This window comes from Camellia sinensis, chromosome 3 (genome assembly GCF_055761805.1).
Source record: "Camellia sinensis isolate YWXY chromosome 3, ASM5576180v1, whole genome shotgun sequence".
NCBI classification, from domain to species: Eukaryota; Viridiplantae; Streptophyta; class Magnoliopsida; order Ericales; family Theaceae; genus Camellia; species Camellia sinensis.
Genome location: NC_138963.1, coordinates 165227589 through 165299677, shown reverse-complemented (window position 1 = coordinate 165299677; position 72089 = coordinate 165227589). Strand labels below are relative to the sequence as shown.

The window sequence follows — 72089 nt, the reverse complement described above, 5'->3', positions numbered from 1 at the left end:
TTGGTAGTACTTATATAGTCTACTTACAGACACCGACCTAGGGATTACCAAAGTCGTATTTGTTGCTCTTGAAATGAATTGTTAAGTTTTGAAGAATTGAAATTGCATGACATCATTGAACATGATGGTTCTCAAAGATGAAAATGTGATTTTCTTTCAAAAGGGCATAGAATGGCATGTGCATTTCATTTATTGAGACTTGTATAAAATATATATATACTTTGTTAAGGATTTCCTACTGGGCTTTATGCTCACCCTACGGAATTTTTGTCCAGGAAAAGATATGGTGATGCCGTCTAACTAAAGGTGAGGAAATGTGTGTTGAGAGTACGAGACTCTCTTTTTACTGTGACTCTGTGTGTACGCCAAAGGCTGTATGTGTGTGGGTTTGAATAACCATTTTGTGTAACCAGACTCAAGCCTTGGAAACTTGTAAACCCTTGAGGGTATTTATTTGTTTACTTACTTGTTGTTGGATTAATGTATTGTTGCATGAAGAACTATTTTATCATGTAATGTAAGTTTGGAGATTTATATTTGATTTTCCTTGAAAGAGCCATGATTGTTGTATTATCATTTGGGCTACAAATTTGGGACGTTACAACTTGGTATCAGAGCTATCGGGTTTGAATACTTGGAGCTCGTGGGAAGTGGTTGTTTAACCACAATGAGTTCATTTAGCATGCTTAGGAAGTGTTATGCATTTTGTGACTATGTGATAACATGCTTATGTGACTAAATGGGTATGGGATTGGACTTTTGGGATGTTGTTTGCGCTTGTTAAATTCCTTGAGGTCTTATTAGAAGGGTATTTGATCAATACTCATTCTACTAAGAATTCTTGGTTTTTCGTGGGACGAATCTCTTCATAAGAGTATAATCCATATGTGTTTACATGACTAAGTGCTTATGTGGAGTGAAATTGAATCGTGTATATGTTAGAGAAATATATGAAATTGTTATTGTCGAACATGTAAGTCAAGTTACAAGCACATATGAGTTAATGTGCTAAATTATTCCTCTTGTGTTCTTTATTAGGATGTTAGGAAGGGGTCAAGTCCGTGGTGGTAGAGGCGGGAGGTGTGGTAGGGCTTGCTGAGGTGTGCATGAGGTACCGGTCCATAGGGTTCTGGTGCAAGAAGAAGGGTTCGGCCAAGCTAATATGGCCGAGCAAGCAGGCCAAGCTAATGTGGCCGAGTAGGTGGGACAAGTGGGTCAAACCGCAATGGGGGCCCTAGCTCGAGACATGGTAGGGTCTTTAAGAGAGTTTATGAACTTGTTCAGGGTGGAGAATCAAGCCTGAGAGAACCTCGTGGAGTCAATGGCGAGTTTCCTTACTAGAGAGTTCTTGTGGGCCAAACCGGATGAGTTCCATGGTAGTCCCGAGCCTAAGAAAGCGGATGAGTGGCTCAAACAAACTGTGAAGACATTTGAGATGCTTCACATCAAAGATAGTGAACTAAGAGTGGCTCTAGCGAGTTACTACCTTAAGGGAGATGCGAGTCAATGGTGGAAATATGCCAAGGGTAGAGTGGAGCCGATATGGGAAGCCTTTGCGGTTGCTTTCCAAGATAAGTACATACCTCCCACTACTAGGGAGATATTGAGGCAAGAGTTTAAAGACCTCAAACAATTTGACATGCCCGCGGCCGAGTTTGAGGCAGTTTTCTCTAGTTTGTCTAGATTTGCACCAGAGTTGGTGGTAACGGAAGAGCGTTGTTGCATTGAATTTGAAAAGAAATTGAAAACAAAAATTATGTTCAAGCTTGTTAGAAATATGATTCGGGAATATGACCGTCTTGTGGAGACGGCGACACACGTAGAAATTTCCATACAAGCTGAGGAGAAGAGGCTTCAGAGTTCGAGGTCTAAACGCCAAGAATCCCAAGGAAACTATAGGTAGAACAAGAAGAGTAGGAACACCTATCCATCCCAGTCCCAACCACAGCAGTCTAGATCCACTTTTCCTTTGCCTAGTGCGGGTCCGGGAAAAAGTGCATCGAGTAGCTTCTCGTGTTTCAAGTGTGGCCAATTGGGTCACAAAGCCTTCTCATGCCCACAGAAGGGAGGAGGGCAGTTAATAGTACCACTACCTAATTGATTTCAAAGTAAGTCTCAGTCTTAGAATAAAGGTCAAAGGTTTAATTGTTATCAGTGTAATCAGTTGGGGCATATGAAGAGAACTTGCCCACAATTGGGAGGCGCAGCTGGCGCATCAAGGTCGAGGCAGACTCAGAGCCACCAGCAGGCTCAATCAATCCAAGCTTCGCGAGTTAACCAAGGAGCCGCTTCGGCTCAGTCAGTACAACATGCCTATGTTCTGAGAGGGGAGCAAGTTAATCAGAGGCCACAGGGGCGCGTGTATGCTGTTACCGTGCCAGAGCAGTTGCCAGAATCCTCAGTTGTGAGAGGCACTTTTGTTGTTTGTAATTCTTTGGCTAATGTATTGATAGACATAGGTGCGTCTCATTCATTTATATCTACTGTATTTGCTTCTGCATTAGGGTTAGAGGTAGCACGGTTAATGCCTCCACTCAGAGTAGAGTCACCTGTTAAGGGTACAGTTGATTTAGACCGGGGTTGTAGTGATTGTGAAATAGAAGTTGCCGAGCGTCGACTTCGGTTTGCTTTTGTGTTAGTAGATATGGCGAGTTTTGATATTATTTTAGGCATGGACTGGTTGTGTTCTCATCAAGCTGTGATTGATTGTTACCGTCAGAGAGTTACAATGTGCACTTCGGGTGGTAATCGTTTCTATTTTCTGGGGAACCGAGTTGATAGAGCCTTGTCGCCAGTTGTTGACCCTCATAGTAGGAGCGAGCTTAATGGCCTTCTTGTAACTCTCTTGGATAGTGAGAGTGACGGGGCTCGTGTTGAGTTACCAAGGGTAGTTTGTAAATACTCGTATGTCTTTCCAGAAGATCTTATTAGTTTACCACCTCACCGGGAGATCGAGTTCTCCGTTGAATTAGTGTCTGACACAACACCGATTTCCATGTCACCGTATAGATTTACACCTGCCGAATTACATGAGTTGAAGATTCAACTCCAAGGCCTTTTAAATAATGGCCTCATTCACCCTAGTACATCGTCTTGGGGAGCGCTGGCTCTCTTTGCAAAGAAGAAGGATGGGTCATTGCGGTTGTGTTGATTACCGCAAGTTGAATAGAGTCACAGTTAAGAACAAGTATTTTCTACCCAGAATAGATGATTTGTTTGACCAACTTAGAGGGTCTCATTGCTTCTCAAAAATACATTTGAGGTCGGGGTACCATCAGTTGAGAGTCCGGGAGGAGGAGATTTAGAAGACGGCCTTTCGTACTCGTTATGGCCACTATGAATTCCTTGTAATGCCTTTTGGGTTGACCAATGCACCAGCTTCCTTTATGGATTTGATGAATAGAATTTTTCGGGAATACTTGGACCGTTTTATGGTCGTCTTTGTGGACGATATCTTAATTTATTCAACATCTAAAGAGGAACATGAGACTCACTTGCAGGCAGTGCTGGGTTTACTTAGTGGGCACCAATTGTATGTCAAATTTGAAAAATACGAGTTTTGGTTAATAGAGGTGAAGTTTTTTGGGGCATATAGTGTCTAGAAAGGGAGTGACTATGGACTCCTCAAAGATAGATGCCGTACAGGATTGGCAATAACCCAAGAATGTTTTTGAAATCTGGAGTTTCTTGGGATTAGCGGGGTATTATCGACGTTTTGTAAAGGACTTCTTTAGAATAGCTGCACTTTTGACTAGGTTGACTAGAAAGGGTATCAAATTTGTGTGGAGTGAGGCATGTGAAAAGTCATTCCATGAGCTTAAGACTAGATTGACTACTGTACCGGTTTTGATAATTCCGGAAAGGGGTTTGAATTACACTGTCTATTGTGATGCGTCCAGGGATGGACTTGGTTGTATCTTGATGCAAGAGGGAAAAGTTGTGGCCTACAGTTCCTAACAATTGAAAAGTCATGAGAAAAATTACCTAACCCATGATCTAGCATTAGCAGTGGTGATTTTTGCTTTGAAAATTTGGAGGCATTACTTGTACGGTGAGAAGTTTGAAGTTTTCTCCAATCATAAGAGTCTAAATTATTTGTTTTCTCAAAAAGACTTGAATTTATGACAACAGAGATGATTGAAATTTATGGAGGATTATGACTTTGAGTTACACTATCATCTAGGGAAGGCCAATGTGGTGGCCGATGCTTTGAGTCAAAAATTTGTGAGTAGTTTGGTAAGTGTGGCCATTCGGGAATGGGATATGCTAGATGTTATTGGCAAGTTTGATTTGTACTTGGGTGAGTTCAGAGAGAGTGTTACCTTGTTTACTTTAATTACTCAACCTACTTTGATTAGTAAGGTCATAGAGGCACAATAAGGAGACCGTGATGTGGAATTAATCCGTGTTAAGATTCCAATGGGAAGGAAGAGAAAGGTTTGAACATTCACTCGGATCTAAGTGTACGGTACCTAGACCGTTTGTTTATACCGGAACCTTGTAGAGAGGAAGTACTTTGGGAGTTCCATCACTCACGCCTTGCGGTACACCCGGGAGGCACTAAAATGTATCATGATCTTAGTCGTCAGTTTTGGTAGAGGGGTATGAAACGGGATGTCGCTTTATTTGTATCGAAGTGCCTTACTTGTCAATAAGTGAAGGCCGAACACCAAAGACTAGCGGGTTTGTTACAACCCTTACCGATAGCCGAGTGGAAATGGGAGCATGTTACCATGGATTTTGTAGTTGGGCTTCCTAGAACACAACGAGGCAATGACGCCGTTTGGGTGATTGTTTTATTTCAATGTACACCAACGACTCAGTTGAACACTTGGCAGAGTTGTACATTAGAGAGATAGTTCGACTTCATGGAGTCCCTGTGACTATTGTGTCAGATAGGGATCCTTGTTTTACTGCCCGGTTATGGCAAAGCCTTCAAGAGGCGTTAGGAACTAAGTTGACTCTTAGTACCACTTATCATCCTCAAACCGATGGACAGTCGAAACGTACCATTCATATTTTGGAGGACATGCTTAAAGCTTGTGTCCTTGATTTTAAGGGGCCTTGGGAAAGACACTTACCATTGATTGAGTTTTCTTACAATAATAGTTACCAAGCTAGTACTGGGATGGCACCATTTGAGGCCTTGTATGGCCGACCTTGTAGATCATCGGTTTGTTGGGCCGAAGTGGGTGATGCACCGTTACTGGGTCCGAAAATTGTTAGAGAGACAACCGAGAAAGTTGTTTTCATTAAGAAGAGGTTAGCTACCCCCCTCCCCCTAAAGCCGACAAAAGAGTTATGCCGATAAGAGGAGACGACCTTTATTTTTTGAAGCTGGTAACTATGTGTTTCTAAAAATCTCACCGAGGCGGGGTTTGATGAGATTTGGTAAGAGTAGTAAATTATCTCCAAGGTTCATTGGGCCTTTTGAGATCTTAGAGCGAATTGGGGAAGTGGCGTACCGGTTAGCTTTACCACCACAACTTTCGGGAGTTCACAACGCATTTCGTGTAGCTATGCTTAGGAAGTATGAACCCGACCCATCTCATGTGCTTGATTGGGCTGACTTGGAGGTAGATGAGGACGCCTCTTACAAAGAACAACCGATTCAAATATTAGATACCCGAGAACAAGTGCTACGGGGAAAAACTATACCATTGGTAAAGGTGTTGTGGAGACACCATGGGGTTGAAGAAGCGATGTGGGAACGGGAGGCGGAAGTCCGCTCCAAATATTCGGATTTGTTTGAAAATGCTTAAGTTGCTTTTCTTTGTAATATTCGCTAGTGTTGAGGGAAACGTATTTGAAGTTGTTAACCACATGTTGATATGTACATTATTGTTTTAAGTATAAGGTTGTTGAGAGTTGCCATTACTTTTGGAAAAATTCATGTTTATGCGTATTTGAGAGATTGTTGTTAATGAGATAACTATGATAGAAATGGTGGAATTTGGTTGAGAGTTAGTATTGTGATTTGAAAATGAAATAGCGTGGTTTTGATCGCTAGAAACCCTTTATTTGGGTAGTTTGATTTTAAATTTTGGGGACGCAATTCTTTAAGGGGGGAAGGTTGTAGCGATCCCAGTTTTTCCACTTCGCTGAGTATGTTGGGGATCGAGCTACCCGGTCAGCTCACGGGGGTCCAGGGGGCAGTGCCCCTTGGTGGGTCCTAGGGCAGCGCCCTAGTGGGGTTTAGGCGCAGCGCCCCCGAAGCAAAAATGCAAAATGCATTAGAAGTTGCTTGTCCGCTCGAGTGGCCATTTATGCGCTCAAGCGGAGAATGTTTGGCTCTAAAAGTTTGACCTGTCTACAAAAGTAGTGGGAAGGTGCATTCGACGCTCGAGCGGGGCTTTCAACGCTCGAGCGGACCATGTATTATATCAGTTCGTGACTCTGATATTTCAGATCACTTTTGTATATCTCTCTTTCTAAAAATATTTCCTCTCCCTTCTCTCTACATTTTCCTACGCCAAATTGGATCAAAACCTTGATTTCTCAAGATCCATTAGAGTTTTGCCATAGGTTCTTCATCAAAGTTGGTTAACTTCTCGAGGGTTTCGTTGTGCATGGTGAAGATTGAGTTTCGACACCGTTGATTTTGGGACTTTCATCTCATTTCTTCTTCAGAACTTGAGGTAGGGATTTCCTTAGAGTTATATATATATATATATTTGCAAGATCTAGATGATTTTCGAAATCATCCTTCGATAGCTTTGAAAATTGATTATTGATTCAAGAAGTTGAGTGATTTTGAAAGTGGGTTTGTCTCTTGTTCTTTTAAAATGATCTTATGGGTTTTGATCTTCGTTGATTGAAGAAAAGATGATTTTTGAAAGTTTTCTTTCAAAAGATTTGAGTTGTATAGTTTTGGTGAGAAAACTTAGAAATTGAGGATTTTTTTAAAAAGAGACTGAAAATCCATTAATGATATTGTTATATTTATTTTGTGTGTCAAAATAAATGGATGTTTGAAAATTTTCTTATTTATATTTATATAAATGATGAATTTCAAGGAATATGAGAATTGTTGTTCATTTTGGAAATTATTGTTCAAAACGTTGAAATAGTCTTGAAATGACTAATTGTTAAGGATACTTGAGAATAGGGAATTGTGTTATTCATTGGATGATGAATTGGAATAAAAGTATTTATATTCATCTTGTGTTATTGGCATATCAATTCATTTGATTACATTAAACTTTGAGGTCATGTTTGATTCAAAAGATTAATAGTGAAGTATTAATAATCCTATTAAATTAGTGTAGGATTCACTATCCAATTGGATTAATAACCATTGGATTAATAATCCCACCCCTACCCCATTACTAATAATCCTACAAATTTGTTGGATTAATTATCCATTGGATTAATAATCCTAAACCAAAATGTTAAAACAAACATGAGATAATTGGGCCCACGGATTAATAATCCTAATCCCATGCTCTAATCCACCCAATCAAACATACCCTGAAAGTTGATTTGAAAACTTGCATTGAGAAAAGAATGTTGAGAAACAAGATTCCATGAATTGGTTTTGGGGTAAATACGGTGGTAAGTCTTGACAGGTGATGTAGATGAAATTGAATAGGTGTTGAGCCTTCCAGTTAATACTGGTAAAAATGACAGATTATAGGTGTCGAGCCTTCCAGTAAATGCTGGTAAAAATGACAAATTGGTAGTACTTATATAGTCTACTTGCAGACACTGACTTAGGGTGTCACGCCCTAAACTCGCCCCTAAAAGTTCGGGCATGACCTAAGCAGAAACGGACACTTAACTTGGTATACATAACATATGGGGCTTGAACGGAAGCATTTAACAATATAAATTAACATAAATAAAAGAACTATATCCATTGAGCGACCACTATCATGCCAGGATCACAAACGAAACATAAGGCAAACAAACATACAGTGGCATGCATCTGAGAATTTAGCTATGGACATATACATATACAGACCCAGCCCTTATAATTGGGCGTAACAAAACAATAAGAAGTAAAAGGATTATATACACTACAACCTTAGACAAACAATTAGGGTACAAAACCAAAAGCTTGGCAAAACTCCATAAAATAGTTGCCTTCACTTAAGTGCCTGGACACTCCGGGGTTGACAAAAGAGGAACGGATACCACGGGTTTTGGCTGACGTCCAGATGGAGTGCCTACAGAATAAACATAACACAGGGTGAGTCAAGCTCAGTGAATAGTGGTACGTAAATAATTTAATGATTAACTTGAATTATAATGTACAAACATGAGTGCAGAGAACACATAGTTAACTTAATCTTGTAATTATTTCCAGAATGGTCTTAGGCTTAAACTTTAAACATAATTGCTTGAAACATAACATCTTGAAGCATAATGGCTTTAAGCTCTTGAATAGAGTGGCGTAAAGCCCTTGAACATTGTGGCGCGAAGCCCTTAAACATAGTGGCATCAAGCCCTTGGATAATTTGGCGTTAAGCCCTTGAACATACTGGTATGAATTCAAGAGGTGTCTCACGCGGATTCTAGAGGTGACTCACAACATAGCACTTAGTTCCGCGTAGCACTTTGCTTCATATCATAACCACTTATACAGAATGGCCATAGGCCTTATAACTTTCAAATGTGTATGGATTCAAGAGGTGGCTCATACGAATTCTAGAGGTGGCTCGCCTTGCAGCACTCAGTTCCGTACAGTACTTTGTTCCATATTAGAAATACAAAGTGGCCTCTGGCCCAGATTGGCTTTAAGCCTAGTTCATGTATGTATGGACTCAAGAGGTGGCTCGCACGGATTCTAGAGGTGACTCGCATTGCAGCACTTAGTTCCGTACAGCACTTTGTTCCATACCCGAAATAGGTCGTGAAGACTGAATAATTCATATTATGTCGGTGCATAACATAACAGAACGGATAAACAGAAACAAGGTCATACATGTTCTTAATTATGCTTGAATCATAACAGAAATCAGAATTCATGTTTGACTATACATGGTACATTCAATAGCGCTAATAAATCAATATAGAGCATACCTTTTAGTTCCATAAAGGGACTTCCAGTAATACCTGAACCACGGTATTATTACCCCCGGGCAAGGGCCTTGTGCTAAAGATGTCCTGAATACTTGATATATATAAGGACAGTAATTTACTGGTTCAAAACATACATATCAAAAAAATAAAGCATTTCTTGTTATATCGTTATCATCGTCATCACAGTACGCTTAACAGAGACAGAGCAATATACTTTCTAACGCGGTTGACATAATGATGATAAACCTTTACATTCATGTCGTAGATACTAAACGACTTCAGGTCTCTTAGTAGCAAAATAGTATGCTCTCATATTCATACCGTAAGGTGAATCAATATCATTGATACTCAATTCTTGACATTTAAGGCAACCCATGGTTCTATCTGATTTTTATTTCGTTCCTTTCTAAGAAAATGTTTATGTCATGAAACATGTGTCGAACCAATAAGATTATAAGAGTCCCTGATAGGACGTTCAAATATCATATCTCCATTAAGCGTAGTTTATAGTCATAATTCCTTCCCGTTAACTACTTGCATAGTATTAATACTTCTTGTATGGAGTCTTAGGTAGTTTACAGGCTATAGCACATTAATAATAACCATTAACCATAAACAGAATGCAGAGGAATTCCAGAGTCATACCGAGGTACACATCATCTTTCAATGTTCTCACCGATCTTCAAGCAGCGTAAATGTTAACGTAATTGCTTATGTAAAACAGAACGTTGAGAATAAAATGGTTAACGGTAAGTAAATGTACAATTACAGTACTACTACTTACAGTGTTGAGGCGGAGCACTAGTTCCCCCTGAAGCGTGTCCTACACACATACAAAGTTCACAAATTAACTTCCCTCTTTCCTTGTTAAATTACTTCCTGACTCATTACATTTCGAATGAATTTACCGCTGTCTTAAGATCATCAGAAAAATATTTTAAAAATATCAGAGGGTCGAGTACGCGAAACGGAGCCGAACATTTTTTTCAGCTTGGGCCGCACGTGCAGCTGTGAGCGCCGCACGTGCGGCCAAGATCCCCGCACGTGCGGCAATTTCAGTGTGAGAGCAGTCCGAAATTTGTACAAAATCCCATTTTTGGTACCCTCTTTCAAGGCTCAAAATAGGTTCTTTTAATTGTTAAACATGGGTCAAAAATCATGTAAACAGAAGTTACAACATAGATCAATCTATGTACAATTTGAATCTTTAATCTTAACTCACAAACACAACTCAACTTCATAATATTCCCATCTTCACACACATATATATACATACACATAGCCATTAATCATAAGGATGAATTCAAGCTTGGTAACCAAGGAAATGAAAACAAAACAAATAATGGTATAATTATCATGCTAATTCTTTAACACACACACATATATAACTTCCATTACAACGCTAAGTTACACAACACCAAGAGATTCCTACTCTCTAGCAAGAAAATGAGTAGAACTAGGCGGGTTAAACTCACCTCAAGCCTTAATCTCTAGACGACTTCCCAATTTCCCCAAATTTCTTCTTTGTTGAATTTCTTTTTCTTCCTTTCCCACCCTTCTCTTCCTTAATTCTCCTTTTCTACTCTCCAGGAGATATTTTTGTTTTGAGGTTCATAAGTCAAAAATGGCTAAGCATGTACATATGTACATATATATATATAATTGAATAAGACAAAATTTAGTCAATTTAATCATCCCAAATCAAATTTTCACAAAAATACTTATTATGACCTAAAAATTATGCTAATCTCAAATATACGGTCAATTTCAGATTATTAAGCTTCTAAGGCCGTGAATTTCTGATTCAAACACTAGAATTGTAACAGATATTTCTTTTATGAAACAGATATGATTCTCTAATCATAAAATTCATCCAGTTAAACTTAATTCCACATGATATTTCACAATAAGCATCTAAAGGTACAAAGTAAAGGACTCAAGGTATACCAGAAAACATGTACGAGGGTCGGGTCATTACATAGGGATTACTAAAGTCGTATTTACCGCTCCTGAAATAAATTGTTAAGTTTTGTAGAATTGAAATTGCATGACATCATTGAGCATGATGGTTTTCGAAGATGAAAATGTGATTTTCTTTCAAAAGGGTATAGAATGGCATGTGCATTTCATCTCTTGAGACTTGTATTAAATGTATATACTTTGTTAAGAATTTCCTACTGGGCTTTGTGCTCACCCTATGGAATTTTTGTCCGGAAAAAGATGTGGTGATGCCGCCTAACTAAAGGCGAGGAAATGTGTGTTGAGAGTACGAGACTCTCTTTTTGCTGTGACTGTGTGTGTAAGCCAAGGGCTATACGTGTGTGGATTTGAATAACCGTTTTGTGTAACCAGACTCAAGCCTTGGAAACTTGTAAAGCCTTGGGGGTATTTATTTGTTTATTTACTTGTTGTTGGATTAATGTATTGTTGCATGAAGAACTATTCTATCATGTAATGTAAGTTTGGAGGTTTATATTCGATTTTTCTTGAAAGAGCCATGGTTGTTATATTATCATTTGGGCTACAAATTTGGGACGTTACAGTAAGCCAAGGATACACCTTTCCACAATGAAATGCCAATTTACTAGACATGGGTTGAAAGGTAATGGTACTTCTGCCAAGTTCTCCAGGCGCTAGTTGGAAGGTTCTAGTACCCCTCATTCTCAGCGCAGCCAATTCTCCAGGCGCTAGCTAGAAGGTAATGGTACCTCTCATTCTCAACGCAGTATACGTTACCAACCATCACAACATGAATAAGTACGACCAACAAGTGTAATGCATACACATAGACCATTCAACACAACAACGTCATCCTCTACCGATGACCAAGGACAAAACCTCTAAATGTATGTATTCAACTCACACATTAATAATAATCTAACTCTCATGAGACTTTAGATCCAACTACAATAATAATAAAATAAGATATTTGTGATCCAATCTCAAGTTAATTTTTGAAAATCACATAGTGTTATAATTTCATTCTTTCCATTCCAAAAATCAATTGTCTTATTTTCCAAGTTTCATTCTCCACCCTTTGTCCCAATCCATTCTTTTCATTTCACAAAATTAAAGCAAGACCATGGATATCAAGGCCACAACCTACTCAATTTTGACTCAACAAAAGTATAACCCATAAATTTTAATCTCATGATTAACTCCCTTTTAGCATTATACAAGTTACCAAATTGTTACAGTCAACTATGAACAACCCAACACAAGGTAAATGTTAAAATTCATGAGGCTCGATTAATCTCAAATCAATCAACAATTCCCTATTTAAATCCCTTAATTCATAACATGATTATTCCATAATTTCAACCCTTCTTGCCCATTAAGCATTATAATAAAAACTAGGGCTTTACCTCTTTCTAAACATGAACATGTTAAACCATTTCCCAAATTTACCCAAAGACAATCAATTTCCCAAATTTCAATCTTAATCATCAAATCTTAGGTCCCCCTTACATGATATTCAGAAAAATCCATAACAAACATGGTTTTCATGTAATTAAAACTTACCACATGTCTATCTATAGACGAGGTATTGAAAAAGATCAAAGAAATCCCTACATCAAGGAGAGAAGAGGAGAAAAGTCAAAAATCAACTTCGCCGGAATTCAATCTCCATTGGTCAAAACGAAGCCCTCGGTATGCTCGTCATTTTGGTATAAGGAATTAGTACCAAAATCTCAATGGATTCTTGGGATCAAAAGAAAATGTAAAGTTTTGAGGGTTTGGGCAGAGAGAGATGAGAGAAAAAGAGAGAAAGATTGTATATATATATAGAGAGAGAGAGATATTCAGAAAATGAAATGAAAAGGGGCAAAAGATCTAAACATAGTTGAAATGCAAGAAAAACGAGACAGATCACGCATCTGTCCACACGTGCGGCGCCCTCTCCTGCACGTGCGGAGCGGCCTCCCACACGTGCGGCTTCTCCCGTACCTGCATATAATGCAGTCTTGCACCCAGTCTTCCCTTGCTTCTCGCACGTGCGGCCCTGGCTCTCCAGTCTAGAAAATCCTCGGTTTCTCTCCCGACATTCCAGAGCCGACTTCACCCCCTCTGAAATTAGTGAAAACTCGGAACTAAAACAAATACAACCGAAAATTTTGAGAAAGAGTTTCCAACAACAACTTACCCAACATAACTTAAATAGAAACGAGACGGTTTTTCGAACCGGTCATCACAAGATCAATTAATAGAGAGGAGAAGGAGATACATAAAATTAAAAAAAATTAAAAAGAAGATGGAATTTTTTTGTAGGAATAGAATTTTTCAAAATAAATTTAAAAAATTCTAAATATACATAACATTTGACAAGAATAATATGACAATGTTAATTAATGTGTATTTGATTTTGTTGTTGAGCCAAATAAAATAAAATAAGATTGAATGTATATTTAGCTTCGGTTGTGAATCTTAAAAAAAAAGAAAAAAGAAAGTGTCAAGTTGGGTTGGGGAAAATCCAAACCCATTAAGAGACGTGGAGGGTAGTATCCGTGGGAAATGGGAAAATCTAATTATAGGAGAATGGACATAGGGAATTAATATCCACCCCATTAACTCCCATTGCCATCCCTAATTGCGAGCGCTAGACATTGATTGAAACATCAAGATTTATATTACTGCTGGAGATATATATGGAGGAAAGACGAGGTTGGCAAGTCTAGCAGCGACTTTTCCAAATTTGGTTAGTAAATTGTGTACAATCTATCTGACTTTTAATACGGTTTGAGAGGTTTTGACATTAAAATTTGGGTAAATTTGGGTTTATGTGATGTGTGAAACAGGTGAAGAAGGAGACATTACTTAAACCCTCAGAGCTATTGCCATTCCAGAACCATTCATCTCAAATGGTTGGATTATATTGTTTCAGTTGAGAGTGATATATTTGTCTCAACATATGGAGGCAACATGGCAAAAGTTGTTGAAGCCATAGAAGGTATCTACTTCAATGAAATGAAATGCTTCAATTTATTAATAAGAAAATGGTTTCTCTCCCAAGGCCTCTCAAGTTTAAAGCACTTGACAAACAGATATAGAAGCCTGACCTATTATAGTTATATACCTGTGGAGTATTTGAAAAGAGCAGTGATATACAAACAACAAAAAATATATACAGAATGATTTGATTGGATTTTGAGCCTATCATTTAAAACAAAGAAGCCATTGAGATGTCTTTAATTACCAAAATAAAACTATCACATCATTTCTGGTATAAAATTTTGTTCATGAATTTTGGTGGAATAGCATTTTCCATATGAAAATGATCTACCTGTTCCATCTTATATGGTATTGTTAGGTTCCTAGGATTCAAGAAAACATTATTATTTTATTTTTTATTTTTTTCATATATATCCCACTCTCTGCTCCTCGCAACATTCCATATCCCTAGCTAGTTTTTGTATTTTCAATGACGGTTTTTTTTCCCTTTAATTTGCGTCTTTGATTTACCCCAAAAAATAGAGAGGTTGGAGCTCTGAACTTCGTCCCAGTTCAGTGATGTAAAGTGAAAATTTAAACGCATATAAATGAATTTGATTTATATCAAAAGAAAAACAGTGCGTTTGAAGGAGTGATAGGGTTTTTTGCTTTTTTGGTAAGAAGAGTGGTTAAATGATTAATTGTTAGTAATTGCTTTTATGTGCCTAACACAGGGTTCGATTTTAGTTTAATCTTTGTTAACTCTTGAATATTGATAGTAAATTTTGGGCGGCTTTGTGTAGTAAGATTTATGTGTGATTGCTGCAGATACTACAATTGGCACATTAAATTGCAATCTATTAAATTAATCTATCATTGGATAATTTTTCATTGGTAATTTATTTGAGAGTTTGGCCTATTCTATGCAGGTTTTGCAAGCTTGCTTCGATTTGAAGCTTGGGAGCTCTCTGCTAGATTTTGAATGCCATTTCAACGAAGCCCTTGAGAAGAAGATGCGATGAGTTGAATTGTTTTGTTATGTAGGTAGATATAACTCTAATTACAATCTATTCATTGAATAGTTGAATGCTACAAACAATGTTTATGGCACTAGCCTTATAAATTGGAAATGATACTTTTGAAATATCTATCAGTTTATGATATACAATCAAGATATTACATACTAATGTATCAGAGTATGGTATTTGTTTATTATTGAAATATCTTTTGATTAAGCATCTTTGAATGTGATGAGCATTTTTTTTTTTTTTTGTGTAGTTGAATTTTAATTTGGAGATAAACAGATGGTCTGGTGATATATTTGATATTTTCTGTTTAGTTGTTGAGAAATCAAGAAAGGAATATAAGTTAATGTTCAAACTAGTATTTTTAGAGTAATTGTTACAAAATCAAAAAGCTAAAAAAAAATTTAAAAAAAAAATATCAAACTTTTAGAGACCAATTTTAGTTGTCTCAAAAAAAATTATAACCTCACTTTCATTTGTCCCTAAAACTAAAACTTTTAGAGACCATTTTCATTTGTCCCCAAAACTAAAACTTTTAGAGACCAATTTCTATTGTCTCAAAAATTAATTTTTTGTCTCCATAACTACTTCGTTTGCTCTGGATTGTAATTAGATTTTTAGAGACAAATTTTGGTTGTTTCAGAATGAAAACTTTTTGCAACCACATATTTTTGTCTCTAAAAGTCTATTTATAGTGACAAATGCAAAATTTTGTCTCTAAAAGTCATTTTTTGACTTTTCTGGACAGGCCATTTGGGACTAACATCGCGACGGAGAAAATTAGTTGGCTAAAGTTTTTCCCAACAAATATTACACTTTTAGGGACAGAATAAATTTTTCCCTAAAAAGCTGATTTCTTGTAGTGTATCCATAAATAAAATTTAACATAATTATATGTACTAAGAAAAACTTTGCAAATCAATTTTCTTCTACTTTTTTTCACTTATATATATACACCAAGATTGTAAGATGTTAGTTTTTGTGATCCCCCATTGCAATCTCCCTTATGCCTAATTATTTCTAAAATCTAATATTTAAAAGATTTTTAAGTCTGAACTACTCATAAATAAAATTTAATATAATAATATGTACTAAAAAAAATTTTGCAAATTAATTTTCTTCTACTTTTTTTTCTCACTTTTATTCAAGCATTCAATTTTTATATTAAAATTAAATATATTTATTATTTTTTTCGTCTATCTTATTTATATTTTATTATTAATTTATATTGAGTTTCTTGAAGTTGTTTATTAGGAAAAATTAGTCTAAGGTCTCTCTCTCATTTTTAATAATGGAAGCGATTCATAATATTATTTTATGATGTCTAAGGTCCCTCAACCCCCGACACTTATATATCACAGAGAAATTTGATTTTCTCAAATCAAATTGCCTCTCCCTCTCTTCTTCTCTGCTCTTCTCTCTCCGATGAACTTCACCTTTATCGCTGGAGTTCATCGTCGTCGTTGCCTTCTCCAACTCCCTCATCAAGCGAAGCTCAAAAGATCTTTATCCATGGACGATTTCACCGATATCCTTTGGAACAAGGTCTTTCTCTCTCTCTCTCTCTCTCACACGCGCGCGCACGCACACACACACACACGCACACACACACAACTCATACACATACAAACATCTATATATTTAGTATGAAGTTAAACTATTTGACAAAATGCTTCTTAGAACTCCAAAACACATAACTGTGAGATTTGATTTGACAAAACTCTTTTTAGAATTGTAAAACATATAGCTGTGAGTTTTGAAAATGCTTATTAGAAAAACAATCACAATTTTCTTTGGTTTGTTCAAAACACAAAGAAAATTGTGATTATTTTTGGTTTCTAAATAGCCCAATTTTCTCTGGTTTGGTTTGATTTTGAATGACCTATAATAAAGGAGTTTAGATAACCAATAAATCTTTCATAGTAGGTAACCAGAGAAATTCTTTGACTTTGAGATTTTGAATGACCAATAATGGCTGTGACAAATTTGGAGAATTAGAAGCTTCTTCTGCAACCATACATTCAAAGACAAAAACATGAGAGAGAGAGAGAGAGAGAGAGAGAGAGAGAGAGAGAGAGAGAGAGAGAGAGAGTGTGTGTGTGTGTGTGTGTGTGTGTGTGTGTGTGTGTTCAGGCCAAACTGAGACTTGAACTTACTTTGCCTAGAGAAATTTGGAATGAATTTCTCTGGAGAGTGGAAAGTCTTCTCTGGACAGTGGGAAGTCTAGAGAAATCTCTGGACAGTAGGAAGTCCAGAGAAATTTGGAGAGAATTTCTCTGGGGATTGAAATTTCTCTAGATCGATGTGTGAGGGACCTTAGATATTATGTAAATATTTGATGTCCTTTATGCTACAAAATCTTAATACTAGGGACCTTAAAAAAAATCTCCAAAATTTTATATTTAATTAAAACTTTATATATATATATATATATATATATATATATAAATACATTTTTTTGCATTTTTTGCCAAGATTGTAGGATGTTAGTTTTTGTTATTAAAGTTATATTATAAGTAAAGGGGTCGTCGTTGCACCATTAGTTCGAACCCCTGACTTTCCTCTCACCACACCCTATATATAAACACTACTTATATATATATATATATACGATGTCAAATTCAGTGTTTATTTTATTATATTATAATTCAGTATTTTATTACGTTATAAATTTTTTTATTATGTTATAATTTAATATCATATAAACTTATTATATATATATATATATATATATATATATTTCAGTTACACTTTTATAGTACAATAGAATCATTCTTTAATTTTAAACGACTTTTTTTCTCCAATTTAATCATTATTTTTAATATTAAAATAAATATTTATTTTATTATATTGAAATTAAGTACAAAAGAATCATATATATATATATATTCATTTATTTAAAATACACTTTTATAGTTTAACAGAACGAAAATTGCACTGCATATTTCGTAATAAATTTTTTAAATAGTTCTATATGTATGTACACACATATATATGTGTACATAAATAATTCAACCAAAATTATTATATATTTATTTATGTTATATTTTATATCGTGATAAAATTAAGGAGATTTTTTTGTAGGGTTCCTGTTATTAAGATTTTATAATGTAAATGACATTCAATATTTTCATAATGTCTAAGGTCCCTCAACATCAATCTAGAGAAAATTTGATCTAGAGAATTTCTCTGGAATTTTCAGAAAAAAATTGATTCAAAGAAAATTCGATCCAGAGAATTTCTCTGGACTTTTCCGAAAATTTCTCTCCAAAGAAATTTTGGAAAGGCCAGAGAATTTCTCTGAATTGCAATCTAGAGATTTTCAGAGAATTTGTCTAGTTTTCGCAAGCATTTCTTTGGGTTCAAGCTAGAGAAAATTATACATGACAGAGAAAATTACACATACCAGAGAAAATTAAACATGGCAAAGAAAATTAAACATGTCAGAGAAAATTACACATGGAAAAGAAAATTAAGCATGCCAAAAAAAATTACACACACGAGAGTGTTAAGTGGTAGTTCTTTCTTCTCTTCCAACTTCATTCCTCATCTTTCCCAAATTCTCTGGTTTGCTCATAATTTTCTCTGTGTTTTGATCAAATTAGAGAAATTGTGTTTTGACTCAACCAGAGAAAATTGATCAAAAAGCCAACACAAAGCGATTTCAACACATGAACAAAAAACATAGAGCCACCATTTAGATCAATAACAAAATTTTGAATTTCAGATATTTCACCACCATGTTGTCCAATTCAACTGGTTACTTAATTACATTGAATTTTGATTGACAACATTATCAATCATCTTTAAAATTGAATTCATCTTTTCCTACTTATTTCCTGAATTCTCTGAACAACCAAACAGAGGGAAAAATGGCATCATCTAAACTATTCAAATTTTCATAATTGAACTTTAATTTCAAAAACCCATTTACAAAATTTCTCTAATTTTCGCAAGAATTTTCCTGGATTCAAACTAGAGAAAATTAAACATGCCAGATAAAATTACACATTGCAGAAAAAATTAAATATGGCAGAGAAAATTAAACATGCCAAAAAAATTACATATGACAGAGAAAATTAAACATGCCAAAAAAATTACAGTGTTAAGTGATAGTTCTCCCTTCTCTTCCTTCAAGAAGCAAACATCCAAAACCCAATGACTAAATTTTGGTAACAAGTGTAACAAATTCAAATGAAAATGAATAAAATCTTGTGGTTGATCTTGGAATTGGCAATCCATTTGAATGGATAAGGTAAACAGTTTGACCCTCTTTTCCCCAAACATAGCAATATTGAAGTCAATTGAAGAAGAAAAGGATCTGTCTTTGCCATTGCCATTAATAGAGCTACAAGTAGTAATTCCATGGACTCTAATACCTTGGAACACATGAAATGATTTAACCATTTTTCCCGTTTCCAACTGATAGAGCAGAAGCTGAGAATCGGTCCCTGTTGAGTCAACAATATTGTAAAATTGCTTCTGGCAAGGAGATAGAGAGAGAGAGAGAGAGAGAGAGAGAGAGAGAGATTTGAGCGTGAAATAAGTGTACCGGCAAGGAGGTAAGGAGTAGAAGAGAGATGAGGGAGTGGTAGGTGAAGGAAATAGAGGGCTGATATTTCGCCCAAGTACGGCTGCTACGGAGGCGACACTCCTTTAGCTTTGACATGGGTGTCAGATTTGAGAGAATCCAAATTTTTTGTGATATATGGGTGTTGGATCCGGGGTACTGTTGTGAGGGACTCACATACTCACAGAAGTAATTGTTGCGAGTTAAAACGACGCCATTTTGGCTCTTAAATGCTTATTCAAGTTCAAAAAAATAATAATAATAAAAAAAAAATTAGCCGTTCAAAGGACTCTCGAACCCAGAGCACGTGAAGAAAAGAAACGCCTTCAACCACTGCACTGCTTCAGTCTATCATTTCTCATTATAAAATTAAGAATTACATGTTAAATGACATCCACCTAGTTTGATTTATATACATATAATTTTTTTTTTATTAATGACACCATTTAAAATAATTGGTAGACGTAATATTTATTCTTAACTTAGGTACATAAACATATATATAAATAATTTTTTTCATAAAAAACAATTATGTTTGTTTGAAAGATATTTTCATAAAGTAATAAATAAAATATATGTCCGAAATATTAAAGTAATAAATAAAATATATCCCCACAACTTTAAATGGTAGACTGAAGCAGTGCAGTGGTTGAAGACGTTTTTTTTCTTCACGTGCTCTGGGTTCTGAGTCCTTTCCACGGCTAATTTTTTATTTTTTATTTTTTTATTTTTTTTGAACTTGAATATGCATTTAAGAACCAAAACGGCGTCGTTTTGACTCGCAGCAGTTATTGCTGTGAGTCCCTCACAGCAGTACTCCCGGATCTGTGGGTGTCAGGGTTGAGAGACTTTAAATATCACAAAATAATATTACGAATCTCTTCCATTACTAAGAATGAGATACGGACTTTAAACTAATTTTTTCTAAAATTAATATTATGTTTTTGTAATGCATACATTGCAACATATTTCTAAAAATAATTTATATATAGGCATATATAAATAATTTAATTTAATTTTATAAAATATTATTTAAAAAGAAAAAAAATCTGTTTATCACACGGGTCAATTACTAGTTAATAATTAATATTATATTTTTTTGAATTTATAATTATTTTTTAAAAAATACACAGATTTGTAAATTCTCCGAACTATTATAAACATCATCCAAGTTGTCATAACCTAGGAATCAAGTTTGACTTTGCCTACAGACACCTGCATCATCCATGTTCTCTTTTTGGTTAAAAGTTAATTTTTTTCAAAAAAATATATAAAAAACATAAAAATAATATGATACAAAATAAATTAAAAATTAAACATCAACTTTTAGCAAGTTTCGAAAATGCCCCGACTTCTCGAATGCTTCTTACCCATTAAATATTCCAATGCATTTATGCATATAAATAATGTGGGTTAGGTAGTGAAATGTATAAAATTTATACATAAAATTTGAGAAGAATGATCTCATAATATTATTATTATAAATAAATTTATTTTTACTAATATTTTATTTTAGAGTGAAAGGTACATAATGAGTGATATATAAAAATTTTGTATAAATTATTTGTTTTTGTAGCATTGCTTTTTAAAATTGTTTTGGTTACAAAGACATATTTAATAAAATATATTAATGAGAAGTACAAATAAGTATTTTAAATGACATTTTTTTTTTCATTTTTACTATTTTTCTTTTTCAATTTTGATTTTTTTTTTCCCTTCTTTCTCACACACTATTTTCAATCACCGATTGCCGCTACCGTCCACTCACAGGGAAAGTGGCGGGGAATTTGTTGGCATTGAAAGGGTTACTAAAAAATTCGTTAGCGCCTGGCGATAGACAAGTGGACACAGAGATAAGTAAGTAGATTTATGGAAGATAAGTAGGATATGTGGACATATAGGTTGACAAACGGCTTAGTTTGAAAAGCTGGATTGGTTTTTTGACTTTTTAATCCTGGTTTAAAAGTTCATTTGGGTTGATTCTTTTAACTTTTATAAGAGAAAAAATAAAATAATTATGATTTAAATGTAATATTTTATCTTATTATTTTTTAGTAAATTTTATCTTTTTGTGATTAAAAAAGTCACCAATGTCAAAAAAACCCGGATACCAAACGAGCTAATTGTTGTTGATTTGAAGGTAATTATATATTTTCATTAAAATTTTGTAGGAACTCAATTTTATTTATTTATTTTTGAGAATGGTCAAATTGGAACAATTTCAAAAAAGAAGCCCACCTCACCTATTCTCATATTCCTGGTATCAAACTAGGGCTTTTGCCCATTGTTTTGTGACAACTTGGATGACGCATATTTGCATTGTTTTTTTTTATTTTTATTTATTTATTGCAGATATTTGTCCTCTTCAAGGAATATATATACACACAGACACTCTTTCAATTCATATCAAAACACCAACAATTCATATTTGAATTCAATCATATTCAACCATTTCTATTGCTAGAGAATTGGCCATGGCAAGTGTAAAGCTCATAGGAGGTTATTCACCCAAAGAAAACGAGCATGCAGTAGGCTCACCAAGCCCATTTGTGAACCGGGTTCAAATCGCTCTGAACCTAAAATCAATCGACTATGAGTTCTTACTAGAGACATTTGGTTCCAAAAGTGAACTTCTTCTTAAATCAAATCCGGTCAATAAGAAAATACCGGTTCTTATCCACCACAACAAGCCTATATGTGAGTCTCTTATTATTGTTCAATATATCGATGAGTTATGGACATCTGGTCCCTCAATTCTCCCCTCTGATCCCTATGATCGCGCCATTAAACGATTTTGGGGAGCCTATATTGATGATAAGGTATCATTTTATCATTCGTTGAATTTTTAAAATCAAATAGTAATGATATACAATTAGTTTTTATTTTATTTTTATTTTGTAGTGTAATATGTAATTAAATGAAATGATAGAACAGAGGGTGTCAATGAATGTATGTTTTAGTTTTGAAGAGTTATATAGTAAATTATTTTTGGAAAAAATTCCCCAAAAACAACCTAATTTTGAGAAAACATCAAAAAGTGATTTCAGAATTTTAAATACTATTTTCACAAAAAAGAAGAAGAATAGCATTTTCGAACTTTTCATTGTTTTGTTTCTGATAATAAAAGGATTTGTTTGGTACATTATTATATTTTTCATAAAAATGGAATTAATTCTTAAAATTTAAAATATTTGGAAACACAAAAAATCACTGTTTGGTTTGAGTTTTCTGGATTAAGTTTTTTAAAAATTGAGTTTTTTGATTTTCATATTTTTTGTTTTTAGTGAATGTTTTTAAAATTTTAAACATTTTTTTTACTTTTTTAGATGCACCTTATTTAGATGTGTCTAAAAAGTAAAAAAATTGTGAAAAATTATTTTAAAAAATTAAGAAATACATAAAAATACAAAAAATGTACAAAATTCTTGTATTTGTTTTTGTATTTTTGGTATTTAGTGAATTTTTAAAAGATTTTTTTTACAATTTTTTTACTTTTTAGGTGTATTTATGTTAGGTGTGTCTAAAAAGTAAAAAATTTGCATAAAATATTTAAAAAATTCAGTAAAAACAAAAAAACACGGAAAATAAGAGTGTAGAATTTTCTGAAAACTGTTTTTAAAAAATGGAAACCAAGCAAAGTGATTTACCTTTTGTTTTCAAAAACAATATTTTCACCCTTTCCTAACTTCCCCACCACCTCCGGTGTCCTCTGATAGTTTGACAACAATCTCTAGTCATCCCATAGCTGGCTACTGCCTTCGATAACTCAACAACGATGTTTATTTATTTATTTATTTTATATTTAAAAAAAAAATTATGTATGTACCAAGCAAGTATATGTTTTTGTTTCTTGCAGTGTTTTCCATTATTAGTGGAAATTCTTAAGGCAAAAGGAGAGGAAGAGAGATTGGCAGCAATAGACAAGCTGGTAGCCACGCTGGTGTTGTTAGAAGAGTACTTCATCAACTGCAGCGGTGAAGGAAATGGTAATTTCTTCGGTGGGGATAGCATTGGTTACGTCGACATAGCGCTCGGGTGCTTCTTGGGTTCGTTCAAGGCGTTTGAGAAGATGTTCGATGTAAAGGTGCTAGACATAACCAAGATGCCGCGCCTGGCGAAGTGGGCTGAGAGGTTTTGCTCTGATGATGCAGTGAAGAATGTTATTCCTGAGATTGAGAAGCTTTCGGAGTTCGTTAAAATAAATCTGATGACGTGAAAAAAGCTCACTAGTCTAATTGACATGCCTTGAGTTGGGTGGGGTTACTTGGGAAGTCCATGAAGTGGGATGTTTTCATTGTGAACAATTTTAATCTTGTTTTGTTTTCCCATCCTATTGCAAGTAAAAATAAGTTTAAACGTCACGTGAAAATGAAAATTTACATAAAGTATGGATTATGAATTTATAAAGAGAATAAGAAATTAAGAATTTTTTTTTACTTATATTCCATTCATATTTCTCTCATATTTTCTTTTTGACTTTTAAAATTCTTACTCAAATCTATAATCTAAACACAACCTTAATTGATTTCTAACGTTTTACAATTTGTGTCAAATTGGCCTAATTTTAAATGAACCTTCTAAATTATTATATTGAAATACATCTATGGTCTCCAAAAATTAAGCCTCATGTCATTTTATTTCTTGAAGTTCTTAAATCTGTTACTTTGACTCCTAAGATAAAGAAAATCAAATATAACTTTTTAAAATTGAGAGAACGAAATTGACAATCCAAAACTATCAGAACAAAACACAAATGCATAATTTAGGGATTCTAGGTGAATTTTATAATTATACCTTTAACTAATATGACTCAAATTACAAAGTTTCAAGAATGAAATTGACAAATTGAAAAATTTAAAGACTAAAGTAATGCGAAATAGTACATACGTTAGATATCATAGATATATTTTACCCTTCTTTTTGTACATTATTGTGAAATTTCACTCATTTTTATCCTCATCTTCATCATAGTTGAAAGGCATAGATACCGATACTTGTCTATATTATTCAAATGTTCATTCTCCAACCTAATCAACAAACAAACAAAACACAAAAAAAAAAAATACTAAAATAAATGATTAAGGAAAATGCCTAAGACCCCCAGTTGGGGGTGATGGGGGGTCGTGCGTATAGGCCACTGATTAGCCCAAAAAAAAACTGTTTTTTTTTTTCCAGCAAATAGGGGGCTGCCACGTTACTGGGGGTTGACCCCCACTGGGGGTATGAATCACGGCCCAATGATTAATTACAAGCTCTGAGAGTTAAAGAAAGTGAGGTAATGAAATCTTCGGACAAAAAAAATAAAATAAAATAAAACAAAACAAAACAAATATTGGCAATATTTTCAAGCAAATTTTCTTTGGGGTAGTTCTGCTGCCAGCAGGAAGGTGCACATGGTTAAATGTAAGGAGGTCACAAAAGGTAAGAATCAAGGTGGCTTGGACATAAGGGACTTAGGTGTGGTCAATGAGTGCTTGTTGCTAAAGTGGTGGTGGAGGTATGGTAGTGAGGATATAGCTCTGTGGAAAGACGTAATCTGCTCTAGGTATGGTAAAAGTGGCGGGGGATGGTCTCCTTTATTGAATCATCCAGCAGGGGTCTCACTGGTTTGGAAGGATATTTCCCAACTTTCGTCGGTTAATCAGCAATTGGGAGAATTTTTTGGAGAACGGGTTCAAATAGTAGTTGGCAATGGGAGGATGATAAAGTTTTGGTATGACCCTTGGTTAGGTGGCAGAGGGCTGAAGGATGAATTTTCTAGGCTATTTAGTTTATCCATAGAGAATGAGGATACCCTCCAGCAGATGAGTGCAAAGATTGGTGCCTCAGGTAGGTGGCAGCTTCAATTCAGAAGGCCTCTCCTAGCTTGGGAGGAAGAGGAGCTGCAGAGGCTGGTAGGTATGCTGCTTTTCACTCCTAGGCTCAGAGATGGGGTTAAGAACTCATGTTCATGGCTAGCAGAGAAATCAGGTCAGTTCACTGTTGCCTCTGTATGGAGATGGAGGGCTGTAGCTAGTGGAAATAATCTAGTAGTCCCAGCAGGGGTTTCGGAGAGTTTGGTCCCTCCAAAGATGCAATTTTTCTGTTGGTTAGCTTGGCGTGGCAGAGTTAAAACTTCATCATTTCTTCAAACAATTGGGGCTCTTCATTTGGGTGCTAGTAACTTGTGTGTTTTTTGCCAAGCGGATGTGGAAACTCTTGAACATGTGCTTCTGATGTGCCCTTTGGTATGGAAGTGCTGGTCTCACATGGTTGAGTGGTGGGATCAGATATGGGCTATTCCAGGTTCTATAGAAGGTCTGGTGCAGTGGTGGAATGAGGGCAGACATAATCTCAAGTCTTGGGTACTCAAAGTTTGGAAGATTATTTCCTCTGTAGTTTTATGGTCAGTTTGGAGGTTGAGAAACCAATGCTTATTTAAGGATGCTATTCCTAATATACAAGTTCTTTGCGAACAAGCGAAGGTGCACGTAGCTTTGTGGTCCAAATGGCACTTGAAGGTGAAGTATTCAGTCCATGATTTAGTGTCCAACCTCTACCAGATCAGATGGCAGTAAGGTTCAGAGCAGTAGTAGGTTGATGTCTATTTGCTGGTTGTATATCTGGTTGTAGTAGTTCAGAGCAGTATGGTTCAGATCAGTAGAGGTGGTTTGGCTCTAGCCTGATGTATGCCTGGTTCTCTGCTGTTTATGGAGGATTGGGGGGGGGGGCTGTATTTAATGTGTGAAGTTCTTAGTTAGTCCGCAGTTAGTGTTGTCTTTTACCCAGAGCTCCTCTGTTTTGTTGTTTGATTGGAGGCCCAGCTGTAGTTTCTGTTTTGCTTCAGTGTCTGTTTTGCTGCAGTTCTGAAATGACCCAAGAAATTAAATATCCTCATTCTGTAGTTAGTAGGAGGGTGTTGGTTTTATAGTTGTTGTTCTGTTGCGGTAGCGTTGGTCTGGTGGTGTTTTGGCTGCTACAGTGGTGGTTTGCTGGAGCTCTGGTGGGTGTTTGGTTCTGTTTTGTGTGGCTGAAGTTGAACTGGTAGTGTGAATGTTTGTGCTGCTTGGAGTGGGTTGAAGTGGGCTGGAGTGGGTTGAAGAGGGATGGGTTGATCTGTTGTTGATCTGTGTTGTCTGGGCTGCAGTGGGTTGAAGTTCTGAATCTGAATTTTGTCTTGCTGGTATAGTGGTTGTTCTGAATCATGTTTTGGTATGCATTAAGGAGGGCTGGCTTGTGTAGAGGAGTTTAGATTCAAGCATCTGAAGTGTTGAAGAATCTGCCTTGGACTGTTGGGCATGCTGGTTCTGATCTGCTGCAGGGTAGAATGCTGTCTTGGTCTGCTGTATAGCCCCAAAAAAGGAGTTATGTTGTTCTACTTCTGGCCTTCTAGCAATAGGTGTGCTCTGTGCTGGCTTTGGGTTGTGGGCTGGTTTGGTCTACCTTTGGTCTGTTCTGCTCAACAGTGCTGCTCTGTCATAGGATTTTGGCTAGTGCAGAGGAGTTAGTTTGTTCTATTTGGACTGCTGGGCATGTTGGTTCTGATCTGCCTTGGACTGCTGGGCATGTTGGTTCTGTTCTGCTGCAAGGTTGTAGGCTGCCTAGTCTGCTGCAGTGCCCCCAAAAAAAAAAAAAAAAAATAGTTACTATGCTTTACATTGCTGCTCTGAACTTACTTGTGGGTCTCCTGCAATCTGTTTGTGGGCAAGTCCTCTTGGTGTTTGACTTGGTTTTGTTGGATTTTGGTTTTGTTGTCTCATGATGTCCTTCTTTCTTTTGAGTTTGGTTCCTCACCAATCTCTTGGGGTTGAGCTTGCAGATGATTGGGCTACCTTCTCGGTGCCAACCTAGTTGGGATTGGGTTTGGTCGCTTTGATGCTTGATGCTCCCTCTCTCTCTTTTTTGATGTAAACTCATATCTTGTATGATTTTCCATCAATAAAGGTTCTTTTTGCTGATCAAAAAAAAAAAAAAAATTCCACATGCCACGTCGAGGAGGTTACAAGTGCAGTTAAAGGTGGATGACATGAGCATTAGGGATCACTTAAATTTGAAAATTAAATTGATAAAATTTTAAAATTAAGGACTAAAAGCACATAACTGATATAATATTGGAATTTTTTTATTTTTTTTATTTTTATTTCTGACCCACCTTTACTATCATCAAAAAGAGAAAATATTGTAAATATATTTGGTAGAAACTAAATTACCATTTTCTCAAATTTCTCTACTTTGACATCATAAAATTTTCATAATGAAAGTTTTTTTTAAACATTTTTTTATCACAAAAGTAAATGTCTTTATTTTTAAATGACATTTCGTATTTTTAATTTTTTTTAATTGTCCTTTATTTTTATAACAAATATATTGTAGAAATTAGGAAAGCTATAAAAATATTTTGCTAGAAACTAAACTACTATTTTCTTCAATTCCCTCTATTTTAACATTTTATACTTGTCATTATGGACTTCTTTTTCTTAATATTTTTTTTACCATAAAAGAAAAAAAAATTATTTTTAAATGACATTTCGTGCCTTTTTTCTTTAAATTTTTAAATGCCCTCTATTTTTAATTATAATTAAACTATATGGTGTAAGAAAAATGAATTTAAAAATTAAAAAAATAAATAGAGGGCATTTAATTTTTCATATATGTTATAAAAATAAAGGTGAAAATTTTAAAAAAAATCACTAATTATCATTTAAAAATAACGGCATATACTTTTATGATAAAAAAATGTTAAAAAAAAGGGGGAAATTACACCTCATTTGTGACAGGAAAAATAATTACAAAAAAGGTGATAAATATTATAAAAATTAATAATTAAAATCATAAAATGGTAGTTTAGTCTCTGGCAAGATATATTTATAGTATTTTTTATTTTTTATTTTCTATGATAGTGGTGGTGGTTAAGAGGATTTCATACAACCTTAACAAATATCAAACACTTGTTAACGAAACCCTAATTATGAATATCAGAGCCTTAATGGTGAAATGCAACCTCCTCAAGACATCATTGTGATTGTGCAAGACTGTAGAACATTAAGTCTTTCTTTTCATTTAGTCTACTTTCGTTTTGTTCCATGTATTTGTGATGGAGTAGCTCATGAAACTGCGCACCATGCTCTGTCAATTGATGAGGCTCGAGTGTGGAAAGTTTGTTTTCCATCCTAGTGTTTATGCTCTCATCAATTTGATATTGGGCCGCTAGGCTCCCCTTCTTCACTTTCACTTTATGAATTAAACTTTTCTTCTTTCAATAAAATTATTAATATCTCTCATCCCCCTCTCCCTCCTTGAACAACCCTTCCTTTCACTCATGAATCTAATCTCAATAAAATCTCCTCCCAGACACCAAGGATTGGGATAAGACACTTTAATATTTATAAGACTCTCCTATAATTGTCTCTTCAATACATCATTTGGAGCATATATATTACAAATAATACACTTAAAAGATTTAGAAGAAATACTTGAAAACAGTATGAAATGCCTAGCATTGCAGCAATCAATCAACTCAAAAATTTGTATATTCCAAATGCACATAAGGCCACCAGCACTACCTTCTGCATTAACCTCCACCCAACCCATTTCCTCCTATGGCCATAAAGATTTCACAAACTTTTTATCAACATTATCTCTCTTCGTCTCTTGAAGCAACAATACATCTATTTTTCTTTCCTTCACCAACGCTTTAATTTTACTCCTTTTTTCAGGTCTTCTAAGACCCCTAACATTCCCTGACATGGTCTTCATGAAAAACCAATAGCTTAGCTCCTAGTCGCCTCTTTCTTGCCGACAACTTAAGCCAGCACATCTCTCCCTTCAATTCTGCCCAAATCTTTCTCCTCTAACTCAACTATTCTTTTCACTTCTTTCCTTCACAGTTTATCCCTAATACTTTCCCCAACTCCACCGTAGCTTGAGCTTCCTCCAATAGCTTTCTTCTCCTATTGGAATTGGTACTTTGAGACGTTGATTAGAATATGGCTGCTGCTGCTGCTCTAAGAATCACCCCATTTTTTAAACAATTACCAAATAACAAACCCTTCTAATTTGATTCCTCTGTTCAACTCCTTTCATCTTTAAATTATTATTTCTTTTTGTTGTAGTAATAACCTTCTGCGATGGGCCATCCCTCTGATGTTGATCTTTATGGGCTAAGTTCCTTATTATAGACAAAACCTGGGACTGGGCTCTACAATTACTTAAATTTGAATTAACTACCTACCCTGGCCCATTATTTATAGACTCAATTTGGGCTCCATTTAACACATCTTCTAAATTAATATTTGGCCTACCATACTCCGATCCATTCAGACTATTCATAAAGCTTGATGTGCACACATGATCATCTACCCTTTGAACTTCTCCATCCTCCACTATTCTTGAGCAGCCCACCTGCACCACCCCTTTTTCATTATGACAACCCCTACTGTTTGAATTCCCTAGAGCACGCTCAGTTTCTTGGACAACTGAAGCAGTCATACAATTATTACCTCCCTCCACATCATCTAACATAACTCTCACTGTGTGATGTCCATTAATTGACACGTCATCCCTTTTTGCCACTTCATCATCCTCTGTAGATTTACCACCTTTAGCTTCAACCCCACCGTCTTTCCCAGTACCATCTGCTACCTTCTGTGCATCATCCTCTTGTTCCTCGATTTTGGATACTTGATCGGCCTCATATTGCAAATTAGAGTCCACGGCTTCATTTTGCTGACAGTTATAATCACATTTACATTGACAGATGCGTACTACTGGCTCTTTATACACTCGCACTTGATAACTCCTCATAGTACTTACTAGGTTAATCATTGTATTGATTGACTCCATAATTTTGGTGATAATCCTTACTTTGCCAAACATCAAATGCTTGAACACAATTGTGTCTTCATCATACTGGACTACTTTACCCCGTACTTTATCAATATCTCTGAAGGTTTTGAGACTCCAAAGATTCGGAGGGAAACCCACACAAGTAAGCCAGACACATCTCTCTTGGTCCATAAATTTCCTTTTTTCCCATTCAGATACTTGATCACTCCATTCATAGATCCATTCCTCCATTCTAACTTTTTCTTCCTTCATCTGTTGGTTTGATTTGAATGATAAAATTGCTAGCTTTCCTTCTCCTTGTCTGATGACCACATCCTTTACCTTCCTCTTTTGTAACTCCTTTCCAAATTCATGGAAAGGGAAAAATGCTTTGAGCCTCACCAACAAACTATCATATACCAGCCATTACCAGCCTCAAAAGCTCTTACAGTTACTTTGTCTTTTCATACTGCCTTCCATTTTTTCCTCCATTTTCAACTACTTCTGCATATGACTTACTTTTGATTCCCATAGGTTTTATGGCATCCCACTTCTTTCTCTGCACCATACCTCTTATCTTTCTATTTATTAGCAACTGTCTACGTTGATCAGATTTACCATACTCTACCATTTTAACTTTCAAGGCCCTATTATCACACCATAAACCATCAGTTTTTTTGTATTGCCACCTCTGCAGCCACCTTGCAATCGTATCTCACAAATCCAAACCTTGTTCTCGTTGTTTTCCTCATTTTCATTGGTATGAATACATCCTTAACAACACTAAACTTGCTGAATAGCTTGAACAAATCTCTAGGGGTCATGGACTCGGGTATTTCATCCACAAAAAGAGTGACCAACCACTACAGCAAAAAGAGTCTTTGGAGACGAAAACTAATGACAAAAATAAATTTTGTCACGAAAGACATACCTTTTAGTGAAGAAAAATAAAATTTCGTCACCAATCTACATACATAATAATAAAAAAATTAGGTGACGAAATTATTTTTATTTTTGTCATTAAAGATTTTCCCGCTAATTTTTTGGATGGCGCCAAAATTTTAAGACTTTTGGTGAGAAACAAATTGGTCACCAATTATAAAATTATTAGTGACAAATATATTTTCGTCACCAATAATTTTTAATAATTCAATATCATTTAGTGAGAAAAATATTTTCGTGGTCAATAATTTTGTCTTTTGGTGAGAAAATAATTTTCTCACCAAATTTGGAAATTAGGCGCAATGAAAAATAGGTTACTAATTTTTTAATAGAACACTTTGGCTTTTGAACATAGAAATTTGCAAGCTGCAAAACCTAGTAGAAGCGAGGGAGAAGAGAGAGGGTTTGAAGGAAAGACTGGTTCGTGTGGCGTGAAACTTCAACTTGGAACGGTGTTCTCCATTCGGCAGCGAGACTGGTTTAGCGGCAGCAACGATTGATGGTTCCATTCTTGAGGTATGTTCGGATTCCCCCCCCCCCTCTCTCTCTCTCTCTCCATCTCTCTATCTCTTTCACATTCACTCCATTTTTTAATTTCCTCTTCAAAATTCCTAAACATGCCCCGTGCTTTCCCCCATCTCTCTCTTTCTCTCTTTAGATTTTTTCCATTTCAATCGGTCTCTCCACAGGTACAAACCCTTTCTGAATTTTTGATTTGATACTTGAATTTCATTCTTTGTCATATATGTGTTTGCTAATTTTTATTAGAATTTTATAACTGTTCTTTTGGATTCACATGTCTTGATTTTCTTCTTGTTGGGTTGATTTATGCTATTAAAGGCTTGTGAAAGCCAAATATTCGATTGGTGTTGTATTACCAATTTTGGGTTTGCCTTGCTTTTTAGTGGGTTTGCTTATTTGTTCGTGTTAATCTGATCTTACCTCTGGAAATAAGGCCTAAGGACTAAATTTGTATCAATCATTGTTTGCTTATTTTTTGGAAAGAAGCTCAAAAGATACCTTGATGACTTCAATTTTGCTCTGAATTCGATATTTTTTTAGTGGAATTCTTGCGATTTTGGGGTTGTTTCAATCTCATTCTACATTGAGTCGATTAATTGATTCCCAAGAGCAGAGGATAACGCTTAGTACCTCATTTTTATTTGAGTTTTAGTACTTAGTTTCTTAGCTTAGTTAAGAACTCTTACATGACCCACTAAAATGCTTTGTTGCCTACTTTATGCTTTTGGATTGCTATTATTTTATTAAATTAGAAAAAATTACCATGATCAAAAGGGCTTCTCAATTACAAGGCTTAGCTTGGTGATTTGAGTCTCATGAGCTGCACCCCCTCCCCCCTTCACTTAGAGGTATTTATATGTATGTATGTTGTATACAATGTTTGGAGCTTAGCCAATATGTCACTAACTTAAAATGCTATATTTCATCTTTAGTTAAAAACATCTTTGGGTCTTGATATTATTCATATAACTTGGAACAATTACTGTCCATCCATGTGAGACATAATTGATTCATTATATTTCTAATGGGCATGCCTTTTTTGAAAAAATAAAAATATCCACAATTTGGTTTCTCAACAAGGAAATCAATAGAAATTGGTTTCTAAAAAGATATGAATCTCTAGGTTTCATGAGTTTGTTCTCATAAGATATAAAGTTTTTAGTCATTTAGGAGTTCAGAACCATTCAAACCATTTCCACTTTGAAAGAAAAAGCACCTGAATTTGATATATTAGTGATGCTGCAGCTACTGTAGTATTAGTTGCTCTATCTGTGGACTGTGATCTTGGCAACTGGCTGTTGTTGCGGATCTGTCTATAGACTGTGGCCTTGGCTGCAGTTGACTGTAATGGCCTTGGCTGTAGTTACTCTGCTTGTGGTTGCACTGTTGCTCTGCCTTATCAAAAGATCCTATTGTTTATAACAAGTTCTAAACATATTTATGCATTCCAGAATACATATACATATATTTTTTGGAGGGATATTTCCTGAAAACCACTGAGATGAGATTCTTTTTAGAATTATGGAGCAACTTGATAGTTTTAATGATTAACATAATGTTGTAGAAAGCCGACCAACTCAATATTAAATTTGTAATATGAAAATCCTAAGTGATTCATGATTAGATCAAGATTTAATTCCACCAATTCCCAATTATTCAAAACACACAATCTAAATCAATAAGCACTTATGAAAGTGGTTTAGATTGTTGTTTTTGAAAAATAATAAATCAACACAAACAATTTTTACGTAGAAAAATCACAATTGAAGCACCTCCAATTGTGATAAAAAAAACCATGGGTGAAACGCCACTAATCATTCCACTACTGAAGAAAGAAAGATTATAAAGATAACCAACAAATTACCAAACACATCAAATTTGTCTTCAAACCTTCTAGAACTCTTTCACCGTAACCTTCGTCTCGGAATTGATTAACCTGAAATTGAATCCACAACTTCACTTGTCGAATCAACGACTACGCACAGAATCAAACTCCTTTGAAACTCCACGCTTGAATCTTCAGATTCCACCGAAGAAGAACGCTCTTGAATATTAAGAAACAAACTCCTTGATGTATGTATCTCAGATCATAGGTTTAGAAACCACTCAAAGATATCAAGGAAAACTAGCAAAACAAGCCCAAAACAAAACCCTAGAGCTTCCAAAACAGATCTAGGAAAACTTATCCCTAAAATAGACTTAAACACATATATATAGAAAACAGAGGCCGAGCACTCCGCTCGAGCGCAGGTCAGTCCGCTCAAGCGGATCCACTAAAACACGCGTGTGATTAAACAGGTTTCGGCTTGAGCGCTGGAACCCACGCTCGAGCGCAAAATCACACTTCTCAATAATTTTGTAGACATAGCCAACAACTGAGATAGTACATATTCCACTCGAGTGCCAATGTCTCCGCTCAAGCGAGAAACCCAAAAAAACAAGGAAAAATTATAACTCTATAAAACAGAGTTTGTTCGTGGATTTGACAACAAAGGAACCTAACAATCTCCCCTTTTGTTAATTCCCGGACAAAACTCTTTGAACAATTTTCCTGAAAACACACGCAGTAGACAACCTAACCAATCACGACCTATCGGACACAAAACAAACAAATCTGAAGCCGTACACAAGATTGAGTTAACAATAATGTAGAACAATCCACCAAAATCAATCATCCACTTGTAAATCGGCTAGTAACACACCAGCAAACCAAAACTGTGGAACTTTATAAGAAGATAACAAATGTCTATGAGATAAAGTAAAGCCCACAAAATCAACAGATGTATCCAAAATAAAGTATCCAAAGTATCCAAACTGTACCAATATTTACCAATATATACCACCACATCAAAAAATATATACCCACCAGATCCAAGATCCAAAAATTCTCCCCCTTTTTGGCCGGGAGATCAGTACAAAAACAGGCCAAGAGAAGAGAGAATGGAAATCAAGCATCAGGTGAAGGAGGATGAGGCTATTGAAGCTGAAGCAAAGAGATGATGTGAGCAAGCAAAGAGATGAACGGCGGACTACTCCAATTGGCCAAGTCGGCCATCAATAGCATCAAAACCAGCATCCAAAAGACCCAACCGCTGTGTCACAGCCTCCTCAAAATGGCGAAGCTGGTCGTGAAAAGTCCGGAGTGAAACATCAGCCTCCTCTGCACCAGCGGTGGCAGCATCAATCTCTGCCTCCTCTGCGAGACCATCAACTGTACCTGTAGAAGGACCAACCCTAGTGGACTCCCCCTTGACATGTGCACGACTCTGTGAAACAGTCTTCTTAGTGAAGGGTTTAGAATGAGAGGCATACTCGTCGTCCTCAAAGACGGGAACTTCAAGCTTAGACAAGAGACGGTTGATTAAACAACCGTAAGGGAGACTTAATTGCTTGTTACCGCAAACAGCAATCATCTTTCAGAGAATGAAGGTGGCTAGATTGATGGACATATGACGACCAATACAGAATAGAACAAACCCTTGCTCTTGATTGATTTCAGAAGAGTGAGTAGTGACAATGATATTAGCACAAACAATAACATTAAGTAGTCGAAACTCGGGAAGGAGTTCAAACTGTTTAATCAAAGCTCCCTTAATCCAGTTACGAGGAGCACCACACAAGACTTCAGCCACGGTATTGAAATCACAAGTAGGACGACCCGGAAAAGGATAATGCTCTGGAAACACACGGTCAATACCAAGGAGCTCTTTAATAAGTTCGGGGGAAACATAGATGGACTTAGAACGAACCCATGTTGTGAAGGAAGGACCAATATCATCGATATTCTTAATATTGCAATAAAACTCACGAACCCAATCTAGGTTTTGGCATCCGGAGAAGGACAAAACCAAGTTTCCACCTAATGGATCAAACAGAGGACGAATGGGAATAGACTCGAATGTATTTGGCTGGACATGATGTTCGAGATGAACAGTCCTAGACGCAAACGACTGTAGACATCCCCGAACGTCCCGAGAGGGAATCCCCATTTTGTTCATATGGGCTCACTACAGTTTAGGACTCAAACGTCACAGTCATGTATCTAATCTCGCGGAGTGCAATGCAAGACCGATGAATCATCAAAGAGTCTAAATTCGACAAATCGTTTTTCAAAACAGATTTTTTTGAAAGAAGTGCCAAGCATGGACTGCTTTGCCAGATACAGAGTCGCTACCTAAATATTTTATTTTGGGAAATTTAGGAAACCCTGACTCGTTGCCTAAGGCCACGTGTTCGTCATCACCAAAGTTGCCTCGGCTCGGGACTTGGGTACGATTGGGGAAGGTCACTTCGTGAGCACCCCCGTTCGCCCGATCAAAGATCGGCCTCTACTAACCATGATATCTAGTTTTGAAAACATTATGCGTTCTTATTCCGGTTATTAGCCTAGAATTACTATGTGATGCGCACAGTATACAAGTATAGACTGGATCGCCTGAATTGGAACAAAACATCTCATATTTGTTTATTTGAAAATAGTTTGATGGTGCTACTCATAAGTAGGCTAAGACGTGGATTTGCCACCTTCAGGTGGGCTTAGAAAACATGGTTTTGCCACTATCTAGTGCGCTTAAAACTCACAGTTAATGCATTATTCCAATTCGGATAATCCGACCTTCACCCACAGGCATTCAGGCAGATATATCACATAAGCAAATAGCCTCATGGTAAGCATGCTATCATGGCAGTCACTCACACACATGCAAGGATACTAAAGCATAAATACTTACCGAGTACTCCAAGCCAAAACAGAAGCTATGTTAGAAATCCATGCATGATCCTAACTGTGCTGAAATGCCTAATGCAACACATGCAGGAATACAACTATAATAGACTCGGCTATTCTAAAGATGGCATGTGAAATGCTACAACTAACAAGTATTCAACTCGAAATTGAAATACGATGCAGTTAGTATGATGCGCCGAGCCCGGTGCATGCAAGACAGATGAATGGATGCAAACATACGAGCATAAGTATGCTAATTGAAACATGCCCTAATCTAACCATCATAAGCTGGTAAATAAAAGGGAGAAAGAAGTGGGGGTTAGAAGACATACATCACAAACGCACACTTATTACAACACCGCCCTCGCTCGGAGGGTCCGAATAAATAATACAGTGCAAATAAATAACAGCTAGAGCTAATTATTTACACAACATTAACTAATTAACAAACTAGCTAAGTAAGCATGTAAACTACATGAATGTGACTGCCTCGGCTCTGTTTTGGGTGACGATGGATGCATGCATGCTCGAGTCGCCTCATCGAGAAATTCCATCGCGATGCCTCATCTCGCCTTTGTTTGCAATTGATTTTAGAAACTTGCACAAAGCTCCAGAAGGCTGAAACTCCACCTTGGGAAGGCTGTCGACCAGGTATTGGCTTGGGAGACACCTGCCGACCACCCTTTGTGGTGGAAACCAAAAAAGGTGGTCGGCCTGCTAGAAAACCTGGTTGGCCGAACACTTTCTGCCCCTAGATCCTGGTTTTTCTGTAACAAAGGTAAGAGGGAGAGAAAACAAGGTATTTTCAACATATGTGTGCAAGAGCACTCTCCCTGTCCTTGCACAAGCTCAAGGGAGTGTAGACCTCGATCTTCGTGCCACCAATCACGCATCTCGATGCATGATGGCCGAGAAGTCGAATTGCACGACTCGATGTGAAATAAATGCCCATATGAACGCAACAAGGCGTAAACTACATCATGGATAATTTGGAGCGTCGGCGACCGGGAATCGAGGCACGTTTCGTCACTTGGAGTACGAAACGTTCCTCATTTCCTGTGTTTGGAGTAAACCCTACTCCAAACACAATGCAATATGCATGATATGCATGAATGCAATTCTAACATGCAATCCTAGATGCAATGCCACTGAATGACGCAAACATGCAAGGGATGAAAATGCAAACATGCACCTAGCATATACAATGCTAACACTACATGGCATGCATAATGCTCATGAACTAAATGCGACTAACAACCTATGGTATACTCAATGCGACCAACAACCTAGCATACACAATGCGAGGAATGACATGGCATACACAATGCTAACAACATAACATGCACAACACATTGCAACATGGCATACATAATGCAAGGTGGACTTAAACCAATATGAGTGGACCTCAGCCACACTCAAATCAGTGGCCATATGATGGAAATGAAACAACCGAAATACATGTAAACATGCACGGATGCAAAGGACCGATCCTAAGGCATCAAATGCCACTCTACCAAAGCATGGCAAGGGATGAAAGATGGCATACAAACACACAAACTCCAGCTCTGAAACATGATACAAAATGGTCCTGAAACATGCAAACATGGCACACAATGCAAGCTAGGGGGCTCGGGTACCAAAACTAGTGAAGTGCGTTACACTAGAGGTACCCAAAGCAATGCACCAATGGCAAAACCAACCCCAAACAGACCCTAGGCAGGCCTGAAACAGTGGGGAAATGGCCTAAAATGATGGCTCGGAATGCAACAAAATGGAGCTCATTCAATGGTCGGTAAATGAGGCATACAAGCCCGACTCTCAAACGCATTTAAAGAATATAAAACATGACAATATGGCATTCAAACAAACTCTGAAATATGATGTATAATGAGCCCAAAACATGAACACACCTCAGTATATGCATGGAATGAACCTCGAAAGTCAAAGCTAAACATGGGTATTGAACTACAAGCATGCCAAACCAACATTATTCAACCATGAGACCAAAAAACAAAGCTAGGGCAGTCCAAAATAAGCACAATATCAGTTTAAGGCATGGCCAAAAAGTGTTAAAATCAAGGGTCAATAAAGCATGCAAAGAAAGCTAGTGAACCATGAGTTACATTACAACTATATGGAGCATATGAAGGCTCACCGAACCAGCCAAAAACAGAAGTATGCCATGCCAAAATATGCCCAAATAACCACTGAAACTCAGTCAATGCATGCAAGAATGATGGGCTCCTTTGAAAGGCCAATAAGGGGGTTGTTCAACACATGCATGATGGACACACAGAATGGCAAAACCACCTCTAGACAGAGGTTCTGAGGGTCCTAAAACCCACTAAAAAGAGCCTGAAATGGGTCTAGGAAACATGCAAACAAAGGCCCCTTTGAAAGGCCTTGAATGACATTGTTCTACACATGCATCAAAGACACAAAATATGGCCAAAAGGGCTCTGCACAGAGTCAAGGCAAACCTTGAAACTAACAAATAATGGCTTGAAACAAGACTTCTCAACATGCAAAATGGAGCTCCTTTGGAAGGCCAACAAAGCTAGTAAAGAGAACAAGGGGTGAGAGGGTCACCCCTCTCTGATTTTAGGGCTCAAAAACACATCTAAGCCATTGAAAATCCACAAGATTTCAGTGGCTAAAAGGCCAATGCAAATGCTCAAATGCATGGCTCAAAGCATGAGGAAATGAAGCATGAAAGGGGGTAGATGTCCCCAAACAGAAAAGAGCCCTCAAACAAATATGTTTAGAAGATCAAAATAAGACTTTTTTCAGTTTATTTCGAAACCTAGAAATGCTTGCAAATAGGGCTAAGTTATGAAGCAAAATAATGCAAAAATGGGAGAAATGACGACTTACCCTTGTAGCACAGCAATGCAGCAAGTTCTGGACCAAGAAGGTGAGCCTTCAACCTCTGAAAAATAGCTCCAAGGTGATTGAATGGATGGCGGAGGTGGTAGGCTATGAGGTGTAGTGTAAATGGCCAAGAATATTAGGATTTGGAGCTTGAAGAAGAGAGCTATGGAGGGTGGGGTGTATCTATCTCAACCAAATGTTTCTAACCCTTGCAAATGGAGGGGGAAGGTTTGTTTTATAGAGGAAGAGAGACAAGGCTTCTTGGAGAAGCCTTAAGAGAGGGTCAAAGCTTCTTAAAGAAGCTTAACCAAAAGGGTCAAGCTTCTTGAGGAAGCTAGACCAAAGGGGTCAAGCTTCCTCAAGAAGCTTGACAAAAGGGTCAAGCTTCTCCTTGAAGCTAAGAAAAGGATCAAATCTTCCTTAAGAAGACAAACAAAAGGCTCAAAATCTCGGAGGAAGGGTCAAGTGCTTCACAGCTGGCACAGCTGTGTTGCACTTAGGAGGGCCAAAAAGCAAAAGGTAGGCCGACCAATTCAAGTGGTCGGCCGACCACTTACCTTGGTCGGCCGACCAGGGTTCAAAAGGGTCAAGGTGAAATGTTGGTCGGCCATACCAGAAAGGTGGCCTCCCAGATGAGTACAACACAGCCGTATGGTGGGAGACCAAAAATTGTGGCCCATGAGAGAGAAAAACCAGCTTTCTAGCAAGGTTCAAAAGGGTCAGGAAGAAAAGCTGGTCGGCCTACCCATATTGGTGGCCTCCCAGATGAGTACAACACAATAGTGGTATGGGAGACCAGAAATTAAGGTCCAAAAGTGAGAAAAACCAGCTTTCTGTTAAGAAAATTGACTGGAGGAGAGAGAAAATGGTTTTCAAAAGAATTGCTGGTCTCCCACTATAGTACCACCTTCCAAACAATGAAAATAGGGTCCATACCAAAAATGAACCCTAACCGATGCAAAACGTGGGTTCGGGGGCCAAAACACGCGGCCTGGGGCCCCGAAAACAGGCTGTTAGGTACCGGAAGTGGCGTGCGACCACGAAGGTGGTCTCTCGGGCCACAGTGTCCCTCAAAAGAGAGGAAACAAGGTGTGTGCCAAAAACCAGAGCAAACGGAGGTAGTTAAGCGGTCCCGAACTGAGGCGCACGGTCGGCGGCTCCAAAAATCGGAAACTGGTCTCCAAACGGGAAAAATGGCCTATGACCACGAAACGTAGCCTGCGGCCACTGAGAGATGGTCTACGAGACCTCTCCCTCCCTTCGGGGAGAGAAGACAGAGAAAACAGGACCTGGTTCGCAAACCGAGGCAAAGCACAAAAGAGCCCTTAAAGTCCAGAGGCAAAGTTCGCAGCCGAGACTCTGAAACCTCAGAACGAGCACAATATGCATCATCACCGAGCGCTCAAACAGTGACATCTGAGTCTTAAGGTCGATAAAAAATCGGGTGTCTACAGTTGCCCCTCTTTGACAGAACTCGGAAGTCATAAATGACGGGAGTGAATGTCAAAGCCCAGAGACGACCCATTTTTGACAAGGTCGAAGACTTAGACAAACAGGCGAGACAAAAGAGATCTGCCCGCAGGCATGCCCGCAGGCATGGAGCAAGATGCAGAATGACATGCAAGAAGATTTTGACAATTGGACTTATACGCTACGCGAAGCCGGTTTGATAATTGGACTTATACGCTTTCGCGAAGCCGGTTTGAAAATTGGACTTATACGCTACGCGAAGCCGGTTTGAAAATTCAAAATTTATGTAATGCAATGTAATGAAACAATGCAAATGATATGCAATGCATTTGAGATGATCAAACCACAAGCAATATAAAACCACACAAATATCATAAAGATGATGGAGATGCAAAATCCGTCTACCATAGAAAAGGTGCCGACACCCTCAAACCACAATCACATCAGTGGAATAGGCTCGTACACATGCAGAACTATGTGTGTGCAGACGGAACACAAGATACAAGTAATTTGGTGGCATGATATAAGTTAGAAATGATCTGTTGAGGAAAGTTCATAATCCTAAATGCTAGATGCAACACACTACACTACAATGCAATGGATAAGGCACACGGCCAAACCGTATCCTACCTAGGAAAGGCATGGACACAAACAAATCACGTCTAACACGAAAATGGTGTCGTCACCCTCAAACCATAATCCCTTTAGTGGAATAGGTGCGTACACAAAATCTCATAACTATACTTTGACATGAAAAGTATGGATACATGCCAGGCCAGGCTTAACATGGAAAGGATGCATGCGATGGATGCTATATGCAATGCAATAGACATACTAGGTGATGTAGTAGTTAGGAAGTGAAGATACCTTACAAGGGCAATTGGCAATGACCTACCTCAGCAATGTCTTACCTCATGCTGATATGGGAATCTTCCCCTTCTTTTCGGTTGAACCACAGGTACTACTTTTCTCCCTGACTATGGTCGCAACTTTCCCTATTCTCCAACAGAGTGACAGACTAGGTTGGTTCAGTATCCAGAATTGAGGTGCATACACATGCTATCTCAATCTATGGGGCTGCCATACAGATTTTAAGCCGAGGATATACCTCTAGGTATTTAAACCGGACTTTAGTCTCGGAAATCCCGAACCTTTGCGTTCTAGGCAAGAGCCATTCGAACTCTAGTTTCCACCGTCTCAGTTGGTCTCCTAGGAACTCACCGCAAACACAGGCAGGTGGCTATACCAGACCACCGGAAGTTGTTCGGGCACGACAAACACCAAAGGAATTGCACCTTTAGAGGATTTAAGGTCTCCTAGACCAGAGGGTGCACAAGACAACGCGATGCAGAGTGAATGCACAAAACAGTGCTAAACAGATGCACAAAATAGTGCGATGCTAAAGGTGTACAAAACAGTACAAGCAGGGTGAATGCACAAAACAATGCGATACAGATGAGGTGCGCAATATAGCGCGATGCAATGCACTAACAAGTGTGGAAAGGTGCGCAAAATAGTGCGATGTGATATGCAAAGCACAAGACAGTGCGATTGAGGTGCGCAAAATAGTGCGAATGAATGTAATGCACAGGACAGTGTGATGCTCAAAATAGCGCGAATGTAAACTGCACAAAACAGTGCAATTGAGGTGCGTAAAATAGCGCGAATGATAAATTGCACAAAACAGTGCGATGCGCAAAATAGCGCGAATGTAAACTGCACAAAACAGTGCAATTGAGGTGCGCAAAATAGCGCGAATGATAAACTGCATAAAACAGTGCGATGTGCAAAATAACGCGAATGTAAACTGCACAAAATAGTGCAATTGAGGTGCACAAAATAGCGCGAATGTAAACTGCACAAAACAGTGCAATTGAGGTGCGCAAAATAGCGCGAATGATAAACTGCACAAAACAGTGTGATGCGCAAAATAGCGCGAATGTAAACTGCACAAAACAGTGCAATGCGCAAAACAGCGCGATGCGTTAGACAACCCGAGTGCACAAGACAGTGCGAGTGAAATACAATGTACAAAAAGTGTGAGGAAGGTGCACAAAAGAAGTGCGATAAAATGCATGAACAATGCAAGTAAAGTGCACAAAACAGTGCGATGCGCAAAATAGCGCGATAAAATGTATACACGATACAAGTAATGGCACACGGCTTATGACATAGCACTCCATTCATTCGGCACACAGCTCACTACACAACACTTTGTTTGTTTGACACGTGGCTCACAACACAATATTCTGTTCATTTGGCACGCAGCTCGAAACACAACACTCGGTTTATCTGGGCACACGGCTCTTTTGGGCACACAGCTCATCGGGCATACAGCTCATTTCGGGCACACGGCCCATTTTCGGGCACACAGCTCGTTTCGAGCACACAGCTCATTCTTCGGGCACACAACTCGTTTCAGGGCACATAACTAATTTTTTAGGCACACGGCTCACTTTTTGGGCGCACAACTCGTTTTCTGGGCACACAGCTCGTTCTTTGGGCACGCAGCTCATTCTTCGGGCACACGGCTCATTTTCAGGCACACGGCTTATTTCGGGCATGTAGCTCATTTTCAGGCACATGGCTCGTTTTCGGGCACACAGCTTATTCTTCAGGCACACGGCTTATTTCGGGCACACAGCTCGTTTCAGGCACACAGCTCGTTCTCGGGCACGTAGCTCGTTTTCGGGCATATGGCTCGTTTTCGGGCACACAACTCATTCTTCGGGGCACACAGCTCATAACACTGCTCAATCTGAACACTCAGTCCATGACACAGCATTCGGTTTGCATTTTGAACACACATCTCAAGCACTCGAACTTCTGAACACGCAGCTCAAACTTTTGTCTTGAACACGCAGCCCACATTCTTGAAATCTAAACACACAGCTCAAACTTTTGTCGTGAACGCGCGGCCCACACTTTCTTGAAATCTGAACACACAGCTCAAACTCTTTGTCATGAACACACAGCCCACAGTTTTTGAAAATTGAACACGCAGCTCACAATTTTTGAAAGTTGAACACGTAGCCCAAAGTTTTTTTGAAAGTTGAACACGTAGCCCAAACTGTTGATGATGAACACACAGCCCACACTCTTGTAGTGAACACCCAGCCTACAGTTTTTGAAAGTTGAACACGTAGCCCAAACTCTTGATGGTGAACAAACAACCCACACTCTTGTAGTGAACACGCAGCCCACAATTTTTGAAAGTTGAACACGTGACTCACAGTTTTTGAAAGTTGAACACGTAGCCCAAAGTCTTGAATTTCTGAATACGCAGCCCATTTTTTATTGTGAACACGCAGCATACACTTGTTGAAAGTTGAACACGCGGCCCAAACTTTTGAATTTTTCCTAAACACGCAGCCCATTCATTTAATTTGCACGCAGCTCATTCTTAATTCTGAACACGCAGCTCATAAATTTTCATTTCTGAACACACAGCTCATTCACATCATTTTGAACACGCAACTCACACATTTCAATTCTGAACACGCAGCTCATACATTTTCATTTGCACGCAGCTCATTCTTAATTCTGAACACACAGTTCATTCACATCATTTTGAACACGCAGCTCACACATTTCAATTCTGAACACGCAGCTCATACATTTCAATTCTGAACACACGGCTCATAACACAGTATTCTTTTAATTTTGAACACACAGCTCATTCTGAACATACATGATGCGATGACGGAACTTGCAGAAGTTGAAACACACTCAGATGCCCGACATTTTCCCTCTTTTCTTTTGCATTGCAGCCCGGAACTTTCATAGCTTCAGATAGGTCTTGGCTTTACTATTCCCACATGACCTGGGTCGAACCCTACAGTTTTTTAAAGAACAAAATCTTGTTTTGCACAAATGTGGAGAATGACACGGCACTCCTGAGCACAAAACGATTCATTTTGAAATTAAGAAATGAATTCTTAACCGGGTATTGACCCTACGACTGAACATAACGCACTACGACTCAACAAAGAAAAACAAAAGGTAAACAACCTAAACACAAACATAAACACTTGAAACGACTCAAAACACAAGAATCGAGACAAACAAAAACAAGAGACACGACACTCAGGCATGTTACAAAGACGAGAGACCTCTCAGTACATGAGGAGCCAGTTTCTTCAGGTATTATTTCCACCCTTTCTTATTTGTGATTCTCTCATCACTCGGCCCTCAAGCTCGGTTTTTCTCTCAAAACCCTTTTCTCGTTTTTCCTCTCAGCGCACATCTCTCTATTCTTTAATCTCTCATTTTTCATCCCTCCCCTGGGCGGTTGATGGATAAACAAGAAGTTGTGGGCTCATGCCCAACGTTATCAGCTCGCTGCTATTTCCTCCGGTGACGTCTATTCGATGCCCCAGATGAGGGAGTGGAATATATTGATCCATTCCAATTCGTGCCTTGCACTTGGCTTGATACCTCGTTGCTCGGAGGGTGAGAGGGCTTTCAGCCCTTTGTTATTAACCTCAGTTGGGCCCTTTCTGGCAGATAGAGTGCCCTTCTTGGCAAGTATGTTGACAAAGGGGGAAAAGACAGAACACCTGACCCAACTGTGCCCCTAGTTCATCATTTTGACCATTTTTTTGTTTTGGTTTTCTACTAAAACAAATTTTGACCAATATGAGAGTTAGATTAACATGCTTGTTCGATTTTCTGATTTAAAATCATGCAAGTTAGGTTATGAGCACTGAAAAATTTCCTTTTGGGGTCCAAGAAATGGTCCAGTTTTGAAAAGGTGAAATAATTTTCGAGAGAATTAGTCAAACTCAGTAAAAATCTCAAAACTTTTTTTGCAAACGGCCACCGCTCAACGAGCATGGGATCTACTCTCAAGATGCTCAACCTCAGATCCGAAGGAGAATTGCCCCTTGTCTGAAGGACACTACATGGCAATGAAAAGTTGCCCCTTGTTTGAATAGCATCGCGGCACATTGTATGGCAACGGAAAGTTGCCCCTAGTCTGAATAGCGCCGCAGCACATGGCAACTAGTCCTCACTGTGACAATTACAACCAAATTCTCGGATACAGAGAAGACAAAGATGACCAGAACCATCACATGGACACAGTCGGATTTGAAGTGTTTTACGACTAGACTTCAGAGTGAAGTTGCCTACGTATCCCAAAGATGGGAATCAAGCCTTACATAGTTCGGGGTTAAGGCACACTTGGGTATTTAACCTCTCCTTTTGCGCTCTAACTTTTGACAAGGCCGCCCTTCCGGGTTTTCAACCTTGCGAGCTCTGTTCTTCTTTTCGTTTCATTTATTTTCTTTTTTTTTTCATCTTTTCTTTTTATTTTCTTCATTTTTCTTCTTTTCTTTTCTTCATTCTTTGCATTTTTCTTTTTTTCTTTTTTTTTTGTTCTTTTTATTCTTTTTCTTACTCTAACTTTTGTATGGGTCTCCCTTCCGGGTTTTCGGCCCAACGAGCCTCTCAAGGGTAAAAGTGTAGCTTTGTCCATGTCAAATGGTTTTGAGATCCTGAAGTCATCTGAATCTAGGAGAATGGCTACTGTTTGCTGATGATGCAGGAGTCCATCCAAATGGGGGCTGAATCTGCCCCTAGTGTTGTGGGTAGGAACTCGGTTATCCTTCAACAATACTTTCTTCTTTCCTCCCTTTTGGGATTTGGGATTCTTGCCGATCTTCGTTGATTCGCAAGATGATCCATCTTCGGCTCTTCGAGCACATCTGACATTTTTCTGCCCCTAGGTCGAGGGCTGCTTCAAATCTGGCCACACAGGCCTCACATTGCGGTTGACCGTTGAACATTCTGAATCCAAGTTCAAGGTTTGAAAGTAAAGGGGTTGAGTCTCGAGGCTGAGAGTGATCCTAAGCTGCACAATCTCAAGAGCGATTCCACACAGGTCTTCGCAGGACTGCGTAAAATATTTTTTGAAATCTTTTAAGAAAGTGACTAATCGCTTGTGTGGAAGCCAATGTGAAACCAATCTAGATCAAGCCAGGATCCTTCTCAGTACTCACATTAACAAGCATGATTTCATTCGTTAAGGGCTTAGCACGTCTCTCTTTCTCTCAGTTGATCAAATTTTGCAAAACTCAAGGAATTCCTTCCTCTTTGTTTTCATCACAATATTCAAAAAGTTTTGAAAAACTTAGGTCAATGCAATGATTTTCAAAGAACAGAAAAGCAGGTGAAAAGCACTGTCGTTTCATTCAAACTTCTGGCACAACTGGCACAAGGTAGAAGCGAACACAAGAATGTGAAAATCTCTGCTGTTCATTCAAATCTGTTGGCATTACTGGCTCCAGGCAGAAACAGACTCAAAACAAAACAAAAAGACAAACGCAAAACAAAATGGTGATGCCCGAGGTAACACCCTCGGAATTACCCGACCTTTGTACAACAGGATTGACTCGACACAACAAGACAAACCCTTAATCAAAAAGACTGACTCAAGACAATGAGACAGACTCAAAACAAAACTACAGAACTGACTCAACACCCAAGTCAGAAACTACAAAACTAGCATTCGCAAATGCTCAAAATAGTGCGTGCCATACGCCACATCTGAGATAAACCGTGCGCCGCCCACATGTGGTCCAACCCCTGATCACATACTTGCATTATCCTCGAAATCCACCAACCCGATGGTGACAGACTTTGCCGAGCCTGGGGGGAGGATGACTTCATTGTCAATCAAATCTTGCACTTCGTGGCGAAGACGGAAACAGTTGTCGGTGCTGTGACCAGTTTGTTGATGGTATGCACAGTACTGGGTACCATCATGCTTAGCTGGAAGGGGACTTGGGAGAGGCCGAGGCTCAAGGGGTTTGAGATGCCCTTTTTCAACGAGGATTTGAAGGGCCTTAGACAAAGGCATGTAGAGGGCATGGAATACCCTGCGACCTCGGGGCGGATACTTCAAGGTTTGCTGACTTTTGCTGGACGCACTGGAAAAAGGATCAGCAGGTGCTGCCTTGGCTCTCTGATCTTTTCCAGGTGCAAAGTTAGGATTGGGAGGAACTGTTCTGGTACGACGGTCCCCATCTTGATTTTCCCTCTGGCTTAAACTGCTCTCGGCTTGAGTAGGGAAGATGTCATCCACAGTTTTTACAGCAACAGCGAGCACCTATTGTTTATTCAGCCCTCCGATTTTCAAAGCCTCAACAGCCCACAGGAGTTGTTCGTAGGGATCGGTGTCCACCTTCACCTTGTTCATACCACTCACCTCGGCTTGGTAGAAGGTTTGAGTTGCTACATCAGAGTGGAGCCCCGTTGTTGTCGACATGCCATTACCGGAACTTGGGATGGCTTCAGGTTGGCTGAGTTCGATTATAATTCGTCCCTGTAGCGGGGGCTCCTCCAGTATAAAGTTCCCGACATACGATGTGGTTGGTGGCGAAGCCAACATTCCATAGGCTAGATCAGCCACGGATCTCTGAAGATCGCCAATCATTCCCATCAACTCGAAAGTTGTGGGCTCACGGGTTTGAAATAACTGGGGTTCCCAGATTGGATGTGCGGCAGGTGACACGAGTGGGTGTGGCACTTCAACGTCGGTATCACCCTGTATGAGGATTCCCTAGTTTAATGCGGCTTCCATAATCACTATTTCTTCTGAATTCTGTGTAATCACGAGTCCGCTGAACTGATCAGAGGTGATGTGACTGGTAACTGACGGATCAGATGAACCGATGCGCCCTAACTGGCCTTTCTCTGCTTTGCCTCAGCGAAGGAAGATATTAACTGCTCTGAACTGAATCTCCGAACTGAAAGAGAAAACAGGCAGCAGCTCAGCCCAATCTCACTAGGACAGATATAGGCATGGCTGGATAACTATATTCAACCACTGATCACTGTTCCCCAAATTACTGCCCCAAAAACTGAATTTGATACCCGCAGATAACTGATTCCCAAAATACTGAACTGGTGCCCGCAGGCCTGATGCCCAAACTTGCAAACTGATACATGCATTCCTGTAGAGACGCACTCTAAAAGCACATAACAAGCAAGTGAGAGCCAAAACACCCCTATATTAGGGTAGGGCTTTCCTGTCCTATTTTGTCAGGAGCTAAGGTTTCACTACGCACACAGCGGTTTCAAACAACCTATAATCGGGTAAGCAACCTGTCCTAGCTTTGGAATGGTCACTATGGATTCCGAATATACACTAGGTCGAATGGTCAAAAAGGGTGCCCCGGTAAAACCGGGGTTTGTGTTCCCGTCGTAGCAGAGCCCTCAACCGGTCAGCCTTATGGCACGCTTCTTGAAGCGAGCTTCCGGCAAACCGTTCAGGAATAGCATACGGCAACACGGTGTCCTAGGCGCACCAATGCACATGCAATGCAAAGAAACACACAAGTGTAGTTAAAACTAGATATCACAGTTCGAGTCAAGTTCTTTAACTCCCCACCAGAGTCGCCAGAAACTATAGACGTCCCCGAACGTCCCAGGAGGGAATCCCCGTTTTGTTCATATGGGTTCACTACAGTTCAGGACTCAAACGTCACGGTCATGTATCTAATCTCGCGGAGTGCAATGCAAGACCGATGAATCATCAAAGAGTCCAAATCTGACAAATCGTTTTTGAAAATAGATTTTTTTGAAAGAAGTGCCAAACATGGACTGCTTTGCCAGATACAGAGTTGCCACCTAAATATTTTATTTTGGGGAATTTAGAAAACCCTGACTCGTTGCCTAAGGCCACGTGTCCGTCATCACCAAAGTTTCCTCGGCTCGGGAACTTCGGTACGATTGGCGAAGGTCACTTCGTGAGCACCCCCGCTCACCCGATCAAAGATCGGCCTCTACTAACCATGATATCTAGTTTTGAAAACATTATGCGTTCTGATTCTGGTTATTAGCCTATAATTACTATGTGATGCGCACAGCATACAAGTATAGAATGGATCGCTTGAATTGGAACAAAACATCTCATGTTTGTTTATTTGAAAACGGTTTGATGGTGCTACTCGTAAGTAGGCTAAGACATGGATTTGCCACCCTCGGGTGGGCTTAGAAAACATAGTTTTGCCACTATCTAGTGGGCTTAAAATTCACAGTCAATGCATTATTCCAATTCAGATAATCCGACCTTCACCCACAAGCATTCAGACAGATATATCACATAAGCAAATAGCCTCATGGTAAGCATGCTATCATGGCAGTCACTCACACGCATGCAAAGATGCTAAAGCATAAATACTTACCGAATACTCCAAGCCAAAACAAAAGCTATGTTAGAAATCCATGCATGATCCTAACTGTGCTGAAATGCCTAATGCAACACATGCAGGAATGCAACTACAATAGGCTCGGCTATTCTAAAGATGGCATGTGAAATGCTACAACTAACAAGTATTCAACTCAAAATTGAAATACGATGCAGTTAGTATGATGCGCCGAGCCCGGTGCATGCAAGACAGATGAATGGATGCAAACATGCGAGCATAAGTATGCTAATTGAAACATGCCCTAATCTAACCATCATAAGCTGGTAAATAAAAGGGAGATAGAAGTGGGGGTTGAAAGACATACATCACACACACGCACACATATTACAACACCGCCCTCGCTCAGAGGGTTCGAATAAATAATACAGCCCGAATAAATAACAGCTAGTGCTAATTATTTACACGACATTAACTAATTAACAAACTAGCTAAGTAAGCATGTAAACTACGTGAATGTGACTGCCTCGGCTCTGTTTTGGGTGACGATGGATGCATGCATGCTCGAGTCGCCTCGTCGAGAAATTCCATCGCGATGCCTCGTCTCGCCTTTGTTTGCAACTGATTTTAGAAACTTGCACAAAGCTCAAGAAGGCTAAAACTCCACCTTGGGAAGGCTGCCGACCAGGTATTGGCTTGGGAGACACCTGCCGACCACCCTTTGTGGTGGAAACCAAAAAAGGTGGTCGGCCTGCCAGAAAACCTGGTCGGCCGACCACTTTCTGCCCTTGGATCCTGGTTTTTCTGCAACAAAGGCAAGAGGGAGAGAAAGCAAGGTATTTTCAACATATGTGTGCAAGACCACTCTCCCCGTCCTTACACAAGCTCAAGGGAATGTAGACCTCAATCCTCGTGCCACCAATCACGCATCTCGATGCATGATGACCGAGAAGTCGAATTGCACGACTCGATGTGAAATGAATGCACATATGAACGCAACAAGGCCTAGACTCCATCATGGATAATCCGGAGCGTTGGCGACCGGGAATCGAGGCACGTTTCGTCACTTGGAGTACGAAACGTCCCTCGTTTCCCGTTTTTGGACTAAACCTTACTCCAAACACAATACAATATGCATGAATGCAATTCTAACATGCAATCCTAGATGCAATGCCACTGAATGACGCAAACATGCAAGGGATGAAAATGCAAACATGCACCTAGCATATACAATGATAACACTACATGGCATGCATAATGCTCATGAACTAAATGCGACTAACAACCTATGGCATACTCAATACGACTAATAACCTAGCGTACACAGTGTGAGGAATGACATGGCATACACAATGCTAACAACATAACATGCACAACACATTGCAACATGGCATACACAATGCGAGGTGGACTTAAGCCAATATGAGTGGACCTCAGCCACACTCAAATTAATGGCCATATGATGGAAATGAGACAACCGAAATACATGCAAACATGCACGGATGCAAAGGACCGATCCTAAGGCATCAAATGCCACTCTACCAAAGCATGGCAAGGGATGAAAGATAGCATACAAACACACAAACTCCAGCTCTGAAACATGATACAAAATGGTCCCGAAACATGCAAACATGGCACACAATGCAAGTTAGGGGGCCCGGGTACCGAAACTAGTGAAGTGCGTTACACTGGAGGTACCCAAAGCAATGCACCAATGGCAAAACCAACCCCAAACAGACCCTAGGCAGGTCTGAAACAGTGGGGAAATGGCCTAAAATGATGGCTCGGAAAGCAACGAAATGGAGCTCATTCAATGGTCGGTAAATGAGGCATACAAGCCCGACTCTCAAACGCATTTAAAGAGTATAAAACATGACAATATGACATTCAAACAGGCTCTGAAATATGATGTATAATGAGCCCAAAACATGAACACACCTCAGTATATGCATGGAATGAACCTCGAAACTCAAAGTTAAGCATGGGTATTGAACTACAAGCATGCAAAACCGACATTTTTCAACCATGAGACCCAAAAACAAAGCTAGGGCAGTCCAAAATACGCACAATATCAGTTTAAGGCATGACCAAAAAGTGTTAAAATCAAGGGTCAACAAAGCATGCAAAGAAAGCTAGTGAACCATGAGTTACATTACAACTATATGGAGCATATGAAGGCTCACCGAACCAACAAAAAAAAAAAAGTATGCCATGCCAAAATATGTCCAAATAACCACTGAAACTCAGTCAATGCATGCAAGAATGATGGGCTCCTTTGAAAGGCCAATAAGGGGGTTGTTCTACACATGCATGATGGACACACACAATGGCAAAACCACCTTTGGAAAGAGGATCTGAGGGTTCTAAAACCCACTAAAAAGAGCCTGAAATGGGTCTAGGAAACATGCAAATAAAGGCCCCTTTGAAAGGCCTTGAATGGGATTGTTCTACACATGCATCAAAGACACAAAATATGGCCAAAAGGGCTCTGGACAAAGTCAAGGCAGACCTTGAAACTCACAAATAATGGCTTGAAACAAGACTTCTCAACATGCAAAATGGAGCTCCTTTGGAAGGCCAACAAAGCTAGTAAAGAGAACAAGGGGTGAGAGGGTCACCCCTCTCTGATTTTTGGGCTTCAGTGGCTAAAAGGCCAAACTAAGGCCAATGCATATGCTCAAATGCATGGCTCAAAGCATGAGAAAATGAAGCATGAAAGGCGGTAGATGACCCCAAATAGAAAAGAGTCCTTAAACAAACATGTTTAGAAGATCAAAACAAGACTTTTTCCAGTTTATTTCGAAACCCAAAAATGCTTGCAAATAGGGCTAAGTTATGAAGCAAAATAATGCAAAAATGGGAGAAATGATGACTTACCCTTGTAGCACCGCAATGCAGCAAGTTCTGGACCAAGAAGGTGAGCCTTCAACCTCTGAAAAACAGCTCCAAGGTGATTGAATGGATGGCGGAGGTGGTAGGCTACGAGGTGTAGTGTAAATGGCCAAGAATATTAGGGTTTGGAGCTTGAAGAAGAGAGCTATGGAGGGTGGGGTGTATCTATCTCAGCCAAATGTTTCTAACCCTTGAAAATGGAGGGGGAAGATTTGTTTTATAGAGAAAGAGAGACAAGGCTTCTTGGAGAAGCCACAAGAGAGGGTCAAAGCTTCTCAAAGAAGCTTAACCAAAAGGGTCAAGCTTCTTGAGGAAGCTAGACCAAAGGGGTCAAGCTTCCTCAAGGAGCTTGACAAAAGGGTCAAGCTTCTCCTTGAAGCTAAGCAAAAGGATCAAATCTTCCTTAGGAAGATAAACAAAAGGCTCAAAATTTCGGAGGAAGGGTTAAGTGTTTCACAGCTAGCACAGTTGTGTTGCACTCAGGAGGGCCAAAAGGCAGAAGGTAGGCTGACCAATTCAAGTGGTCGGCTGACCACTTACCTTGGTCGGCCGACCAAGGTTCAAAAGGGTCAAGGTGAAATGCTGGTCGGCCATACCAGAAAGGTGGCCTCCCAGATGAGTACAACACAGCCGTATGGTGGGAGACCAGAAATTGTGGCCCAAGAGAGAGAAAAACCAGCTTTCTAGCAAGGGTCAAAAGGGTCAGGAAGAAAAGCTGGTCGGCCTACCCATATTGGTGGCCTCCCAGATGAGTACAACACAATGGTGGTACGGGAGACTAGAAGTCAAGGTCCAAAAGTGAGAAAAACCAACTTTCTGTCAAGAAAACCGGCTGGAGGAGAGAGAAAATGGTTTTCAAAAGAATTGCTGGTCTCCCACTATAGTACCACCTTCCAAACAATGAAAATAGGGTCAATACCAAAAATGAACCCTAGCCGATGCAAAACGAGGGTTCGGGGGCCAAAACACGGGGCCCAGGGCCCCGAAAACAGGCTGTTAGGTACCGGAAGTGGTGTGCGACCATGAAGGTGGTGTCTCGGGCCACAGTGTCCCTCAAATGAGAGGAAACAAGGTGTGTACCAAAAACCGTAGCAAACGGAGGTAGTTAAGCTGTCCCGAACCGAGGCGCACAACCGGCGGCTCCGAAAACTGAAAACTGGTCTCCATATTTGAAAAATGGCCTACGACCACGAAACATAGCCTACGGCCACTAGGAGATGGTCTATGAGACCTCTCCCTCCCTTCGGAGAGAGAAAACAGAGAAAATAGGACCTGGTTCGCAAACCGAGGCAAAGCACAAAAGAGCCCCGAAGTCTGGAGGCAAGGTTCACAGCCTAGATTCTGAAACCTCAGAACGAGCACAATATGCATCATCACCGAGCGCTCAAATTGTGACATCTGAGTCTTAAGGTCGGTCAAAAATGGGGTGTCTACAACAACTCTCGAAATAACTTTGCTTTTTGGGCAAAGGAAAATCTATCAGGATTATGTAAAGGACGTGACACAGTAGATGTGTGACGTTTGGGAGCAGACATGATGAGATCAAATGCAACTAATGCCCAAACAAAACAATCCCAAAAACCAAAGCAACAGAACACAGCAAACATTAGTAATCCAATAGTGTTAGAAAGATGTCAAAACCTAGCATAATAACACTGGCAGACTCGGAGCATAATATCAATGACATTATAAAGAAAATAATGCACTAACTTGTTTCCAAAACCTAGTAAATTTGAACCAAACTCACCAAACCAACATGTAATTGAGAGATGAGAGAACAAAATGAAAGACAGTAAAACAACAACTTAGAACCCTAGAAGTATTGACACAGCAGAGTACACAAAAAACCCAGTAAATCAAAGAGGCACTCAATCCAACAGCCAAACTCACCATTAAGATGAAACCAAAACTCGGTGACATTGTGTGAGGCAAGAAAAGCGAAACAGAAATCAACCTAAAGACGACCTCCACAAGTGCCAAAAAGACAGAGAAAAAAAACAAAGAGAAAGGGAGGGAGAAACTTACCAAGGTTGAATCGGATATGAAAGAGGAAGGAGGATGTCAAAAACAAGCCCAATGAGGTCGTAAGCCAAGCCCTAGGAAAGAGAGAATGAAATTTGGGAAAAAAATGAACTGAAGAGTCGAGGGAGCGAGTATTTAAACCAAACCATTACACTTGAGCGATAGGTTGAACGCTTGAGCAAGATCCAAAATATGCGCGGATACGCTCAAGCTTGAAAATGAATGCTCGAGCGCTAAAAACACCCTCCCAGAACTGCAAAAACCTGCACTAAATGCTGAAAGACAGAATTTCACGCTCAAGCAGGGACAAAAACACCAATAACCTCCAAAACCCCCCTTGTTTTTTTTTTTTTTTTTTTTTTTTTTTTTTTTTTTTTTTTTTTTTTTTTTTTTAAGAACATAAAGTCAAAACCAACTCAATGAAACGGATGAACTGTAAAACAAAGGAGAGTATAATTGGAAGATTGTAACACTGGGATGAAATGATCCACACACCATGAAGCCTGTAAGCATGTTTGAAAAAAAACTATGAACCAGAAAATCATGAGCAAGTCAGATAATATTCAATCAATGATCATAAGCAACATGAGAATGCATAACTCAGAAACAGACATGAGAGCTCACATGCAAAATGTGTGTGTGTGATCCTTGAGAGGCCACAGAGCTAGAGTTAATCCTTATAGTGATCGGATGGCTGGACCTCCGGCAAGAGTAACTGAACATCACAGGGAAAAGTCAAACCACTAGAAATCATGGGGTATTTGTTAAGTAAACGCGAAGGCTCCCCCTTAATCAACGAGTCCCCTTTTTGTTATTATTATTTTTTCAACTTTACTTTCTTGTGGGCACTCACTGGTGGCTTGCACGCTCAAGAGTATGGAGACCAAACCAAAGAAGAATGGAATCAAGAAAGATGGCCTGGTTAGTGCCTCTGAGGTAGCCTTTTCCTAATGCCCGGACTTCAACAAACTGAAGGAGAAACCGTAGAAGTGAAAAATGATGGTAGATGGTTAAGAGACTCAACATCACCCATGATATACTAGTATAGGTCAATTCCTCTGAAAAAGTACAAGACACACTGTTAGTGGTCCATAGAGAATTTTGATCACTTGTGCGGAAACCCCTGGAACAGTTTATCTCAAGGATGTGTGCAGAATAAGATCATGAAGTGAATGAGTATGGACATTCAGAATGAGCTATGAACAATGAACAAGGAAGTCTAGCTTGCAACATAAAAGGAGTTCATACTTTTCTAAATGCAGTGATGACAAGAATTCAGGAGAATGAGATTATAACATCCAAGTATACAACAAAACAATCATTCACACCTCCTCCACAACAGATAACACCCTAACAACTGAGCACTACACCCAAGGTCTTTCTAAGGAACTCAAACCTAAGAAGATCAAGGGGTTTTGTAAAAATATCATCTTTTTGATGATCAGTAGGAACATATTCAAGAACAACAATGCCCTCCTCTACTAACTCACGAATAAAATGATGATGAATGTCAATGTGTTTGGTGCGAGAGTGTTGGACATGATTCTTTGAAATGTTTATTGCCCTTGTGTTATCACAGAAAAAAGTGAGAGTGTTCTAATCTATCCCATAATCATGAAGCATTTGCTTCATCCATAGCATTTGTGCACAACAACTCCTTACAGCAATGTACTCAGCCTCAGTAGTCGAAAGAGAGATGGCATTTTGTTTTTTTGCTATGCTAGAAAACCAAATTATTCCCAAGGTAAAAACACCCCCCGGATGTACTTTTCCTATCATCAACACACCCTGCCCAGTCGGCATCAGAAAAACTGGTAATTTCAACTGTAGTATCAGTAGAAAACCAAACCCCATACCCCAAAGTCCCATTAACATATTTAATGATGCATTTTACTGTAAGAAGATGAGACTCTTTAGGACTGGCTTGGTAACGGGCACAAACACCAACACTGAAAGCAATATCAGGACGACTGACAGTGAGGTAAAAAAGACTCCCTATCATACTCCTATACAGGGTAGGATCAACATCAATACCAGAAGAATCTTTAGAAAGGTGAAGACCGGTGCTCATGGGAGTGCGTGCATGTTTGGCAGACTCAAGACCAAACTTTGACACAAGGTTTTTGGCATATTTAGTCTGAGAAACAAACATACCCGAAGGAGACTGTTTAATTTGTAGACCCAAAAAATAAGACAACTCTCCTATCATGCTCATCTCAAACTAATGTGTCATGCAATCCGAAAAATATTTCACAAGGTGATCAGTAGTGGATCCAAACACAATATCATCAACATAAATCTGAGCAACAAGAATATGACACTTAGTATGTTTCACAAATAAATTCTTATCCACACTACCCCTTTGAAAGTCATTATCAAGAAGAAAGATAGTAAGTCTATCATACCAAGCCTGAGGGGCTTATTTCAATCCATACAAAGCCTTGTCTAACTTGTAGACATGGTTTGGACATTTAGGGTCCTCAAACCCTTTTGGTTTCTCAACATATGCCTCTTCTTTCAAGTGCTCATTCAGAAAGGCACTTTTCACATCCATTTGATACAATTTGAAACCAAGAAAACATGCAACACCAAGTAAAATATGAATAGATTCGAGACGTGCAACTTGGGCAAACGTCTCATCATAGTCAACACCCTTAACTTGTGTATAGCCTTGAGCAACCAACCTGGCTTTATTTCTAACCACAGTACCATTCTAATCAGATTTATTTTTAAAGATCCACTTGGTACCTATCACATTCATGTCTCTAGGTCTGGGAACTAAAGTCCAAACATTGTTACGTTCAAATTGACCTAATTCTTCATGCATAGCATTCACCGAACTATCATCTAGTAAGGCCTCTTTAATATTCTTAGGTTCAATTAATGAAACATAACACATATGTGATACCTCATCCCGAATTTGTCTTCGGGTTTTCATTCGATCCGATGCATTTCCAATCACCTGTTGAGCTGGATGATTCAGTTTTCCCTTGCAGATGGTTTGAACTCAGGACTTGTGGTGACAAAAGCATCTGAAGTGGTGTCTCTCTATGCACTCTTTGGACTCTGACTTACCTAAGAAGATGGTATTGTTTCAACTTCTTGTGCTTGGACCTCAGCTTCTTTTTGACTTTGTTGTACAATATCTAGGATTGGTGACTCACCATATTCATCCTCATTTGTTGCTGGGGTAGGAGAACCTGTGTCATCTATGACCACATTGATCAATTCCATTAAAGAAGAAGTTCGCAGGTTATAGACTCGAAAATCCTTACTTGTGGTTGAATACCTTAGAAAAATACCTTCATCACTTGGGGAGTCAAATTTTCCCAAAGGCTCTCTATCTTTGAAAATGTAACACCTACTCCCAAAAGTTTTGAAGTATTTTACATTAGGTTTCAATCCCTTCCACAATTCATATGGAGTTTGTAAAGTGCCAGGCCTTAAATATACGCGATTTATGACATAAACAACAGTATTTAGGGTTTCAACCCAAAACTTTGGAGGAAGTTTCTTACTGAGGAGCATGACCTTAGCCATCTCTTGAACAACCCTGTTCTTCCTCTCAATCACTCTATTTGTTGTGGAGTAATAGGTGTAGAAAATTCATGCTTAATTCCATGCATATCACAAAAATCTGAAAACGAACTGTTTTCAAACTCACGACCATGATGAGTTTGGATTCTTATGATATGCCCAATGGAAACACCTTGTTCATTTTGAATTTTAAGGACTAAGGCCTAGAAAGCATCAAACGTATCAAATTTTTTCCTTAAAAAATTTACCCACGAGAAACGAGTAAAATCATCAACAGTTAAAAAAATGTATCTTTCACCTCCAATGCTTTCAGTGCAAGTAGGTCCCATTAAGTCCATGTGAACCAATTCAAGAGGACGTTTGGTTGTAAAGTTGTTCACCTTTTTATGAGGGGCACAGGTTTGCTTCCCAAGTTGACATGGTCCACACACATGATTCAGATTCTTACCCAGTTTAGGTACTCCTCTCACAAGTTCTTTGTTGGCTATCTTAGTTAGGTCTTTGAAATTCATGTGACCTAATCTTTGATGCCACAAATCAATGTTACTTATGATGGCTGAGTGACAAATGAGATCATTAGTAGTAGTAATCCCATAGCAGTTATCAGATATGCGAACCCCATGCAAGACAGTATTTCCCTTTTTATCCAAAATTTCACATTTATTTTTTTAAAACAATACTTCATGATGGGAATCACACATTTGACTGATGCTTAAAAGATTTTCTTTAAGATCATTAACTAGTAAAGCATTATTAAGCTTGGGAAGACCAGCTACATTTATGGAGCCCTTACCAATGACTCTAGAAGTGCCACCATCTCCGAAGGCAACAATTTCTCTTTCATATTTTTCAAGGGATGTGAAGTAGGATTTGTCACCTGACATGTGACGAGAGCATCCACTATCAAGATACCACATGTGCGAGTCACGTGCTTTTAGAGCAGTGTGAACAACTAAACAAGTCAAATCATCTTTTCTCATCCAAATCTTTTTGGTCTTAACAAAATTAGGTATGGCAGTCTTGGTAAATATCTTGGCGTTGTGAACACCCTCATGAATCTTGGTATTCCGCCTAGACATGTAAGGTTGTCTCTTAACCCAAAAAATATTCGAATTTCTACCCTTTTGAGACACCTTACCAAACAATTCATAGCAATAAAGACGAATGTGGCCATACCTACCACAATGATGACAAATAAAAACAGGTTTTACCTCCCTTTTGTTGATCTTACCCCCTTTAGGTAGATGAAGAGAGGGATCACCCTGCTCTATCTTCAACTTTCCCTATGCTTGAGTCTTCAAGTCATGTGATGTAGAGGCTTGTCCCTTGTGAGCTATCACATTACCATAGCCTAGCCCACTTTTGTCACATCCCATTTGTTGAGACCCAAGGATGTCTTCTAATGATTTGGAACCTTTGTTCCACATAGCAATTGTGGCTCTAGCAATTCGGAGTTCTTCATCTTTCTGACAAACCAGCTCTTCCAATGTAGCTTGTGACATCTCAATGCTTTCAAGCTTCTCTTCATATATGGAATACACTTTCAGGAGTTCATTCCTTTCAGTTTCACAAGATAGAAGTTTCCCACATAGGTCTTGCCTGTCACTAGAGATCTTAATGACATTCTGCGTTGCTGTTACAAGTTCTCCTTTTAGCTTGACATTCTCATTTTCACATGCTTTGAGCTTGAGAGTGAGTTTGTCATTGATTTTGGACAAATTCAGAGATTCATCGTAAAGCTTTTCGTAAGCTTGTTGTAGATCAGCACCATTAATCTCATCATTGTCTTCTGAAGTTTCATCATCTTCTTTTTGCTCCTCATTCTCCTTGACCTCATCTAGTCTAGCAACTAAGGTGGGAAATTTGCTAGATGGTGGTGAAGATGAATCTCCTCCTTCATGAAATTGGCTCAGAATGTCCCATGCATCTTTAGCCTTTGTGTAGTGAGCAACCCGTTGCTGTTCTTCATCAGAAATTGCTCCACAAATAGTAATCAGGACTCTCTGATTGCTCAGATTGTCAGTACTTTCAACATCCTCTTCAATGGCCTACCAGCCTTCTAGGTCAAAAGCTCTCAGAAACGCCCTCATTCTGACCTTCCAATACAAGTAATTACTCCCGTCAAAGGTGGGAGCATGATGCAGATTCTGACCACGAGCAAATTCCACTGGTTTTGGAAAAGGTTGTGTGAAAGTGGACCAAAATGCCATGAAAGCACTATCCCCATCTTCAACGGATTCAATTTCTTCGGGTTCTTGCTCTGACCCGCTTTCATTATCCCAAGTTAGTGTGTAAACTTTCTTCCGATTCTTTTTCAAAGGACATTCAAGGGCAATATGACCAAACCCTTGACATTCATAACACTTAACCCCTTGCCCCTTTACAATCTACTTTTCAGTTTTTGGAGCAAGTTTTGGTGGAAAAGTTTTGGGTTTATCATTACTCTTAACTTTTGAATTAGGGTTTCTGAAATTAGGCTTCTTTTTCTTTAAATTTTTTTTGAACTGTTTAGTAAACATAGCTGTCATCTCAGACTCTAAATCAAACTCAGTCTCAGGATTTTTTGTAGTCTCATGAGCACTAGTGAAAGCCACACTATCTTTTTGTTTTTTCTTAGAAATCTGGTGGGCTTCATAAGTCTGCAGATTTCCAACCAACTGATCAAGCTTGAGGGTATCAACATTCTGAGCCTCCTCAATGGCTGTCATTTTTTATTAGAACCTCTCAGGTAATGACCTCAAAATTTTTCCAACAACTTTAGCTTCAGGGATTTTTTCACCGAGTGTGAAACAGGAATTCACGATGTCACTAAGTTTAGCGTAGAAATCATCAAACGTCTCATCATCATGCATAAAAAGGGTTTCAAAGGCAGAGGTGAGACGGTGAAGTTTTGATCTTCTAACAGAAGTAGTACCTTCGTGAATCATTTCAAGAATGTCCCGAGCCTCTTTTGCTACCTCACACGTGCAAATACGATGAAACTCTTCAGGTGTGATGGAGCAAAAAAGGGAATTGAGAGCCTTACTGTTCCAACTTGAGTTTTGATAATCGGTTGTGTCCCATTTATCAAGGGGTTTGGGAATCTCAATGCCATCAATGGTGATAGTAGGTTCACTCCACCCATAGAGCACACAGTACCAAACTTTCTCATCGATGGATTTTAAAAACGCTTTCATGCAAGCATTCCAATAAGAATAGTTTATACCATCAAGTAATGGAGGTCTATGGGTCGAGTTACCTTCACAAATTGAATCCATATCACCAATCACACAAAATCACACTCCTATAGTTTTGATAAAAACAAAGAGTGACCTGCTCTGATACCAATTGAAAATCCTAAGTGCTTCGTGATTAGATCAAGATTTAATTCCACCAATTCCTAATTATTCAAAACACACAATCTAAATCAACAAGCACTTACGAAAGTGGTTTAGATTGTTGTTTTTGAAAAACAATAAATCGACACAAGCGATTTTTACGTAGAAAAACCACAATTGAAGCACCTCCAATTGTGATAAAAAAAACCATGGGCGAAACGCCACTAATCAATCCATTACTGAAGAAAGAAAGATTACAAAGATAACCAACAAATTACCAAACGCATCAAATTTGTCTTTAAACCTTTTGGAACGCTTTCACCGCAACCTTCGTCTCGGAATTGATTAACCTGAAGTTGAATCCACAACGTCACTTGTCGAATTAATGACTACGCACAGAATCAAACTCCTTTAAAGCTCCACGCTTGAATCTTCGGATTCCACCGAAGAAGAACACTCTTGAATATTAAGAAACAAACTCCTTGATGTATGTATCTCAGATCATAGGTTTAAAAACCACTCAAAGATATCAAGGAAAACTAGCAAAAAAAGCCCAAAACAAAACCCTAGAGCTTCCAAAACAGATCTAGGAAAACTTATCCCTAAAAAAGACTTAAACACATATATATAGAAAACAGGGGCCACGCACTCCGCTCGAGCGCAAGTCAGTCTGCTCGAGCGGATCCATTAAAACACGCGTGTGATTAAACAGGTTTCGGCTCGAGTGCTAGAACCCACGCTCGAGCGCGAAATCACACTTCTCAGTAATTTTGTAGACGCAGCCAACTACTAAGATAGTACATATTCCGCTCGAGCGCCAATGTCTCCGCTCGAGCAGGAAAGCCAAAAAAACAAGGAAAAATTACAACTCTATAAAACAGAGTTTGTTCATGGATTTGACAACAAAGGAACCTAACATAATATTTTAATAGTTTCAATGGAGTGATATATCTGAGTGAACCACCTTTTTTTTTTTTCCCCTATTGTCACTATTGAAGATTGTTCCACTTGACTGGTAAATCTGGTAACTCTCTCAATCAAACTTTTGATATGTGTTTGTTAGTGGTGTATGATTGTGCCATTAGGATGGTATGTTTGGTATTATAATGCCAGTTGGACTGGAATTAAACCATTAGTTTGAGAAGAAAAGACTTTAAATTAAATGGAGTATGGAGTCATAATCACAGAGTAATTAACTTGACAGAGTTTCAATCTCTATGACTTGAGGTTAGCTATGAATCTTTAACCTTTAAAATCTGAATTTTCCAACTGATTTATGCTACCTCAGTTTAGAGAATTTATGAAAACTATAGTTCACCATATCTATCGAAGCATCAAGTTTTGGTTTAAGCTAAAATCATGGGTTAGGAATGAGGAATGTAATTAGGATTCTTAAGATATGTAAGATAATTAAATTTCTATCAAGTCAGATCACGCATTGGATAAAAATTATAAATTAAGTTCAGATTTAAATCCTCAATGCAACTTTTATGTTGCTTTTGCATATTTCTGCTGTGCTTCGTATATTCATCATTTGCATAATATTAGATTTTCATTTACCAATTTATGTCTTGCTATTACTAAATTGATTGTGTATTTTCACTATCACCTTTCAACTCTAAAGATTTTCTTTTGCTCTGGTATAGGTTATGTTGTAACTAGTTCTCTTTACAGGTGCCACACCTCCATTGTCTTATACATCGGAAGCTTGTAGTTCATGATTTTCTTTCTAGTTCCCCCATAATGGCGGTCGTTGAATTTACTTGCTTTATCTCTATGTAATTGATATTATTGATTTGTAATCTGCCAAGTTTTTTTTATTTTTTTATTTTCTTGCTTAGTTCACCATGTTATTCAATGAACCCTCTACATTTTGATACTACAGCCAAAATCTAATTTGGTGAAAGAGATGAGGGAGACTCTTCTGGGACATCTTACAGTTGTTCTTGGAAATGATGGTGTGGTAGCTCATTTCATGTTGTTGCATCTTTTGTCCAGGATACAAGGCTTGTCCTCATAGTCACCGTTCTTATAATTTTATATAATGTGTTCTATGAAGCCCATACATCAGATATTATACCTTTTTGTAGTTCTATTAGAGCACTTCTTATTCCAAAACATTTGATCTCGAATTTGTTGTGTTGGATTTATTGCCTTTGCACATTTTTTGACACAAGTAACACGTTTCTTTATAACAGGTGAATGCCAAGTTTGACACACTTGCAGTGGGAAAGCTTTCGCTAAATCTTACTCGTTTTAACAAGGACAGTGTGTCTATTTTTGGCAATCGTCTTAACCTTGCTTTTGAAAATCTTCTACCTTTCACTTCTTGGTTAGTTTATTATGTTTTTATGTTAATTTAGTAGAAAATTTCTTTTTCAACTAGGGTAGAATAAAAAACTACTTTGACATTTAGGCGCAAAAGGTCCCGGGAAAATAGTAAAATATGCATGTAAAGGCCCAGGAAACATCACAAACACCTTGAGACGGAGCAACATAAGTTGTGCAAACTTACAAAACAAGCATGTGGCTCCTAATTTGAAAACTACTTTGAAATTTCCATTGTTCCAACACTTAGGCATGAAACTAAGTTAAAAAATGTACTTTTCCAACACTTAGGCATGACAATAGGCCATCGGGAGCTAAAATTGTGTAACAGTCACGAGAAGTCCCGGGGAACACCTCAAACACCTCGAGAGGGACCAATGTAAGTTGTAGAAACTTACGGAATTAGGACGGGACTCCCAGATTGAAAACTAAGTCAAAAAATGCATTTTTCTAACACTTAAGCTTGAAAATAGGTCATTGGGGGCTAAAATCATGTAACAGTCACGAGAAGGCCCGAGGAACACCTCAAACACTTTGGAAGGGACCAATGTAAGTTGTGGAAACTTACGGAACTAGCACGGGACTCCCGGTTTGAAAACTAAGTCAAAAAATACACTTTTCTGGCACTTTTCTAACACTTAAGCTTGAAAACAAACCATCGGGGGCCAAAATTGTGTAACAGTCACGAGAAGGCTTGGGGAACACCTCAAACACTTCGGGAGGGACTAATGTAAGTTGTGAAAACTTACAGAACTAGCACTAGACTCCCGGTTTGAAAACTAAGTCAAAAAGGCACTTTTCTAACACTTAAGCATAAAAATAAACCATCGGGGGCCAAAATCGTGTAGCAGTCACGAGAAGGCCCGGGGAACACCTCAAACACTTCGGGAGGGATTAATGTAAGTTATGGAAACTTACGGAACTAGCACGGGACTCTCAGTTTAAAAACTAAGTCAAAAAAGGCACTTTTCTAATACTTAAGCTTCAAAATAGGCCATCGGGGGTCAAAATTGTGTAACAGTCATGAGAAGGTCCAATGAACACCTCAAACACTTCAAAAGAGACCATTGTAAGTTATGGAAACTTACGGAACTAGCACGGGACTCCCGGTTTGAAAACTAAGTCAAAAAATGCAATTTTCTCACACTTAAGCTTCAAAATAGGCCATCGGGGGCCAAAATCGTGTAACAGCCACGAGAAGGCCCGGGGAACACCTCAAACACCTTTGTAGGAACCAATTTAAGTTGTTAAAATTTACGAAACTAACACGAAACTCCCAGTTTGAAAACTAAGTCGCAAAATGCACTTTTCTAACACTTAAGCTTAAAAATGGGCCATTACGGGCCAAAATCATGTAACAATCATGAGAAGGCCCGAGGAACACCTCAAACACCTCGGAAGGGATGATTGTAACTTGTGTAAACTTATAGAATTAGTATGGGACTCCCGGTTTGAAAACTAAATCTAAAAATGTATTTTTCAAACACTTAAGCTTGAAAATTGGTCATCGGGGGCCAAAATTGTGTAACAGCAACGAGAAAGACCGGAGAACACCTTAAACACTTCAGGAGGGACCAATGTAAGTTGTGAAAACTTACGGAACTAGCATGAGACTCTCGGTTTGAAAAGTAAGTCAAAAAAATGCACTTTTCCAACACTTAGGCTTGAAAATAGGCCATCGGGGCGAAAATCGTTAAACAACCACAAGAAGGCCCGGGGAACACCTCAAACACCTCATAAGAAATCATTTTAACTTGTGTAAATTTATGGAACTAGCACGGGACTCCCGATTTGAAAACTAAGTCGAAAAATGCATTTTTCCAACACTTAATCTCGTAAGTAGGCTATTGGAGGCCAAAATCGTGTAATAGGCCCGGGAAAGCCCAAGAAACACCTTAAACATCTTGGGAGGGACCAATTTAAGTTGTGAAAACTTACGGAACTAGGACGGGACTCCCGGTTTGAAAACTAAGTCAAAAAAGGCACTTTTCCAACTCTTAAGCTTGAAAATAGGTCATCGAGGGCCAAAATCATGAAACAACCACAAAAAGGCCCAAGAAACACTTCAAACATCTTGAAAGGGACCATTGTAACTTGTGTAAACTTACAGAACTAGCACGGGACTCCCGGTTTGAAAATTAAATCTATAGTGCATTTTTCCAACACTTAAGCTTGAAAATAGGCCATCGGGGGCCAAAATCATGTAACAACAACGAGAAAGCCCGGGGAACACCTCAAACACGTTGGGAGGGACTAATGTAAGTTATGAAAACTTACAGAACTAGCATGGGACTCCCGATTTGAAAAATAAGTAAAAAAATGCACTTTTCCAACACTTAAGCTTGAAATAGGCCATCAGGGGTCAAAATCGTTAAACAACCACAAGAAGGCCCAGGGAACATCTCGAACACCTCGGAAGCGACCATTGTAACTTGTGTAAACTTACGGAAATAACACGAGACTCTCGATTTGAAAACTAAGTCAAAAAATGCATTTTTTCAGCACTTAAGCTTGTAAATTGGCCATCGGGGGCCAACATCGTGTAATAGGCATGAGAAGGCCCAGGGAACACCTCAAACACCTCGGGAGGGACTAATGTAAGGTTTGGAAACTTACAGAGCTAGCACGGGACTCCAGATTTGAAAACTAAGTCGAAAAATGCATGTTAAATTGTATATTTAATTGATAAAATAATAATTGTCTAATTTGTATTCTTTTTTTTCTTTTTTTTTTTTTGTGTGTGTTTTGTTTTGTTGTAGATTCGAGATTAGATATAGACATGTTTGGTAATCGGGAGAGCAGAAGCTAGCTCATTTTGTGTTTTTGTTCATATTACCTTACATGTATTTTGGTTGGGTTTTAAATTTTAAATTTTTGTGGGTATTGTAGGACATGTTTGGTAATCCGCACTTGATATTATATTTTTGTGGATATTAGTAGACATGTTTTTTGTGGATATTAGGAGATGTGTTTGGTAATCCGCATGCGGTTGATATTGTATTTTTGTGGATATTAGTAGACATGTTTTTTGTGGATATTAGAAGACATGTTTGGTAATCTACACGCAATTGATATTGTATTTTTGTGGATATTGTTTTGAAATTCGACTATGGTGTTTATGAAAATGAACAGATTTTTGTATTGATTTGTAATACATATTTTATTGAACAGATTATTGAAATGAGTAGGGAATTTTTGGTGAAAAGAAAAATTTTAAATTGAAAATATTACCTTCATTTAAAAAAAATTTAAATATTATTAGCGACGAAAAAAAATGTCGCTATTAGTTTTCAAACAACATGACGAATAATTTTGTCACTAATGATATAGTACCAAACAAATAATTTCGTCATATTTACCTAGTATTTCGTTGCTAAATTGAAATATTCGGCGACAAAATGTTTTGTCATTGAAGAATTTTCTTTTGTGCTCATTTTAGGGACAAATTCTTTTGTCACCTTAATCTATATCATTGGTGAGGATAAATTTTGTCACTAAAACCTATTTGGTGTCGAAATATTTTGTCGCCAAAGCAAATAAAATAAAATATTATCTAATTTTAGTGACGAAATTGATGTTATAGAGGACGAAAAATGCAACATTTGGAGATGAAAATTTTCATCGCCAAAAATGAAAAATAGGCGACGAAACTATTTTTCGTCACTAGGTACTTTCAGCGACAACGTATAGGCGACAAACGTGGTGACAAAATTTTTTCGTCATAGATCACTTTGGTGACGAAAATTTGATGTTTGGAGACAAAATCAGTCTGTCACCAAATGCCTTTTTTGTTGTAGTGAACTTCTTCTCGCTTGATCGCCCAGCTTGAATACCCGTCCTTCGTCTGCTCAGAACCGGATTCCACCCTCCTCTCTCCATCCTCCCAGTATGTCTAATGCAAAAACTTATGTCACACCGGATCACCTCAATCTACAAAGTATTGGCTAAAGTACTATTTAGAAGACTAAGAAAAGTGTTACCAAAACTCATAGGAGAAGTTCAAACTACTTTCCTTGGTGGAAGATGCATGCTGGATGGGGTTTTAATTGCAAATGAGGTGGTGGATTGGTGAAAGAAGGTAAATAGAAAAGGAATCATCCTTAAACTGGATTTTGAAAAGGCATATGACTCCATTAATTGGCAATTTATGACGTCAATGATGGAAAACTTTGGGTTTGGTGTTAAATGGGTGGGGTGGATTAAGTCATGCATTTCTACACCAAGGATATCAGTGCTTGTAAACGGGTCACCTACAGCAGAATTTTCTCCTTAAAAGGGGCTCAGGCAAGGTGATCCATTATCCCCCTTGTTGTTTAATATAGTGGCTGACGGTTTAAATATTTTGTTAGAGAGAGCAAAAGAAAAAGGGCTGATTAGAGGAGCTTTAGTTGGTCATAAGGAGTTGAAAGTGTCTCATTTACAATTTGCAGATGACACCAATATTTTTTGTGAAGCCAATTGGGAAGAAATCATTATGATTAAAAGAATTTTGAGGTGTTTTGAAGTTATGTCAAGTTTGAAGATTAATTTTCATAAAAGTATTGTTTGTGGAATTGGGGTGGAAGAAGGGTTAGTCAAGGAGTTTGCTAAAAAGCTAAATTGCCACAATCAGAAATTACCTGTGGGAGCCGAATAAATAGTAGAATCAAAAGCGTACACTCTAGAAGATAGACATTACTCGGCTCTAACCTGCACGATCAGGAGGCCGAATACAATAAATAGGCCGAGTAACTATTGAACTATGGAGCCAAATAATTAAGCGGATAGTGAGCGAAAAGTGGACCAGGCCCCGAGGCCCTGGAAACGAGTACAACTAAAGGAACAACAGTCGAAGAAAAGGAGGTGAGAACTAATATGATTAACTTAAAATACAAGTAACCCAGAGAGAGTAGAGACTGACTTGTCCGTCGGAGTGCTAATTCCGGCACGCCCGATCGGGGTGTTCATTTCTTTTCAAGTGTCTATTTGAGGATCACAAGCGTCTACCAGGATCAGAAGAGTATTTCCAAACCATATCCCCACAATTGGCGCCATCTGTGGGAATACTCAAATACATCCATGGCAGGCATAACAGAAGACCCTCCGATAGTCACTGACGAAACCACATAAAGAGACGACCTCACCCTGACAAATATGCTTGGACCAGAGACTATCGCCGTAAGACGCGCCTTGAACTTCGCCTCACCCTTGACTTCAGAGCATGAGACAATGCAAGCAATCATGGAACAAGCTAAGCAAAACGACCAGAGGTTGGAGAACATGATCGCTGAGAACAAACGCCTCCGTCAAGATTTGGCCTTGGAAGTGGCAAAGTCCAAACAAGCTGTCCGCCTAGAGGCGGGACGACCTCTGAGGGCAGGTGGTCGACGACCTCGAGCCCGACAACAAGACACTGATAGCGACTCTGACTCATTGTCCCCAGAGCCCAAGAAGAAGGAACGACACGAAACCACCAGTTCCTCCGAAGAGAGTCCACATGTAAGGCATAAGCGACGAAGAAACAGTTCAGACGAAGAAGACCAGCACGATCCGTTTGTACGAAGGATTGCAAGGGCAATGCTACCCAAGAAATTCAAAGCACCGTCATTCACCTTGTACGATGGTAAATCAGACCCCACCGATCACATCCGCCATTACAAGCAAGCCATGACACTACATGCAGACGACGAGGCTCTCATGTGCAAAATATTCCCGAGCAGTTTGGGATCACTAGCTGTCAGGTGGTATTATAAACTGGAGCCGACTTCGATCAAGAGCTTCCGCCAACTCCAAAAATCCTTCAAGGCGAGGTTTATCACTAATTAGGTCCAGCTAAAGCAAGCCGATTCCCTCTAGGCAATACAGATTCAACCGGGGAAAACCCTTCATGCATATTCGGCGCGGTATTGGGAATGTTTTAATCTGGTAGATGATGCTTGCAACGAATCCATGGCCATTGCCGCCTTCAAGATGGGGCTGCATCCCGACAGTGCCCTCCACAGCTCTTTGACTAGACGGCCCCCCAAAACAGTCTGGTCTTTGATGAAGAAAGTTGAAGAATACTGTAAAGTGGAGGATGATGCCTTGCGGGTTAAAGCCGTAAGTGTGACCAACAAGACGGCTCATACTGAAATCGCTCAGCCGTTAAATTCTGTACCACCTTAGAGCCCTGAACCACGGCATCGGGCTAAACGAGAAAAGAGACGAGATTCTCGTCGACGAAACGACCAATGCTCTCACCGAGCAAATGAACAGCTACAAGTCGATAGCAGGCGCACAAGGCACGCCGATAAGAGATATACGGAGTGGATGGAGCCAATTAGCACCGTCCTGACCAAAATCCAACACCTTTCATTCTTCAAATAGCCGTCCAAAATGGTGGGACCTCCTGACACAAGAAGACGGGATAGATGGTGTGAGTATCATAAGGACCATGGCCACGATATTGAGAGTTGTTATGCATTGAATGATCACCTATAGGAATTGGTACAAGATGGTAGGCTACAACAGTATGTTCGAAAAGGAAACTCAACCAAAGTAATAGCCTTAAGACAGGACTCCCCTCCACTCGGCGTGATCCACATGATATACAGCCTGCCAATATCATCCGTGTTGCATACGATTCAGTCGAATCCCAACCCTTAAAATTAGCTCACTCCGGCAAAACGTCCCCATGAAGCTGCGAGCATCACTTTTGATGATTCGGATTTGGCCAGAGTGACACTTCCCCACATTGATTCCTTAGTAATTGAGTTGCGCGTCAACCGATTCACCGTTAAACGCGTACTCATTGACCCAGGGAGCACATCGGAAGTTATGTATTACAAGACATTTACCAAACTCGGCCTCTTTGAATCTCTCTCTCACTCCCTATCCACTATTCAGCTTCAACGCCAATCCAGAATACCCGTTGGGGAAAATTACACTACCCGTTCGAGCGGGCTCCCGAACAATGGAAGTGGAATTCTTGGTCGTTAAGCTACTGTCGCCGTTTAACCTCATCATGGGGGTGAAATTGGTTGCACACTATGCGGGCCGTGCCGAGTACCTATCATTAGCTGCTGCGCTTCTCGACAGAACGCGGCATTGTGCAAATCCGTGGCTCCCAGAAATCGGCACAAGCATGTTATCTCCTTGCTGAAAAAACGCCAAAGAAGCTGCAAGTGAACTCTATTGAAGTGATAGATCAGAAGAGCCTCGACGATGTTGGGCGGCTCCCCAATGAAAAGGCCATGGAAGTCCTAGATCGAGTTCAAATCAACGGAAACTCAAACAGGTTCTTCATGGTCGACGCCTCCCTGAATCAAGCCGACAGACAGCAGCTAATTTCCTTCCTGCTCGGCAATCTTGATGTATTTGCGTGGACTCCATATGAGATGTCGGGTATAGATCCATCTGTTTCGTAGCACCGTTTGAATGTTGACCCTAAATGCAAGTCGATCATTCAGAAAAGTCGACGATCAGCCGCAGAGCACACTACCGCCGTCGTTGAAGAGGTTGACCGGTTGTTTGATGCCGAAGCAATCAGGGAAGTGACCTACCCTACATGGCTCTCTAATACTGTGGTTGTGAAGAAGAAAAATGAGACTTGGCAAGTCTGCATCGATTTCACGAACCTAAACAAAGCCTGTCCCAAAGACTGCTTTCCTCTCCCCAGGATAGACTAACTTGTAGATGTTACGGCGCGTCATCAGCATATGAGCTTTCTCGATGCCAACAGAGGCTATCATCAAATCACTATACATCTGGAGGACCAAGACAAAACTGCATTCCTCATCCCAAGAGGAACCTATTGCTATAAGGTTATGCCTTTTGGGCTAAAGAATTCAGGGGCAACTTACCAGAGACTAGTCACCACCATGTTCAATGAGCAACTCGGCCACACTATGGAAGTGTACATTGACGATATGGTGGCCAAGTCCAAGGAAGAGCAGAATCATATAGCCAATCTAGAAGAGACATTCGGCATTCTATGCAAAT

General features: G+C 38.9%; 1 protein-coding gene across 1 annotated transcript; it reads left to right on the top strand.

Moving 5' to 3' along the window:
* The first annotated feature begins 21951 nt into the window (after positions 1–21951).
* Positions 21952–23988, top strand: LOC114292500 (glutathione S-transferase U17). Its single transcript, XM_028236487.2, has 2 exons — positions 21952–22367; positions 23405–23988. Exons 1-2 carry the CDS (start codon positions 22023–22025, stop codon positions 23762–23764), a joined length of 705 nt encoding a protein of 234 aa, XP_028092288.2. The 5' UTR covers positions 21952–22022; the 3' UTR covers positions 23765–23988.
* The last annotated feature ends 48101 nt before the right edge of the window (positions 23989–72089 follow it).

Coding starts and splice junctions, on each gene's coding strand:
- LOC114292500 (XM_028236487.2), top strand. CDS start 22,023: ATGGCAAGTGTAAAGCTCATAGGAGGTTATTCACCCAAAGAAAACGAG. Junction 22,368..23,404: donor GAGCCTATATTGATGATAAG/GTATCATTTTAT, acceptor TGTTTCTTGCAG/TGTTTTCCATTATTAGTGGA.